Source organism: Thalia democratica, chromosome 5 (genome assembly GCF_965202585.1).
Source record: "Thalia democratica chromosome 5, ktThaDemo2.hap1.1, whole genome shotgun sequence".
NCBI classification, from domain to species: domain Eukaryota; kingdom Metazoa; phylum Chordata; class Thaliacea; order Salpida; family Salpidae; genus Thalia; species Thalia democratica.
In genome coordinates, this window is record NC_139169.1 from 66,197,057 (window position 1) to 66,269,145 (window position 72,089).

A 72,089-nucleotide genomic window follows, 5' to 3' on the forward strand; every position below is an offset into this window, starting at 1 on the left:
CAGCACAACTTGCTTGTGCAAAGCTTGCAGACTGGAAAGCAACAGGCTACATGGTCAATCTAAACACAAACTGAATCAATGTGAACCGGACTCTGTCGACTTCGAGTTGATTAGCAGTGCTATCACAGGTACTGCATTGAAAAACTTGCCATATATTTTAGAAATTCAGAAAATCTTCAGGGTGGAGTCGGAAGAACAAGGATTTCTTTCCAGCCCAAACGGGAGTAAGTTGTTTTTTCACGGTACTTCTGCGGATAATGCGATAGGCATCTTACAAACGGGTTTTAAAATAAGTAGCGAAGAACGTAGATTCGGCCAAGGTTGCTACTTCACTCCTAACTCTACGACTGCAGCTTACTTTGCTGCGTTGAAATCTGTAAACGTTTGCAACGTTTGTACCCCTTTTCAGTACATCTTCGTCTGCGAGATAAAGAATTTCAGGTTTTTCTTGCCCCACCAGTCTTACAGACCCGATCAGGAAAGTTTGGTCGACCACTACCACGGGCGAATCACCTTCAACCCGAACAAAAGCCTATTCACACGGGAAGGAGTGCCAATTTCTTGTGAGTTGGTGTCCAGGACCAAAGAACGGACTCTGGAAACTTCTATGTGCGTTGACGAGATTGTCGTGCGAAGTGAAGAGTTCTTCAGGCCCGTGTACCTTGTGAAAGTGCGGACCATTGAATATTTTGGTTTGACTTGTAAATTGTGCGACCGTAAGAATTTAAAAACTCAGTAAGTTTAAAACTGTGCAGAAGTTAGATTTTATGTGGTTAATAAAAAGGTAAGAAATTTTGATGAAATCTGTAGGTAGAAGAAATTTAGTTTTTGTTTTTTTTTTTTAGTGCAAACTGCAAACTAATAAATTTTCCTGCTATAAATGTATTTAGTTCAATAATATATTAAAAATATTTATTGAATGATTTCTTGCCTTGTTCATTGATAAATATTTTAACTATCGTACAAAACATTTATTGTACATGCTGTAAATGCAAACAAAAAAAAAGTTTAACAGTTGTGCTTTTATATAACAAAGTACGAGCAAATCTTTCCAGAAAGTAACAAAAATTTAAATAAAGAATAACGATATATTAAATATTTTTAATTATTACTTTTTGTGCAAAAATTAAGCAGTTCGTTACAATTTTTAAGATGTATTTGTTTATTAGTTTTAGGTGGTAAACGTACGTAATTTATATTTAATTACTTTATGAAGTAATTTACAGACAGTAATGTAATAAATACTAGTTCAATGATATAAGAAGTAGAAAAATAATTAAAAATGTTCTCTATAACAACAACTTTCAGTATATACGGTATGTACTGTGCACAGTATCACAGCTAGTTAAAGTAATTAAAACGTTGACTTGACTTATATCATTTTTTGTAAAATCTCCTAACAACGTAAATTCAAAGTATTAATCTTTTTTTTTTTTTGAGAACTAAAATTCTGAAAAATGTTAAAATATTAAAAGTTTTTTTAATAGAACATTTTTTGAATGTTAACAGCTTAAATAGCTTTAATTCTGCTGCCTTAAAAAATAATAAAAAACTTATAAATAGCAATAAGTTGTAGTTGGATTTAGGCCAACTAGCTTTCTAGATACTGTTCAGTTTATTAAGTATTATTTGTCGATTAAAACTGTTTACATTTATAAATTTACCATGAACACTTATGAAAGTTATTACATTGTTCTTATATTTGTTATGTATAAAAATAATTAATATCATTTAAAAAAGAAATTCAAAATAACCAATCAAGTACTTTAATTAAAATTAATTGTTTAGAAACAGTAAAAATACTTAATTAAATGTACAGTTTTAAACTATTTGAGTTTTATTATTTGAAGTAATTTATTTTGATACCTAACTTAGTTAATTTAAAAACAATTACTTACACCTTTTTTTTTATAGGTTAAACTCTTTGTAATATACATAAACATAAACTGTGTAGAGTTTTTTTTTTCTTAAGCATACACTGTTTATTATTTACAACATATGAATAACGACGATTTAAAAATGAATACATAAATGCACCGAGGTTATTTAAATGTTCGTCTACTTTTTAAATAGATTTTGTTAAATTCAAACTTGGTTTAATTTTTTTTTTACTTACATCAAACTCATTAACTTTCTTTAATTATAGATTTAAGATGTTATAAATTTCAGTTTTGTAGCAATAAAATGCGTTTATGTTTCTAGGAATGCTATTCTTAAGATAACACCATAATTTAATAGGTAAATAATATATTTTCATAAGCAATGTTTATAATACAAACAACTTAGTATAATAAATATTTTTTAAAAATAAGCTGAAAAAAACCTTTGTTGATTCTTGCTTAAAATAAAATAATTATAAAATATTTATACCCTGTCAAATATTAAAGATGACTTTTATATATAATTTTATTTGATTTGTTTTTAAATATGCTTATAGTTCTTATCACCTTAAAAGTTTTTGAACTAATTTAACAGTATAAACTACAAACACCAGTAATTAAAATAATTTTTAATATTTATTTTAGAATAAATGTTTATAATTGCAGGTATTTTATTTAACATACATGCTTTATTTGTAAAACATAGTTATCCAATCAAATAATGTTATAACCTCATTTTGTTTTTTAAATTTTTTTTAGTCTTATCAAAAAAGGATTCTCCATAATCTAAATTAGCATTTTAATATAGTTTTGTTTGCTTTTCTAAATATATATTTCTTAAAGGAAACATCATTGAACACTGGTAGGCACAAATATTTTATACATAACCTACCAAACTAACCAAATGAAAGGTGTCCCAAGTTAGCAATATAACTGATTAAGATATTTTACAAAAAATATTGGTTTTACTAAGTTAAAATTTATGTAAACAAACCATGGCATGGCTGGTTTTGTCTTTAAGCAGGACATTGTTATTAAAATCTAATTCTTTTTAGTAGTTTTTACTTCTTTAAATTTAAACTGTAATCAAGTTAAAATGGAAATTTACTTTTATAAGACTTCAGTTTCAATAAATTTATAACCTAGTGTAAACCATGAAAATACAATATGATAGTTTTATATCTTTAACTATATCTTTTTTTTTATGGTAAAAATAGACTATTTCACTAAAAATCTATCTCCTCCTACATTTTTTGAGATAACTACCTCAAACTGTTTTTTTTTGTTTACTTTTTATATAAATTTTTATTTTTTAATTTTTCAAAAATTCCTTCCGACAGAATTTTCTAATTCTATCAAGGAACATTTCCTGAAAGTTTGAGGTAGTTATCTCAAAAAACGTAGGAGGAGATAGATTTTTAGTGAAATAGTCTATTTTTGCCGTTTTAGTTTGAGCCTCCCATAAGGAACCTATTGTTGCCTTGGACTTTGACCGGCTATATCTCAAAAATGATTTTGAATTTTTAAAATATGTAAAAAGCATCTTGTAGCTTAGTAAAAACTATATAAAATAAGATCAAAAACCAAAAAAGGGTGTTTACCCCCCCCCCCCCCCCCTATGTCCTTAATACTTATTACTCTTTTAATGTTATAATTGCCTTAAGTTTTATTTTTAAATTCCAGCATTAGACAAAAATGATTTTTTTTTAGTTTTTTAGGTTTCTGGTTATAAAAATAAAAAAAATGATATATCAAAAAGAATAAATTTACATTAAAATAAAAAATTGAAGTCCTTTTATTTATATAAGAGTATTTACAAAATGGAATGTTTTACAAATATCTCAAAGTTTATTTAAAATATTGTATGCAATAGAAGCTAAATCAAGGTTTGTATTACAAGCTTCTGTATAAAGACCAATGTTTTTATTTAAAGATATACTGTGGTACCTTCTTGGAAATTAATTTAAACGTTTAAAAACATTAAGAGTGTTTTTAAGTAGTTTTATGTGTTTTATACAATATATATCGAACTATGCATATGTTTACTATTAGCTTTATTTAATAATTATTATACATCATTGAAATTTAAGAATATGATATATTAGTTCAAAACTTTTAAAATTTTACGTTTTGTTATCTAAGAATAATAAAAGTTTAAAGATTATGTTTTACTTCTGCAAATTTAATTAAATATACTAATCTTATTGTTTGGCAAAATTTACAGTAAAATACTTACAAGTTTGTTATCATTTTTATTAAATATGCAATATTATAGTATGAAGTAGATTTTTGTATAAATTGTCAAAAAATATATTAACTACTGATTATACTTAATTCAAAATTTTGCATTTGTTAGTTGTTAATCTTTTTTTATGAATAGCTGTTGTTTTTTTAATGTTTTGTTGCCTATAGCAGTGCAAACATGAAGTAAAAGTCAACAAAAACTAGGCTTTTGTTTTCACTTTCTCTACCTTGCCACACAATGACCGAGTGAAAAAGTTTTCTTTTTGTTGCTTCTCTCATTTTCTATTCACTCATAAAGTTCACCTCTCATTCACTGTTGCTTTGCATTGAAAGTTTCTCTTCCAATCCAGTTGTGTTATAATGTTTGGCAGTGAAAGACTGAGGCCTAACATTTTTTCTGATCTGCATATAAATGAAGGTTAATAAACAGATAATTGTTTTAAAACTAACACAACTTTTTATTGAAAAATTCTTTACTTTTAAAGTAAAATTACGTGTAGCTGATTGAGAACTTTAAATGTTTTAGTCTGCTTTGTTTAGATTTATGAAAAATTTTAAAAAATATTTTACAAGTAGTTTTCAAAACTTGATATAAAAAAACATACAATAATTCTAATATGGTAGTTTGTTACAGAAAGCACCTTTATAGATGATAGATTTCAAACAATTCAACAAGCTAAAGAGAGTGAGTACAATTATTTTAACCAAAGAAAAAAGCTCTCAGAGGATGAAATAGGTTAAAATTTTTTTTTTCAGAAATATAACTTGACATTGTAGCTAATTTAAACATGCAATTTTAAAGTTATTTTAATTAGTTATTCAGTTAAGTTTTAAACACAAGTATTTTTTTAATACTCATGGTATTTTAAACTATTTTACTTAGTTTTAAGTATATGTAAATGCTAGCAATTAGCAATACCTGCAATTTTAACTTGCTAAAAAAAATAGATGATTTTTTGAACCGAACAACACAACTTGTGTACGAGTATGAATGTGGGAAGAAAGTGCAAAAGTTAAGGGAGCCAAGAAATTTGTACGCATTGACTAAACAGTCAGGTCCACAGCAAGCTACCAGGTATATTGTTTTCAAATAACTTGCACATGGTTTCAAAAATTGGCTGTCAAATGTATTTTGCTTCAAACTTTTATCTTGTTTGTATAACATGTTGTAGGTTTATTTTTAAGCATGCTTTTTTAATATCATTTTTTTTAATTTTAATGCAATAAGATTGTTTAACCTTAACAGAAACATTTAACTTTAGTGTATCTTTTCAACTTATAGTATAAAAATATATACTTTCATTGATAAATTAAAAAAAGTAAAGCATTGTTTTACTTTTATATATTCTTTATTAAAAAAGAGGAAAAATCCAAATTAACACTAAATGAAATCTATATTTCTACACAAAGTGTATTCAACTAAATTACAAAATAAGACATCTATGCTAAACGAAATAGCTATGTAATTGTGGTAAATAAACTCAAAACTATTCTAAACAGATGGCCCTCCCACGTACAGTGTTTGTTGCCACCCATCAAGTTTTTAGATGACAACCCTGACGTTCCTGAGCCCCTGCAACAAAACGACCAGGATGTTTTCCAACCCCAAGTGAGGGGAGGGGAGGTCAGTTTGTTTAATTTATAAAAATTATTAAACTTAATACAAATGCATAAAGAGTCTGTTGTTTGTTTGCAAACTATAGAATTGGTTTCATGTACAGATCTATATCTGATCAGATTTTTATATTAAATTTTGTTTATTAATAAACATTATTAACTTTCACAAAAATTGTTGTGTTTTTTAACACATAAATAAGCTATTTTAAACCTCAAATTTCTGTTTTATATCTTTTTATTTGCAAAGCAGAAAGTTTGTATAAACTCTATTTTAATGCCTCATAGTAATTTCTTTAAACTTAATGTTACTACAATGATTTTATAATGTATGTCTAAATTTTATAAAAATCAAAGCACCCCAAGTTTTTGATGCTCAATTTTTTTGTGAGTACTAAATTTATTTTACATAGTTTTTATACAAACAATTGTATATATTTTAACTATAAACAAAAAAAAGTGCTATATACTTGACTATATATTTTATAAATTTCAACTACAACTAAAAAGTTTAAAGTTAAAACAACTTGAACAAACCACATAATCAGTGTAAAATACCTGTTTCATTAAAAATAATTTATACCTTGGCTTTATGTTTTATCCACTTCAAGATCAATTTAGTTGTATTTTTTTCTATTCTAACTAACGGTTTACTGTTTTTACAAGTTGTGAAAATGTTGAAATGTTTGTGTGTAAAATTTTGTTTTGACTTAATTTTTAGCTGCTAGACATTTAATTTCTAATGACACTAGCTCATTAAATAACTTTTTTGAGATTAAATACCATTTGCATTGAAAAGTTAATGTATTGGAACGCACTCATGTACATTTTTCGTTTGTATAGTTTAATGTTTAAAGTTATAAATGATACAATTGTTTGTAAAAAAATCTTTAAAAAGTTCAGTTTTATTATAAAAAAAACTTTTCTGAGTTTTTTAGCTTAGAACCACTAGTTATTCAAGTATAAACAAAATAACTTTTAAATGATAGATGGTGTATTTAAACGACCACGGAGAAGACCCTTTCTTCAAAAAATCCAGGGTAATTACCACCCCTGAAACTATAAGTTTGAATGTCAAGTCTTCAGACTCTCTAAAATTTGAATCTAGATTTGAGAGTGGCAACCTGTACAAAGCAGAGAAAGTGTAAGTTTGTTTTTTACAAAAAATATCTATAACTTTTATTAGTTTGAAAAGTATCAGCTTTTTAGCAAATTTATTATTAAACCAGAAATATGTATTTATTTTTTTGTTTATATGGAATTATAGTTAAAGCTAAGAAAAAAATTCAGATCCATACATGTGAAACATGCATAACCATTAATAAGTATTAAGAAACTAATTAAAAAAAAAAACATTTATAAATCTTATAAAATCTTTAAAGTAACCATAGTCTGTATTGAAAACTGAAAAAAAAACATTCTTTTAATGTGTTTTGATTGTCTTTACACAGAAATGAGTACGATTACGAGTTGACTCTGCGTCCAGACTTGTACACAGACAGGCATACTCAATGGTACTTTTTCAGGTTTGTTTTTATATAAAGTCTATAGATTTCTACTTATATTTTTCTATTTCTGTTTTACAGTTGTGATGTAAAACTTGATAAAAAGGCCAAAACACAGTCTAAAACTATTAACTAAAAATTAAGATTTGCAAACAAAAACGTTTTTTCTTTGTGAACTAATTTTTATTTTGGTTGTATAGTACTAATCAAACTAACTAGCTTGTGCTATACTTATAAATTTATGTATGTACCGTACATAACAATAATAAAAATTAAATTCTCTAGGTTTTTGTTTTTTTGTCTAAGGTACTTTTGCAGCTATTACTCTTACTTATTTATCCAAACTTTTGAGCTAATACTTTTTAAAATTTTTGTATATTCAAAACAAGTGTTGAAAGTTCTTAATACAGTTAAAATATTAGTGATATTTGTTGATTTTATTAGTTTCCTAAATCTTTTAATTATTATTCTAAAACTGTAATTTTTTGCCAGTAGTTAGTTCAAGTTTAAAATATGTTACCTTTTATTTTCGGGCTTGGAAAACGTTTACTATCAAATTTATTGAGAAAAAAAACTAAATTTCTGTTGTATTTGAAAGCTTTTTTTTTCTTAACACTTCAAAGTAACTTGAGCAGTACTATTAAAAATTAAACTAATAACAAAGTAGTTCAACGCAACTAATGAAAATTAAATACAGAGTTGAGAACATGAAGAGAGATAGGAAGTACAGGTTCACGATAACCAACCTGATGAAACCCACCAGTCTGTACAACGACGGCATGCAGCCGGTGTTCTACTCTGAATACGATGCTGCTAACAATAAAGTTGGTTGTTTTTTAAATTTACAAAAAATAAAATTTGCAAGTTTATAATGATTTTCAAAACTTATGTGCAGCTCTATTGTTTTTCACAAGAAAAATTTAAACATTTCTCTTTTTTAAACAACTTTTGTAAATGTTTTGGAACTTGAACCATTACAAACATTTGTGACAACTTTGTTGTTTGAACGACGGTTATACATATTTTAAATTTTTGTTTTTATTTTTTTGTTTTCAAACTACTGGTTAGTTCTATGGCTAAACCCGATAAAAAGTATACAATTTCTTTTATGTAAACTTGTATTGTAAAGTTTTATGTGTGCTTGAATTTATTGAAAGGATTTGCAAACAGGACTGAAACAAATAAGTTTATACTGATGTGCTATATTTATGTGAACGCTTTATTTTTTAAATGACAAGAAATTTTCTATTTTAAGGAATATTTTAAAAATAGGTTCAGTATAATTTTTAGTTTTGTTATTTTTTTTTCAGTACAGTATTGCTATATTAACAACTTTCATAAGTCATAAAACACCTTTAATTTCATAGGTTTTAACGGTTTTTAATATTTTTACCCTTATGATTTAAAACTTCTTAAAAAAAAAAAACTGGGCGTACTACTATTTTTATATAAAAACACCTTGAAATCGGTCGTGGGTTGTGTAGCTTTTTAATGTGTTCGTCTAGTATTCAACTTTTAAGTTTTCTTTAAAGCTTTCATAAGTTTGTTAAAATTTTGTATGTTAGCACGTTTTAAATTTGTTGCTGTACCTACAAAACAAGAAAAATTGTAAGTAAATAATGTTTATCTCAGTCTTTTTGTTAATTTTCCACGACTACATAGCCTCAAACAAGCTTAATTCACTTTGTTAAACGACACGCGTGAAGATAGGTGCAAAATATGTACATATAGTTTTAATTTTTATTTTATCTAGTTCAGTTTTACATTTTTCTAATAAATATATTCTTAATTCTTTTTTAAGTTTGTCACAGCAATTGAATTTACGTTCTTAGTATTTTGAAAGCTTTTAGAATGTTGTTAGAATTTTAATTATGTAATACGTAAATTATATATTGTAAATAAAAACTTTAACAGCAAAAATTAAAAGTTTAAAACGTAATTATTTTCTAGGAAAAAAGTAAAATTAAGCTGCATTAACTAAAAAAACATTATTATAAAATAATATTTGCTTGTTTAAAATGTTTCAATTTGTTGTACAATTAAATAAATAAAATACAAGCTTTTATAAAAAGTTAAATTTTTGTTTGAACATTTTATCAGTTCTCTGCTAACAATATTAAGCTTCTTATACGTAAGCAACAATAGTTTTAAATTTTTATTGTGTAAAAAAAATACAAGTTCATAATTACTAAACAGACATATTGAACTTTTTTAATCAAACATCAATAAATAAAGCGAAATCGAAAACTCAAATGTTTGCCAAACGTTTAAAATTTTAATTTTCAGTCACGTCAACCAAGTTGTTTGTTCAAATCCACTTTCGAAACAAATAAAACTACAATGCTTGTTTGCGTATACATCTACTATCGAAAGTCACTTGTAAGCTTCAAGTGATAAATCTGTTTATCAAAATTTTAACAGTGATCAATTCAACGAAAACTTTTACTATTTTCTGGTGAAACGCGCTCACAATAGACACTCGACGCTTCAAGTTGCATTGTTGTAGTTTATTTATGGCCGGTGTTCTGTTTGCTTAGCTTTCCACGCAGAAAGTATGTCACAAATTCACTAATCTTCTTGTTTATTTTCTTGTTACATTTTTTGAGTTCGTTGACAATGTAGTTAGTGTTTTTTATTTGTTCAATTTTCAATTATGCCATTATAGTTGTTTGTATGACAAAAAAAAATGTTTTTATTTTATTACTTTCAAAAGTTGTCGAATCCTTTTTAGCGTCTGTAAACTTTTAACTACACTTTTAGTTTTATTTACAGTTCTGTGATATATTTCAGTTAGGAAAAAGTTTAATCGGTCTACTGTATTTTATAGATATAAGTTATTAAATTGTTTACAATTAAACAATAAAAACTTTCTTATAATATTACTGCAAAATGTGTTTTGTTTAATCTGAAAAAAATGTTACTTTAGCTTTTTAAATTTGTACTACAAATAGTAAATATTAATACTAAAATATTAATATTTTAATAATATTTAATATTTTTTTACTACTCTACAGTTGCTCTAATATTAAACTGTTTAAAAAGTTTAGACTTTGAGAAAGTTGTGGTTTCTGAAATTAAATAACATTTTAAAAATAAATTTATTTGACGTTGGTTTTTAAATGTTGTACTTGTAAAGTTTTTATTATATTTAGTTTTATGCTTAAAATTTTTGTATATTTCCAAAAGATAGTAAACAGATAATATTGAAATTTAAGAAATGTAAACATGCTTTTATTTATGAATTTTTATAAAGACTAGAAGTTAAGAATTGTAAATTTTGTTCATAAATATGTTATAAGTTTTATAAAAACAGTTCAATAAAACAAAACATGTCCTGATTACGATTTCAGAACTTGACTTGAAGTTGTTATTAGCATTGAAAAAACTCTAAAAAAAAAGAACGATTTTAGTCTTTTTTAGTAAAATAAAACCATTAAAACTAATTTGCATATGACGAAATATAGGCAAACTAAAACTTCCAAAAACAGTTTTCAATAATATTTTTTTTTTATAACTGTAGAATTAATTAACAAGTTTGAAAGTTTTTTTGTTAAATACATGTTCTAACAGTTTAGCAGTTTCAATGTTCAAACTCACGCACATACTAACAGACAGGCTGGAGACGGAAGGGGGACGAAGTGTCTTACTACAAGAACAACGCCGTCCAATCAAACGGCAGGAACTTGTACAGTCTCACGTGGACCTGCACTTTCGCCCATTCCGACGACACCTGCTACTTCGCCCACTGCTACCCCTACACCTACACCGACTTGCAGGTTTTTGTTGTGCTCGGTTTTTGAGTACGTTAAGTTTATTTGAAAATCTGTTGTCCATGGAGAAGTTAACATTTATTAATAAGTTCTCACTTTAAAAATAGTTTGTAAGTCTCTTTGTTTTTTGTATTTGTTTAGAATTGCTGATTTTATTTGAAAATTTATTCTTAGTGGAAATATATATTTATCGATGAAAACTTTTTGTGATTTTCCAAATTGGTTTATAAGTTAACTAAGTAAATGCATTGTTTTTAAAATTATTAATAACTTTAGAATAACTTTTAAATTTATTTTACCTTTAGCCAATCGTTCAACTGAACCTACTAAGTTTTATATATTTTGTGGAAAAAATTTTTGGAAATAGACAATTACTTAAAATTTAAGTACCTTTTGTAAATAATATTGTTTATAAAAGATAATTTGTCTATATAATATCGTTTTCACAGGATTATTTGTTGGAACTGGCAAACGATGACTATAAGTCAGCATTTTGTAAACAGAGGGTTTTGTGCAGAAGTTTAGCAGGTAAAATAATAAATAATTCTCATTCAAAGTTAACTATGCATTAGTTATGGCTTGAAACTTCATGTTTGTAATAATAAGATCTTTATATCACACTACATACTTTTATGAAAGCTTATGTTGTTTGATGTAATATTTAATTATAGTCATAGAGCGAGAAAAAATGATTACAAAATTTAATTAATTTTAAGTAAAATAAAAATGTAAAAAGGTATTTCAATAGTGATAGTTAAAAAGATTTTTCTTTAATTTACCAACAATATAATTTTTATTTCAATTAAGTACAATTATCTAAGAATAAACTAACGTATGAACTTTTTCAGATTGCACTTTTTTTGCACAAAATTTATTCTTTATTCTTTACTTACAAAACGTAAAGTATAACTAGGTAAAAATAGTATTTGTTTGTCAGTTAAATATAGTTATTTTTTCGCGCTATTTTTATTCATAAAAATGTTTATTAACATGAGTTTTTTTTTTCACAATAAATAATTGCTTCTTTTTACAAATTTCATCAAAAATTGTTTAAAGGTCGAACTTGAGAAATCAGGTTGTCGTAGAAAAGCTGTATCAGTTGTTCTATAAGAAAATTTTGAATTACACTTTCATTACCTAGTTTCATAAAGTCTTCTTCTTAATTGGTAAAAATAGTTGATAGTAACAACGTATACGTAACAATCAGGCAACATGGTGTACGTGCTGACGATTACGTCACCCGCGCAATCGCGTCATCACGCCATGTGCAAGCGGTGCATAGTGCTCACCGCGAGGGTGCATCCCGGTGAGACCAACAGCAGCTACATGATGAAGGGCTTCCTCGACTACCTCACCTCCGACAACCTGGATGCCAAGGTTTTGTTCATTTGTGGTTTCCTGCATTACCTGTAGTTTTGATAACTGAAGTACTAGGGTAGTTAACTGGTGTTATTTAGAAAAAAATTGCTGTATTAGATGTCACTGTTGAATTTAGATACTAATTTGTGTTTTGTTCCATTTTTAATGGACTTTGTTTTATCAGTTACATGTGAAAAAAGTAACACGTTCACTGCTCTAAAAATTTTGGTAGGAGTTTTTGAAAATGAACTTTTCTGTTTAAAAATGAATCTCTTTCAAATTATTAATACTCATACGCACTGTATATATTCTTGTTTATCAAACAAACTTAATGGTTATTTATATGTTTTAATGGCTTAATGTAAAAAAAATAAATATATAGTATGTTCAGTACTCTAAAAATATTGTTTTGAGTTTTCGAACGTTTCTGATTAATTTGTTATTTTCAGCACTTATACGTACTTTATGATATTGATTATCAAAAAAATATTATTTATAACAGCTCTTGAGAGATACATTCATATTCAAAATAGTGCCCATGTTGAATCCGGATGGCGTTGTTGTTGGAAATTACAGGTAATATTATGGTTTAATTTCTTGATGTATAAGTTTTCAAAAATTATATCAAAGTATACTGATTTTTTAGAAACGAAATTCAAATAGGTACTACTTACAAATATATATCTTTTAAAGCCCTACTTAAGTCTTACATTGTGTATGCTAAAGTTCATGAAACTATGTTTTACTACATATTTCTGATTGGATTGAAACTATTTTTTAAACATAGATTTGCAATAATTAAACTTTTTTTTCAAAACTACAAACAATATGCTAAAATTGGTATTGTTGCTATTTAAATAAAGTATTTTATTTATACTTTTGAAACCTCAAGTATCTACCCTTATATCATGTTTTGGTTATATTAAACAACCTTTTTAAACCTTCAAAACAAAATTTTAAATAAATAAAAGTTGGGTGAAGAGTTTAATAATACTTAATTTTAATCCAAAAGGTGCTCGCTGACCGGCCGAGACCTGAACAGGAACTACAAGTCGAACCTGAAGGAGTACTTTCCCTCCATATGGCACACCAAGCAGATGATCAGTAGGCTGCACTCGGAACGGGGAATTACCCTGTATTGCGACTTGCACGGGCACAGCAGGAAACACAACGTGTTCATATACGGGTGCGAGCACAAGAAAAAAAAGAATGAGAAGAAATTGCACGAACAGGTGATTGTTGTTTTCATATACAGTAGACTCTAGCGAATCTACGCAAATGCCGTCCACAGCAAAAGTGCGTAGTTAAACGAAAGGTTTTGTATTTGAATATTTTTTCTTTGGTGTTTTTTGAGAAATCTAAAATGCGTAACAAAACGAGTGCGTAGATTCGCGAGAAGTTGCTGTAAATATTGTTCTTTGATTTAGTACTAAGCAAACGCTGATTACCTATGTTTTGGACTTGTAACCAATCAAGTCTTTTTCGGAAGAAGTGTTTATTTTGCAAGAATTTAGTAAAGTTGTTTGAGTATTTTGGCGTAAAAATCTATATGTCAAATGTTTATAATACACTGTATATTCCAAAGTTTATGTAGCTTTTTAAATGCAATGCTTTAGAAACAATTAAATTAATATCTAGCTTTAAAATTTATTAAAAAGTTAACAGCGTTTTGATAAAAAAGTTTACAAAACCACTTAATAGTAACTTTAAAAGCTTTAAGACGTAGTGAAACTGTTCTTACCTAAGGCTTGAGTTTGGTTTGCGTTAACTTTAAGGCGTTGAGTTTGTTTTGATTTTACTTATAAAAAAAACTTGGTAATATATAACTTTTTTATGTCTTTTGGAATATTTTTTTAAAGCTTCGGATTTGTCGAATCCTTTTTTTTCGGTTTTCATACTTTATGGCTGTCTTGTGAGTTTAATTTTGTTTTTTATTATGAACATTATTTTATTCTAAAATTCATTTACTGAGGAAGCGATATGGCAAAACTGAAGTTCAGTTTTGTAAAAAAATATATTCAAACATCACGCAAGTAGCAACTATATTTTTGTTAGAAAAACTTCACAACAAGCATTTTATATACTTTTTAGGTGAAACAGTATTAAATTTTTTATTGAGTTAGTGCTATATTATTGTATTTACAAGTGTCTGTTTTGATTTGAACTGCATAAAAATAAAAATGTTTAACAACATTATTTGTTTTTTTAAATTTATAGCCACTTTAAGCTTAAAAACTTAGTGTAAATACAACCATAAGTATTATTGATGTATAAAGCAAAGCAAAATATATTTTTAAGTAAAATTACAATTTTGTTATGTTTTTCAACATAAAAATGATTAAAGCTTAACTGTTTCTTCTAAATTTCTAGAGGGTTACACAAATAAAACTTCAGACAACTTTAAAACTAACTTGCTTTCCGAATTCACATTGTATTTGCTATACAAACCGCCTCGCTAGCTTCGCTTGGAAACGAAAAAACAAAAAACTTTTCGTGAGACGCGACAACAAAAGATTGTCGCCTTTTCGCTACAATCGCACCTTTTAAGTGCTGATTAAATATTTGTACTTGGCATGAGTCGGCTTTTAATCTCAACGTTAAATATTTGCTTTGAAGCAAAATAATAAGCTCAAATAACTTTCTACCGTGAAAGTGTTCTGGAAAAATAACAAGTTTTTTATTTTTTTTAAATTGCAGTTTCATTTATATTAAACAACTTTCACACTTAAAATTGTACTGTTAAAAAAAGTTTTTTTTTACTATAATAGTTGATTTTAGAGAGTTATAAATTAAAAGTTTACAATTTATATCAAGTTTTACTTAGTATTTCACGAAAACCAAACTTAATTATTAATATAATCTTTCAAGTCTAGTTTTTACTTTTTTTCTATTTGTTTTAAAGTTAAGTAATACAACTAAACAAATATCAAAAGTGCGAACAGTAAACATCACCTATAAGATACAATAAACATTTATATAAAACACGGGTGTTTATTTAAAACTTAAAATGAGATATTGAATTTTTTATCAAATAAATAGAGAACATAACTGTTTTTTATTATTATTATAAACAACCTAGGTTTTTATGGCTTTCAAAATTTTAAGCAATTAAAAAAAAAGTTTTTACTTTTTTTTTTAATTAAAATTACAGTCTTTATTTTTTTTCTTTAATTGAAAATTAACTTTATTTTCCAAGCAAAAGTAATACATCTATAATCATACAAAAAGAAAACTTTAAATCTTCAATTTTTGTAGTAAAATTCTAATAATTATTAAACCAATCATTTAGTTGTAAGATGAAACTTTGTACTTAAAATTATGCATTACAAAAAAGCCAAATTAAAGATCAGCTTTTTAAAATTTTATTTCCTAGGTGTTTACGCTTAGACTGAAGTATTTTCAGCTTAAATATTTACTTTTATTTGAGTTTATACAGTATTGTATAAAAAAGTTTTTAATACCGTTACATTAGAATGTGACGTATCCAGTAATCCTTAAAGCAAACTAAGACTCGCCAAGCAGAAATCTCCAGTCCAAGATGCACGAAAACAATTTTTACAAACATTAAGCTTTTTATGATAGTGTTAAGAAAAGTGGCATTGAATTATTTTTCCAAATGTAGCTTACATAATGTTTATCTAATTACGTTTTAGCTTTAAATAGCATTTCTTTTTGTTTTATTTCCAAAACTATGACGGCCCGAGGAAGAATTTTTATAGTAAACCTTGCTAATTTCTTATGATAGGGTGCTGAACCTTTGTTTAAAGCTTCAAAAAACTATCATTATTTTATTCATTTTTCACCTAAAGTTTTTTACGTTGCTTAACAAATTTTATTACCAAATGTTATACTTATTTTTTACAAAAAATCAATATGAATTCCAGGTGTTCCCGCTGATGTTGTCGAAGAACGCGTCATCGTTGTTCTCACTGAAGAGTTGCAAGTACAAAGTGCAGAAGAGCAAGATGGGCACTGGAAGGATCGTCGTGTGGTGCATGGGGGTTGATAACAGGTGTTTGTTTTAATTCAAAAATTGATTGCTGTTGCTTAATTATGATGTTTTGAAATTAAAAAGGAAGTTATAAGCACTTAAAAACGGGTTTGAAAAGTTTGTTTGAAAGTTGGATGGTTTTTATGTTTGTTTAGCTATGTGTTTGAAACTTTGAAGGAGTGTTTTATTATTGCTTGAGAAGTTCGTTTTATCCCGCTGCAACCAGTTAATAAATTAAAAAAAACTATCGTTTTGCGTTATTTAAAAGTGCCTAGAGCTAATTATAAAAATACAAGTTTGTATAAAACTTTTAAATAATTTACTTTGGCGTTGACAACAATATTTTCATAGCAGTATGTCATTTTTAACAATATATAAGTTTGCTCAATGCTTAAGTTGAAAAAAAAATCCTTTTCCAAATGAAAGGTTCAATGTTTAAAAACTAACTCAACAAACAGCTGATAAAGTTAGGAAAAAAAAACAAACAAACAAATTAATTTAAAAGTAATTCATATAAAATTAAAAAACGCTTAAACAAATTAAAACTAATTCCAACAACGTGCCAGTTACACGATGGAAGCCACGTTCGGCGGTTCGACGCTGGATGGCGCCAACAAGCAGAAGCACCTTTCAACAGGTGACTTGCAATCAATTGGCAGGGACTTCTGCGACACTTTGTTGGATTACTGCGATCCGGACAAGGGCAAGGTGCACAGGTGCTTGGAAGAACTGAAGAATATCAGGAGGATGCGGCTTGAGAAGAAGGCCAGAGGTTTGTTGTTTGTGTTAACTCAAGTTATTAAAAAAGTATTAACATGAATCGAAAAAGTTTAATATGCGAAACAAAGGCAAAAATTTGTAACCAATTGTTTTTTATTTTTATACCGCGTTTTGAATTATTGTACAATCTAATGTTGCATTAGTTCAAAACGTCTAAAGAAGAAAGTACAACTGCGTGCATAAATAAAGCTATTTGAATTGACCTTTTCCAAACACCAACGCTACTTGATTATTAAAACCATTCGAGCCAGAGTTTTCTATAACACCAACAGCTGAAAACGTATCAAATAAATAACCCACAACACATTGATTTTTCGTTACAAATCAATTCAAAATCTTGCAGGCGACCTACCGTCATCGGAGGACAACTCGGACACATCCGGGTCGGACAGCTCTTGCGACGACAGACTTCCGGTGAACCTCCTCAACCAGTTGAAACTCCACAGCTCCACAAAGAAGAAGAAGAGAAAGGTCCTCAAGAGCACCCGGGAAAGAAACAAAAACCTAAATGTTTGTTTTTCTGTTTTATGGCTTATTTATTTTAATAATTAGTTTTTTAGTACTTTTTAGTGCAAAAGGTGATTTATGAGCGCTCAGATCTTGATGAAATTTTAAACTAGTTTGATTTTGTAATGTAACAAAATAGCAATAAACTTTAAATGTCATGTTCAGCTAAATGTTTGTGTGGTTTAAAAAAAAATGACTTTGTAAATATTTATATGATTACAGCTCCGATTGTTAAAAAAACGTTTTACTTCTCCCTCAACTAGTAATTTTTTTAATGTATGTGTGTATACCTATAGAAATATTTATGAAAATAAAAAATGTGACTTTTTTTAATTCATTTAAGTGTGTTTATAATGTATTGTGTTTTTCGTTTTCTGTTTTAAATTATTTGCGCATCAGTTTGTTTTAGACTCTAGAAGAGCTGTACAAATTAAATTCTTAACAGTGTACTTTTATATAATTAGTTTAAGTGTTTGTAATGTATTTTGTACAAACATGTACTTAACCATTTTTAACAAAAAACCCCGCCACCAAAACATCAAGCTTTTAATGCTACCAATATTTTGTATAAATCCAATCTTAAGAATACACAGTTTTCGAATAGTATATAAGACAGCGATGGATTATGTATATACTTATTTAGGTTTATAACTTTTTGAAGAAAATCTACAAATGTGATAAAAAGTATTTGATTAGTTTAATTTTACGCTGCTCAAGTGCTGCCTACTTGTTTAAAAAAAAGTATTAATTTTGCGTGTGTTACCTTGTTTTTTACTAGCCATGACAAGTTTTTTGAGCTTAATTAAACAATTTTTAATATTTTCTACAGACACCCCAAGCAACAAGAACATTTTTGTCTAAAAACAATGATGAAACAGTTAACACAAAAAATAGGTAAAAAAAATCTATTTCTGTAATATGGTCATGTTTTAGTTTTTTTTTTCTTGTTCTACTACTTAAATTGATGGCATAAAACTAATAAAACGTTTTCTTTTTGTGTTTAATAGTTTTAATTTGTTTTTGTGTTGGTTAGTTTTAAAACTTTTAAAGTTTTTTTTTTCACCCAACATAACATGTTTCAATCTAACTGTGAAAAACAGTTGGTAGAAACGTGTACTAATTTCAAACGTTGTAATCTACCAGAAAAGAGAAGTATAAAAACTATATCTAAATATTATTTAAATTATTATTATTAAATGTTATAGTTTTAGTTATAGTCTTTAAAAAAAAACAAACGACTATTTCTAAAAATTTGACTAAAAATTTGTGTGTGCTTATAAATTTAAATTGAAAACAGAAGACCAAAAGGATTATCAACCAAAAATGAAAATAAAACCAACAAAATTGTGCAATTTACCACAGAAAAACACCACAAACAGGTTTGCAATAAATGTGTAAAAAAAATAATGTAAAAAATATTTACAGAGTTTTTTTTACCAAGATGAAATTCTCGCTTACAAAAATTGCTTTTAGATGTAGTAAAAGATCAAAATACGATTTGAATAGTTGTTTTTACGAACAAAAAACTTCAGCCAATAGTTTTGTTTATGTGAGGCACTTTTTCTTATGTTATGTTCTAATAATAAATCTTGTAAAGTTAGCTTGTTGTCTGTAAAAAAGTTTTTAGTAAATGTTTTTGAACTTATATAAATCTGCAGTGATAGTATTATAAACATTTTTTTTTCAAAGCTTCAGTATTAGAGTATTTTTTTTCAAGTTTAATCTAAAATAACTAAGAAAATAAAACGGAAAGTCATAAAAATAACTTAACATAATTTTTTTTTTACTATCTTTATTTTTACTTTAAGATTTTTAAGAAACGCTTCCGAAAACTTTGTCATATATTGAACTTTTTAAGTTTTTTTACTAAGATAGGTAGTTTTAGTTTATCTATCTTTGTTTTTAGTAAGCAGTTTTAGTAAAAGCCCTTTAAGCCTGTAAAGAAATAAACTATTTTTATTTAACTCTAGTTGTTTAAAAATAATGTGTTTTCTTTTTAACAAAATATAACAATCTGAGATTCAGTTATACATTATACATGAAATTTTTAGTGAGAGAATAAAGTTTAAAATTACTTTGAGAAAAATATAAGCATGCCAGAAACCTGAAACTTAATTTTTCGGTACCAGACAGATCGACCAAGGAGCGCCTTACCTGTAAACCTGTGCACTTTCTCCCCAAACATCGGCAGCTTCGACTCCAAAAACTTCCTGCAAAGAGAGAAGATTCCTCCCAAGAAGCTGTTTTCCAAGGTGAACACTGCCAAGTTGTTTCTGGCGTGCACCAGGAAAAGTTCAGGGAACCACAGGGAGAATGATTCGGGAGGGAAAGGTGGGAATGAAGTTTGTTATCAGTCGATCGTCAAATCAAAGTTAAGTATAGAAGAGATTGAAGACTGATTATGTGTTTGCATTCAAAGCAACGTTTTCTGCGGAATGTTTTAAGGGATAACTTATGTCAAAAGGAAGTACTAGTAATAGGACAAAAATAAATTTGTAAACTTTTGAGCTCATTTTTTTTAAAGTTTAGAGAAATATATTTTAACAGCTATTTTTTTACTTCTGATAAAGTCTTTTGTTAGTAATTCTAGCAGTGCAAGTTACGTTTAGTGTACAAGTTTATAAGTTGTTTAGCTAAGATTTATAGATTTTAACACATGTTTTTATTTTAGTTTACTATAGTTTTTTTTAATCAGTGCAATTCTTTTCAACCTGATTTTCGTTCGTAGTACACAGTTTTTTAAGTAAAAGACTATTTTTTCAAATATATTTTTTTCTTTTTTTTTTTTTCTTTTTTTTTTTTTACATTATTTAGTTTAACTTTTTCCTTTATTGATCCTCTAAAAGTTTGCAAATAATTATTTTACTTTTTAATAGTCTAATTATTGTGTTACAAAATTAATGGACTTAGTTATACTACAAAAAAAAAAACTTTTTTTGTATTAAAATTAATTAAGCTTGCTTGTGTACGTAACTCAAATTGAACTTGACAATTAACTATAATATAGTTTGCAATGAAATGTATAGTAAATATTAATTAATGCATGCCGCAGCTACCCTGTGTTTCTATTGGCTACTTCAATATCAAGTCTTCCAATCACACAAGAAGACCCCAATTCATGGTTAATTTAAATTGTTTTAGTTAAAATATGATTATCTTACAGTGCTAGTTTTTTCAATTATTTTTACTAATAAAAATAGTTTTGGAGTCTATAAGATATAAAGGTGTTTAAACATAAGTTTTAAAAATTTTACTTAATGACCATTTATTTATTTAGTTAAAATGATTTATTTCCTTAATGTGAATTTTGAGACTTTTTGATAAATATTGTTCAACATCATTTCCTTACTGAGTTCAAGGTCATTTGTTCTTTAATTTGCTACCAAGTGTTTATGAATTAAAATGAGAATGGTTTAAAAAGTAGTTTTTACATATTATAGAAATAAAGCTTAGCAAAACAATCAGTAAAAACGTTAAGTATAAATTTATATATAAGTGGTTATAAAGTTATGATAATTTTTATAAAATACATAAAAACAAGATTTGTTTTAAGTATTAACATGCTACTCTGATGTATAAACAATTTGAAATGTAAACTGTTTTGATTTACGGTTTTTAAATCTATGACTTATACAATCATACTAACTTGATTTACTGCAAAGCATGATAGTAAATTTGATTTTAGTTTATAATAAAAAATAGTTATATCAAAAAATACTTGTGATCTTAAATTATTTTATCTCATAATATACTTTAAAAAAAACACAGTATTTAAAAAATAGTAAAACTATTAAAATAAAACTAACTTGTGTTAGCATAAAAATAATTATGATAAAATATCTTTTGAAAGAAATATGTTTTTATATAACACATGTTTTATTTCAAACAACTATAAAGTTTTTAAAAGTAACTGCAATTAAAACTTGTAATTTCAGACGGAATACATCAAAAGTTTGGTTTCAAACAGTTCAATTTTATCAAACAATTCTCGAAGGGCTCGCACTACTGTGCCCACATTGAAAGGTGATAATTAATTTGCAAAATATGACATAACACGAATTATACAGAAAAAAATTGTTTTCTATAGCTTGTGTTTTGTTTTTAATATAGATTAAGACAAGTATATTGGTATTAACAAGTATGTTCGAAATGAAACAAATAAAAACAGTAACATGACAGTGTCCACATTATATCATTTTAGTTTCCTAAAAGATATTAAATTGTTTTTATACTGACTACCCTAGTTGTTTGTAATAAATATACATAAGGTTGTTGGCGGTAAATTTTTAATGCTCAAAGCCAAGATACATGCTTTTTTACTTGGCAAAATAGAAAAAAGTTTAGGGTGTTTTTTTTACGAATGTTGTTTATTCTATACTTACAAATAAGCAAAGTTAAAACAGCAACTGTTTGTTTGTATCAACATACAAATCTAGAGTATTTTTAGTAGTTTAGTGCATACTTATTACTTTACGATCCGATGTTCAAAGCTTATAGTGGTTTCAAATCACTGATAAGCTTGCTTTTCCATTTTATGAGTTTATGAGCAACTGAGTAAATTTTCAGAGTTCACGTTCAGAAAGGAAACTGAAGATTTTTTCAACAGAAACACGCAAAACACTGCTGCTGCGAAATACTTGGCTGAAAGAACTCACCAACTATCCGGTACATTTTTTATCACTTTTTTTATCTTTAAAAATTGTCAATCGCTAAGTTGTTGACTTTTCTGCATTAAAAGTACAATTCTTTCATAAATTTAAATCTGTCAAAACTATGAAATTCTAGTACGAAGCTAAAGTCTGTAAATAAGTATTGTATTTGCATTTTTTTTTAATGAGTGAATCAATTTGTTTAGAAAATAGCGTAGTATTGTTTATAAAAAACTTCTTTATAAACAATTTATTTAATACTTTGTTCTGAAATAGATAAAATATATATAGAAAAAACATAATTTTTTAAAATATTATAAAGTTTTACTTTTATTTTTTTTTATTTATTTATAGTTTGTTTCAATTATTGTTTTATATACTAATATTTTTTCCACGAATGTTTACAATTTAAATTACAACTTTTCAAAACTAATAGCTTTGATAAAGCACAATATTCACAATTTAATTCAGTTGAAATCGGAAAATCAGCACTTCCAAGCAAACTATGCTTCACTAAAAATTTCAAAGCTAAAGATTGCACTGGTGAAATTTTGTATGTTGTTTCTATTCTGGGCTTCAGTAGTTTTGTTTGCTGTTTCTATTGTGAGCTTCAGTAGTTTTGTATGTTGTTTCTATTGTGAGCTTCAGTAGCTTGTATGTTGTTTCTATTGTGAGCTTCAGTAGCTTTTATGCTGTTTCTATTGTGAGCTTCAGTAGTTTTTATGCTGTTTCTACTGTGAGCTTCAGTAGTTTTGTATGTTGTTTCTATCGTGGGCTTCAGTAGTTTTGTATGCTGTTTCTATTGTGAGCTTCAGTAGTTTTGTATGCTGTTTCTATTGTGAGCTTCAGTAGTTTTGTATGCTGTTTTTGTTGTGAGCTTTTGTAAAAATCGGATTAAAATTGTTTCTTTTATTGCATGTGCCCAATTTCATTATTAATCAAAATCAACTTGTTTTTTTTTATGATTAATTTCCGACATTTCTTTTTGCTATTGTTAAACATATCCGAGAAGTCTAGACTCATTAAAAATTGTTTTCAATATTTGACGATGAAAGGTCATATTTCTTCCAAAAGTTCTAGACAATTTTAATGAGGTTGCATAAGTTGCAGTAAGTACAGACAATCTAAAATACTTTTAATGTTTTTGATGGTCACTTTTCAATGATAGTTTTTTGAGTATATTTTACAAAAGTTTAAATTTCTTCTGTCTTATATAAAAGTATACTTAAAACCATAATTGTTAGTTACAGTGTTTAGCAGATTTTTGTTTGGTTTGTTTTTCAACAAGCCTCTTAAGACCTATAAAACTGCAACAAAAGTATGTCTAGTTTATCCTGATTTTATAAGTTTTGATTGTTTAACATCAGACAAAAAAATGCTCATAAGTTTGATTATTCTTAGATAGTAGGTGATAAAATATTTTTTCCACGTGTTTTTTAAAGTTATATACGGCATGTGGGGAATCGCACAATTCCCACCCGATCAAATCCGAAAACCGCTTACCTTTCAAGGGTGAGGGGTAAAAGTGATAGTAAAAAATAAAACTGAAAAAATCGGGTCGGAATTGCTCGTCGGTGGAAATTGCGTGTATACTGATGTATGTAGTGCTGGTAATCTTAAACGTAGTGTGAACTTAATTGTAGCTGAAAAATTTATGCTTCTTTTATTTAACATGATTGCAATAAATTTGCTAACAAGCTGCTTGGTAGCATACGATTAGGAACTAAAAAAAAATTCTTGAAAACTTTTATAAACTTTACTAATGAAAAGCTATTTTTTAAAAAACTTAATTTCACCAAGTTAAGTGTTCAAACTTGTTATAAATTAAAATCATTGCTAAGACTTTAATTAAATATAAAAATTCCAAAATTCTTCATGTCAATTTCGAATTTTTAGTAGCATGTTCTGCTTCTATAATAAACTTGATTTTATTTTTGTTTAATTTATGACATAAATATAAATTTTCTCATCATTAGGTATATAGTGCTTTTTAAGCATATCATTAAATTAACAATTTTATAAAACTGCCTGTTAAGTTCTAGTTAATGTGATAAAATATCTTTAAAGTACTTAAAAGAATCTTTACTTACTATATCTACTATATTATAAAATTAGATAAAATTTCACTATTAAAAAACTAAGTAATTTATTTCAGTGGAAAAAGGGAATGGAGTCCAAACTTTGCAACACCAAAAACTCGTTCGTTTTTTACTTTTTTTTTAAGTTTGTGTTTATACTGAATTGGTATTTTCTTTTCATCATTTAAAATGTGGTTTCAACTACTACTTTTGTTTATATAAAATAATATTACGCTTAATTTTCGAAAATGATTTTTTTAATTGTTTTGCAATAATTCCAACCTAAACAATCTTCTTTTTAATAAAAGTTTTATAGTTATGTAACACACTAAGAAAAATAACATTAAAAGTGTTTCTTCATTTTTTGATATCACTCAACTTCTACAGCAGCAAAAATCCACTCAAATATCTCTCAATTACATGAAGCCTATAAAAAGTTTGTTAATTTCTTGATCACTTACCAGTTAATTATTATCGATAATATTTAAGCTTTAAACTGACCAAGTAAGCTTACTCTTGATTAATTTAAAGTCAATTATTGCATAATGATTGTAAATCAACTCTTGATAAAAAGTTTTAATCTTAAATACACCGACAACTAGCTTGGACGTTCAACTAAACAATTTTTAAACAAAACCAGATTCTGTTGCTATGACGAGACGGGTGGAGCTTCAACCGCTAGAACTAACGAGAGATGTGATAACCCCGCAAACGCCGGCGTACAGCCCCTGTCAGATGAGAGCCAGGGGAAAAAGTTTGGCGGGAAATGCGAAGTTCGTCTGTTGCAACATTTTAGTGTTATTTTAAAGAAAAATCAAATTTATGTGTAACAAATGTTTAACGTGTGATATCCTGTATATTGTTTTTTGTAAAAGGAAAGTTTGTTAAGTCAACCAGCTGAGCTTCAACTTTTTTTAAATGGTTGATTTTGCTTGCACTTTTGTATGAAAGCTGTTTAATTAATCAAGCACTAAGAACGAAATACTGAGATATAAACAAAAGCCACTTTGTTAAGGTAGTTTTAGTACTGCATTTTTTCCCTGTTTTGTTGAATGGTAGTTAAGATTCAAATTATATTAAGTCCGCAGGACATAAGTGAAACTGAAGTAATTCTCTTTACTTTGTAACCATAATTATTTGGTGATGGTAAATATACCATCAGTACTTATAACTTTATGCAAAATTAAAGTTTTTAGTCTTGCATTTAATTCACACAGTCTATTTTTGTAAACAGCAAAAAAGAGAAGGAAAAACTTCCAAGTTATTTTTAATTAAAAACTTGGAAAACGAAAACAACAATCATATTTTGCCTTTCAATCATGTAAGTTTTTAGTTTTAGTTCTGTTTTGAATTTATTTGACAAGGTCAGCTCACGCTCACCGAAACCAGGTAATAAACCGAAGCAGTGCATAAACATTTGTTTTGTTATAGTTTTAGTTTTATAAATTTTAAATTGTAACAACTTTTTTTTTCAGATTTCAAAAATGAGAACTTTTAGAACCGCCAATAACTTTTATTCGAATACTGACAACACAAATTCAACAGGTTGTCTTATTATATTTTTTTATTTTTATGTATATATATTTTTTTAATGTTTAAGAGGAATGTAATTCAAGTATTTTATGTTACTCTAATTTGTACTTTTGAATATACTTTTTTGTTATACCACTAACCATCGAAAATACTAACATTTAAAAGTAACACTTTATGGTAATTTTAGTAAATAAGTTTAACTAACAGAAAAAACAAACAATCAAGAAAACAGTTTCAACAACAAACTTACAAGTCGGCCCACCCCAAATTACATAAAAGTTTTCAACGCCAAAAAGGTAATTTTTAATTAAGTTGTTAATTTATTTGCATACCTAAATTCTTAAAATATTTATTTTTAATAATTCTTTTTTTTTTCTTTTAATTTGTTGTTATAAGAAAAACAATAAATGTATTTTAGGTTTAAAGCCGGTTCCATTAAAGTTTACATAGTTACTGGTATAAAATTAGTTTCAGTTTGCATCTATTATAGTAGCTAACTTACCAAAGTACAAGTTACATAGTTTTTATTACTTAAACGTTATAATAAAACATTTAAACAACTTCAGAATCGAAATTAGCTTTTAGGGTATTTATCTTAAATTACGTTTGTTTTCTCGGAAACCTTACTTTTTTGGTTTAAAGACATGCTTTTATTAAAAAAATAGTTTAATATTGTAATTTTTTAGTTCTTTTTTATTTAAAATATTGTTGTTTACAGAAGTTAAAGCAGTCATTCACTGAATATCTGGACAAGTAATGAAAAACAAACCTCGTTTTTTTTTTAATTTACAAATCATCTAAAGAAGTTGTCACTGTACTGATTTTATATTTATTGTTCCTTTTACTACTGTTGTTAAATTACCACTGTTTATTTAGCAGCTTTTATTTAGTGAATCATTTCTCTAAATTGCGTTATTCAGAGTTATTTTATGCAAAATATTTATTTCACAATATTTTTAGGTATCTTTAAATTCTTTTTGACTATTTATTTGCCTTATTGTTTTCAAATTGTCATATATTATAATAAGATCAATATAAGTTTATTATGATAAGAGCTTAGTATATAACAGATCTTACTAATGATTTAAGTTGTGGTTTTTGAGTTAAGTTAGATTGACTAAAATCTTGACAGCAAATATAATTATTATTTTCTAATAAATAAAGTTTTATTCGTATAAATTGAAAATATATGTTTTATGTTAAGCTTGATTTTAACAGTTTAAAGCTTGTAAATAAATTGGAAAATATATTGCTAAAAATGCCAATTAATTTTAATAGTTGTAAGTTGAATATTTTTTGTTTTGCTTAATTTAACTACACAGTAATCATACTGTTATTAACAACAACATAAAAATAGTTTTATTTAAATAAGTTTATGCTACACTACAGATCAATAAAAGTATGTCTTATACTAAAATGAATAAATTTATCATACAAAAGATAAGAAAGTCTAAAACCAGTCACGTAAATAAATACATGTTCTTGAATTGAAATAATAAAATTTTGAAAAATGTGGTTAATGATAAAATAGGATATCATTTAAATAAATTGATTTATAACCAGATTTCGGAAATAAAACAGTTAGATGAACACTAAAGCTTTTAACTACTGAATATTTTTTTTGTCTATACTAGCGAATTAAGGACTCAGTTAATATTGTATTTATAAACTGTTTTGTAGAAACTACTAAGATGTAATATACTTCTGCTGTAAAACGATGTATGTTTTCATTTTATTTAGCAAATGTAGTTTATACATAAAAACTAAATAAATTTGTTGAACTATTATTTTACATGTGTATATAAAATTTAAGTTTAAAAATAAATAAGTTTTATTCATTATCTAGTTTAAAATCTAAAACAAGTTGTAGATGAAAATCTATTTTAGTTAAAATATTCAAAATACTTTCCTATCAAATAAAAAAAAGCTTGTTGATCTTAAAGAATATTATAGCAATGTTTTGATTGTTAAATATATGTTTGCATGAAAATAAAAAATAGTCAGCTTTTATCGTTTTGTAATATTTTGTCTTTTTGCCTATATACTTTTCTAGGCCAAAATCAGCTACAATAACAGTATAAACACAGTTAAGTTTAAAAAGTTTGTTTTCCCACAAATTTTATAAATATACTTCTGCTTATAGCACGCGCACTGTAGTCTGATGGATCCCAGTTCACAGCTTATTGTCTTTATATCGGTATAGTTTTTTATTTCTTAAGTTTCTGACACTTTACTTCTAAAAACTTGACTCGTAGTCTTTCTAATTAAATGAATCCGAATATTTTTTCTATAAAAATCTGACAGGATCTTGTACGTCACTAACTTATATAAAGTTTTTGATTTCCAAATAACTTTAAATAAATAGTAAACTCAGCAGTTGTTAACTTATTAGTTGAAAATAAAGTTTTTATAAACTAAAAAACGATTAGCTACAATTAAGAGTGACGACACTTGCGAAATTTTATATATTGATTATTTAAAGTAGATCATGTTATGTTGAAAATATTCGAAGAAAAAATAACTCTGAACATGGATAACAGATTAATTACTAAAACGTATCAAATCAAACTTTTAAACACCATTCAAAATAATTTAGTGCTTTTTTTTCTGAGAACATTTTTTTAAATAACAAAAACTTCAAGTTTTTGCTAACTTAAAAAATATTATCTTAATAATTAACCTTTAAAAACTAAAACATTCTAATAATGGCAGATTCTTAAAATTTAGTAACTTTTTTAATATTTGAAAAAATTGATTTACGTAAACATCTATGAAAAAAACACTTGGTAGCTGAAATTTGATTTTATTTTGTCAAAAAACAACGATAACTTTAAACATTTTCTGCTAAAAGCTAAAAAGTGTAAATTTAAAAGCTTACTTAGTTAGAATAAATGTTTTTCGTTTGAAAATAAGTGGTTTACAGAAAAAGAATCAACTCCAAGACACAACACGTTGTATGACGTTTTTAAGTACTCGCACACAAAGTAGTACTTGTTGGAATCCGGGTAGTTGACGATCTTGTTGTGGTATGACGTAATGATGGGGTGGTAGAACCACGTGACGTGAGTGCCGCTCATCAGGTTGTACGAGGACTCGGAGAACCAGTTGTCGAACGTGATTTCGACTGCCGCCCCGTCCCCCACCCGTCGCCACACGTCACGGTCGAATGCGTCGCGCACTATGCCCACGTAGTAGTTCGTGTTCAGCAGACCGAGACCTTCCGCTATTTCGCTGTGAATGTTTAATAAGAGTATTACTGAAACTTGAATTTAATTGTAAATTTTAGTGTGTCTTAGATAATTATAACTATTTTTTTTTATTAATGCAACAAATAAAAAACCTTAGATGTCTTCAAGATACAACACTAGCTTGCATACTGCATATTATACAAAACAAGAAAACAAGAGTGTATATGTGTTTACACAACAAACCCTCTTCCCTCAATGGAAGGGATACTGCAATATGTCGCCCCCGAATTCTGTAAACATTTAAGAAACAAAATATAAAAAAAAGTTATAACCCTGTGTTGGTATCTATATACAATTGACAAAAACGCACTGTCTAAAACTTATATTAAATATTTTTAAAATCGTTGAATTCTTTATCGAAATCAACAAACTTATTAGTTTATCTTTTAAAGAGTAATATTACTAACACTACATAACAAGTTAACTTAACGGTAAATTATTTTTAAAAGCAGCGACTAACCACTTTACTCAAATTACTTTACTTGATCGAAACAAAACTAACAGTGTTGTTCAGGAAAATAATATATTAATAAGAATAAAAGACTTTGGCTTATATTTAGCATTTTATTTATAAAGTCACGATAAAAATAACACAAAAACATATATACAAAGTGTAACAAATACCATTTATAAACTTAATCACATATGCTTAACCAAGTAAAACTGTAACTCAAATAGGAATTCATTCATTACTTTTTCCTAAACATCATTTCCAGTTGACTCTTAACACTTTAGTTCTTTGCACTCGCGATTCAACCAGTCAATCTCTTTCTTTTCTTGTATCTTCTGGGTATCAACTATGACGAAGTAGCGCGGAACTAAGAGCGCGCTGTCTATCAGAAACTCATCACACAGTTCGTCCTGGACAAACGGACGACTCCTGTAAACTCTCTTTTCGTCGTCCTCCTCCTCACCCTCACCGTCTTCTTCTGGATTCGCAGAACTTTTTGCGTGTTTGAAGAGGACGAACTTTGAGTCGACGAGAGGCGCCGACAAGTCTTCCTGCCGACGGTAGTGCTTATATACTTTAACTAGAGGCTCTTGCTCGCAGCGAACTTCTGATACAAACACTACGATGTTCCTATTATTGTCCTTTGAACCAATTTTTTCGTCAGCCCGTAAATTCGTGCCAGGTCTACGCACTGAGTGTTGAAAACGCCGGGGCCGAAGCGGCCCGAAGGCGAATTTTTAAAGCCGCCTTCACTTAGATGTTATTGTTCCATGCAGCACTATCTTCGATCCGGGTCGGACGTTTTCTATTGCTGGATCCTTGTATTTTATTCTATAATAGACGGACTTTGGCGCTCCTTCACCTGAGTTAAAGTCCTTTTAGTATGCAGATTTTGCTAACATTTTCTTCATTTTTACAGCGCCTTTTGACTGCATTTTCCTAGTGAGTAAGTAAGTATAATTCTTCCTCGGAAACATGGTTTCTCTTTAACCTGTAGAAGAGTTTTTTCTATAAAATATATATACGCACTTGAAAGCCTTTAATGAACTTTAAATTATTCTACCATTATTTACTGTAAAAGCAAAAATCAAATTTATAATTTTGAATAAAATTTTAAAATCTGCTGTTTAAGCAATTAGAATTAGAGAGTAGATTTAACAACGAGACAGTTATACATAACTTATTTTTTTATAAAATTTTAGAAGTTTAAGTGTTATGTTTAGTCTGGTTTTTTATTAAGAACTTAAACTGTTTTTTCCATTTATATTGACTTATTTATCAAAACATTAGTGGTATACTATTTAAACTAATTTCATTATTTAAGTTTTTAGAAACAAAAGAGCATCTTAACGCCTTAGAAAATGTTAAACGTTGTATTTCGTTTAACTTGAGGTCTACATTAAACTTTATATTTGTAATGATTAGTATATTTTTTTCAGAAAATTTTGCTTAAAGCAATTTTAATGAATCTCGTTTAGATCAGAAAATTTTGCTGAAAGCAACTTTAGTGAACCTCGTTTGTAATCTAATTCAAATTTCAAACATATTTTGTGATGTTTGATTGTAGATTGATATTTGTAATGATTAGTTTATGTTTATCAAAAAATGTGTTAAATGCAATTTGAATGAATTGTAATTTAGTTTAAATTTCAAACATATTTTGTAATACTCGATTATGGAGCATCTCATATTTCGTTTAACTTGAGGTCTAAATTAAACGTTATTTTTGTAATGATTAGTGTATTTTTATCGAAAACATTTGCTTAAAGCAATTTGAATGAATTCCGTTTGTAATTTAATTCAAATTTCAAGTATATTTCGTGATACTCGATTATGGAGCATGTCTTATTTCGTTTAAATTTAGGTCTAAATTAAACTTTATATTTCTAATATTTAGTAAATTTTTATCAAAAAAATTGCTTTAAGCAATTTAAATGAATCCCGTTTGTAATTTAATTCAAATATCAAGTATATTTCGTGATACTCGTATATAGGCATTTCATATTTCGTTTAACTTGAGGTCTAAATTAAACTTTATTTTTGTAATGATTAGTATACTTTTATCGAAAAAATTTACTTAAAGCAATTTGAATGAATCCCGTTTGTAATTTAATTCAAATATCAAGTATACTTCGTGATACTCGATTATGGAGTATTTCATATTTCGTTTAACTTGAGGTCTAAATTAAACTTTATTTTTGTAACGATTAGTATACTTTTATCGAAAAAAATTACTTAAAGCAATTTAAATGAATCCCGTTTGTAATTTATTTCAAATATCAACTATATTTCGTGATACTCGATTATGGAGTATTTCATATATCGTTTAACTTGAGGTCTAAATTAAACTTTATATTTGTAATGATTAGTATATTTTTATCGAAAACATTTGCTTAAAGCAATTTAAATGAATCCCGTTTGTAATTTAATTCAAATATCAAGTATACTTCGTGATACTCGATTATGGAGTATTTCATATATCGTTTAACTTGAGGTCTAAATTAAACTTTATATTTGTAATGATTAGTATAACTTTATCGAAAACATTTACTTAAAGCAATTTGAATGAATCCCGTTTGTAATTTATTTCAAATACCAACTATACTTCGTGATACTCGATTATGGAGCATCTCACATTTTGTTTAACTTGAGGTCTAAATTAAACTTTATAATTGTAATGATTAGTATATTTTTATCGAAAAAATTTGCTTAAAGCAATTTAAATGAATCCCGTTTGTAATTTAATTCAAATATCAAATATACTTCGTGATACTCGATTATGGAGTATTTCATATATCGTTAAACTTGAGGTCTAAATTAAATTTTATATTTGTAATGATTAGTATATTTTTATCGAAAACATTTACTTAAAGCAATTTGAATGAATCCCGTTTGTAATTTATTTCAAATATCAACTATATTTCGTGATACTCGATTATGGAGCATCTCATATTTCGTTTAACTTGAGGTCTAAATTAAACTTTATATTTCTAATGATTAGTATATTTTTATCAGAAAATTTTGCTTAAAGCAATTTTATTGAATCTCGTTTGTAATTCAATTCAAATTTCAAACATATTTTGTGATGTTTGATTGTTGAGCTTCTCATAATATGTGTAACTTGAGGTCTAAATTAATTTTTATATTTGTAATGATTAGTTTATGTTTATCAAAAAAATGTGTTAAATGCAATCTGAATTAATTTCTTTTGTAATTTAGTTTATATTTTAAGTTCATTTTTTTGTGATGCTTGATTGTTGAGCTTCTCATAATTTGTCTAACTTGAGATTTGCTAACAATAGACGCTTTTAACCTACGTTAGAAAGCTAAAAAGGTCGAACAAAACTACTTTTTTATAAATTTTTGTTTAAAAACTTCTTTTTATGTTTAAAAAAAAAACAGTCTAGCTAAAGACTAGTAGTTTATAAAAACATAATAAAATAATGTCACGTAGACAATAAAAACAATTAGTTTTTACTCACGTTTAAAAAAAAATCTATAAAATCATTAAGCTGAATTTTAAAATTATTAAGAAAACTTTTGATCAAACTTATGTTAAGTACTACCTAAACTAAAGCTTTTTAATAACGACAGTCGCTTTAAACTTTAAAAAAAAATTAAAACATAATGTTTTAAAACTAGTTTTTGTTGTATGTCTTTTTATTTGTAAAAGCAAAATAGAAACACATTGTAAAAGACAAACATCAAATTAGAGCAGCTAAATTAGATCTATTAATTAAAGTTAATGAATAAATTTAATAGAAAAAAGCTGATATTTTATAATAATTCTTACTGAGCCAACATTATTATAAGCTTAACAATTACATGCAATGTTTCGTTTTAAAACTGTAATATATGTATTTTTATCAAAAAAATGTGCTTAAAAGAATTTGAATGAATCTACCTTGTAATTTAATTTAAATTTCTAGTGGATTTTGTGATGCTTGATTGTCTTTCATAATTCGTTCAACTTGAAGTTTAACTATTCGATTAGGTTTGTGTTAGATTCATCAGAAAAGTCTTTTGCGAGCCGATCACATTGAAAAAACTTCACTTGGTTGAACTCTCAACGCAAAGTTGTATAGAATTACCCATTTAATAGAAACGTATTTATCGATTGCATAATTGTTAAGCACATGCTGTTTACGCTGACCCATAAATTTTTAATGAAAACTGACTTAATTAACCAAGTGAAAAAGAATATAACTTTCAGGATCACTAAGACTTGAATTAACTTTTTGGTTACAGTTTTGTAGTTTTAACCAAAAAAAAAAAAAATTTATTATTATTTTGTAACTATGATTTCAATAAATAAAGTGTCGCTTACTTTATTATTCAATGTGTAGATTCAAACCATTAAAATGCAAAGATAAAGTATCGTGTTAAACCATATGTTTGAACAAGCTGTTATTGGTATTAATATTTTATATTGTCAACCTTTACTCGAAACAGTTTAACATAAAAAAATAAACATATAAATTTAGATGTTACCAAATCAAAAAGTTTGCTTATGTAAACGCCAGTACATAAAAAAAAGTTTTTAACTTAGTTATATGTTTTTTTTTGTTTTTCAAAACAAATCTTAGATTTAAGCGTTTATGAGTAGTTCTTGAAACCAATACACACTTGAAAAAAAGCATCGTTAAAAAAAAATAACTACAACTAAGCTAACAAAGTAAAAGATCAAGGAAATTATGTAAATTATAAAGTTGTGCAGCGAGGACTCGAACTCGGGTCTCTGGATTGTGAGATCGAGAGCGCATACCTTTACGCCATCATTGTACATGAAACTAGGTTGCTTTTGAGACTATATAAAAATTAACTTTTATAATACATTTTATACTTTTGTTTCACTCAATATTCATTATTTGCTTATTTGAATATAAGTCAGTAAGTAACTAAACCATAACTTACTTTCTTTTATAAAGTTTACCTGTTTAAAAACACTTTTGCAAAGTTTTAGACATGTTATGTTTTCTATTATAGAAGTTTATCAATACAAAACATCTTTATATAAAGCAACGTTTATTTGGCTGTTACTTATAAGTATACAAACATAGTTTCAGAAGAAAAAGAATTATGTTTTAACGAGAATTTGTATGAAATTGAGGATCTCTGGTCGATTGAAACATTGTTTTATAAGAAAATACTTTAAAATAAAGTAGTTGTTCTTATCTTAAAACTACTAAAAACAAAATTATAATATTTTACTGTATAAAGCTGTGGTTTCTATCAAACATTTTAAAGTAATTACACTAAATAACGTTTAAAAATATTATAAAAAAACTATATATTTCTTGTTCAAGGTAAACTGTTTTTATTTTCATTTAAATGTATTACTTTTAAATACGTGATTTTTTAAAAATAAGTATCATCAGTACTAACAAAGTGACAAATAGAACATTTCAAAAAATACAATTGTTTCTTATCTTGTGATTGTAAACTACTGTTAAAATAAATTTCCGCACATTAATAGGCTCAATCTTATGTATGTATTCATTAATACAAAGCATCTCTGTTTTTTACATGGTTAATGTATATAGGTTCACTTTTATCATCTTCTTGGGCATCAATTTTCTTTATTGTGTTTTTTTACATGATAATTTAAGGCATATAACTTATTTAGTTTATTATATTATTAAATTGTATAATTGCTTATGCCTAAAATAAAAATTTATCAATATGACCCAAAATACTTTATTGGAATAATCACAGTACCATGGATGATAACAAAAGTAGTATAAATACAACATTAAAGAAACTTTGATGCTTTTTATACTTTTCAAAGACAGTTAACTTGTTAAACGATGTTACTTCAAGACAATATTTGTTCATTAAGCTATAAGTTCATTAACTAGTAAGATTATTATTTTTTGGAATAAGCATAGTGCCATGGATGAATAAAAAAGTAGTATATAAATACAACTTTTACGAACTTTGAGGCTTTTTATACCTTTCAAAGACAGTTAACTTATCAAACGATGTTACTTTCAAGAAAATATTTATTCATTAAGTTATAAGTTCATTAATAAATAGTAAGTTATAAGTTTGAATTTTAAAAAACGTAAAGTAGGTATATTATTATTATTTAGTTCAAAATTTAAGCAGATTTATACAAGGTTTTGATTGTCATATATAAGTAGAAAACTTTTTTATTTTAAGGATAGAATCTAAACAGTTTATTAGAAAGAAAAAAAACAAATAGTGCTTTAATATAAAAAGTGGATAATTAAAATTAGAATCAGTAATTTGGTTGTTACGTCATTTCAACAATTAAGAAGATGTAAAAGTCTTTGGGTAAAAAATATTACAATTAAGTAACTCATAAAATGGAAAATTTAATAATTTACTAACATTATAATATGATGTCTGTTTTAAAACCACAGAAACTTAAAGCTTTAAGCCAAAAATAAGTATAAATATAGAATATAAAAATAAATTAACTCTTACTACTTACTTTAACATTACTAATGTTGTCCATATTGTCAATTACTTAGATTGGTAATATAGAGCTAAGGCTAGTTTAAATATTAACAAGTATTATAAGTTGTTAAGATTTTATTGTAATAAAACTAAAATAGTGATATAATTAAATTTTAGTCTACGCGAATACAAGAATGTAAAGACTTATTGGTGTACTTGAACTTTTATAAATAGACGAACTGTAATATAATATAATTGATATAGCAATCGTTTTAGTTAGTCACTCTTGTCTTATCATTTGCTACTAAAATATAATATCTAAAATCGATTACAAATTAATTCTAACAAACTTAAATACAGTATTTATTTAAAACTGTTGAATCGTTAAAACATTGTTTTTATTGTGAAATTAGTCCAATTTATAAATTAATAAAAACACGTAGTATTAACTGTTTAACTAATTGAAATTAAACTAAAAAGTGACATGAAAAACTTTTTACTGACTTTTATAAACAAACAGTCTAAAATATAATTAAATACTTAACTGAAATTTTATTTGCTATTTATGAGACTTACCAGTAAATACCATAAAATGATTAAATTACAATAGATACTGATAAACTAAACTACAATGCAAAACTTTTGTGTTACTTATAGAATAATACCAAGGTTGTCTACTATAAAACTGCATCATTCATAGTACAACACCAAGGATATATACTATAAAACATTAAGCTTTACTTTTAGTTTAAACCTGTCTGTTAAATAAAAAAGATAAATATATGTTCAGTATTTAATAAGCTTTTGGCTGAACTCTCAATAACAAACGCTATTAGTTCAGGTTAGATAGTTATTGAAACATATATGAAGCTTTGAGACATTGTTAAATCAAACAGTTTAGATTTTATAAGACCTAAAATGTAATAATTATATTTAATTTTTTTGAACTTTATTGACATATTTGCCAAAAATACAACTTAGACAAGACCATTATGTATGAAATACAAAAAAATACTTGGTTTTGAATAAATAAAATAAATAGGGTTATCAAAATTACTGTAAAAAACAACTAAACAAGACCCCAACACTTAAATTGGTTTTTGAACTGGCCTAAAATTGTTTGACTATTATAAAAACATAAGTTAAGCTAGCTATTGTTTAGTTTTTAAATTTAGAGGCTGTATATTATGTTTGACTGTAGAAGACTTAATACATTTTACAGGACGTGAAACTGAGACGAAAAAAGTCACAAAGCTTTTATATAGGAAATACATTCGAACTGTAATTATTATCTGTAAGTTTAAGTTAAACAAATATTGTTAAAAGAATAAAACTGAAAATAATCTTATAAACCAGTGCGACAAGATGATAATTAATGATGAAATACTAAGAAAATAGTTTAATTTTTAAATCAGTATATTTTGAAAACGATAGGAGATATACGAAATATATAGATGTATATGTTAGATCGATTTAAGAGAAACAATATAAAAACAAAATTTTAATTAACATTACAGTAATACGAACAAAACAATGAACTACCAACTAAAAATACGAAATTAGATCTAACTTTAGACTTGCTGAGAATAAGTATGTTTAATCACGAATAAGACATATTTCTTAAAGCTCTATTCTAAATCAATATTTATTAATAAATTACATTAGAACGATTGATAAACGTAAATATTGACAATAGTAGAGCAAATTTACGTACCAGAATTGCCATAATACTGTTGTTTCTATTGAACGCTGAACACTTATTAAGCGTTGGTTTATTTAAAACTAAAATATATAGTAAATAATTTGTAAGGTAAGCATTTCGTTAAAACAAGTATGTTGCAAACAATTAAAAACCAGATGTAGGGAACATTTGCTTCGTTCAATAGAATTTTATATTGGCAATACACATAATTAAATTAGATGTAGAGTAATTGGTCTAAGTAGATAAGATAATGAGATAAGATAGAAGAATGAGTTACGTTATGAAGTAAAATTAAAAGAAAAAAAATATTAAATTTGTAAACTTAAATAAACGCATGCATAGACTTATAAAGATCTAACGTTTAGATGTAAATAAAATTACCCTTTCCACATTATAACTCTTATTGAGTAATGCATTCAAAATCAAACCAACCAAATAGTTCTACAGATCATTAATAGAAAAGAAAACTAAAATGCGTATAAAACTAAATTACGAACAACAATGCAAAAGCTAAGAAAAAGCTAGAACGTGAATGGTTTATAATAAAACATTAAAAGAAGCTCTTCATCCATACATCTGTACACTTAAAGCATATTTTATACTTAATGAAACTATATGATGACGTAATATTAGTGGGTGTAAAAGAAAAATAAATTTCAACTAAAACACCTAAATTAAATGGACAAAAAAACGTCCTTACTATAATAATGCATACAATTCTACATGGGTAAACTAAGACGTTTATTATGAGAAATTTGAACTTAATTGGTAGTTAAGTGGAAATTATTTGCGCTTAAAAGAACATGCTTAATTACTTGAACTTAAAAGAAGTAAACTTATTTACAAAAATTATTAACTAAAGAGAACCCGTGGAAAAATTTAAAAACAAATGTTAAAATTATTTCACAGTAACAACAACAAAACAATAAAGTGTTAACTAAAAATATAACTAAATCATGAGTAGAACAAACTTTTCAATATAAAACTTACTTTTAAACCAAAATTTATCGAAGTAGAATCAAATAAAGAAAGAATAAGTTTAAAGTATAATGACGAATTAGACTTATAAACAATCTTTAGAATAAATTCATGAGAAGCCGTATATAGATTTCAAAAAAAAGAACAGTAAAAATATATATATACTCAGACGAGTTTAAACCAAGTAGACGAGCTTTAAAATATGTATAACTAAGAAATTTTCCAAACTAGTTGACAGGAAGTAAGACCATAATTTATACAATCTTATAGAACTAAATGGCACTAAAAACACCTAAAAATTACGACCTCGAAATTAAAATGGTTACTTGATTGGCATAGTTTTATAAGTACTTGGTTTAGAGTCATTATATTAGTGTAAAATAAGGTCATACATAACGATTTTATCTATTACAGACCGTTTATTGTTTAAGACATAAAGTTGGAAGAATCATATAATAGGTAAAATGCCTTTGTTATTTTAAATATGAACAGAACGGTATTACAGCCGAGCAAAAAATATTTATAACAAATTGATGCGCTTTAAAACATACAAACTAAGAGGATCTAACTTAACTTTTAAAGTTACTTAGCAGCAATTTTTTGATTAGATAAGACATTAGCAAAAATTATGTATGATATACACAACCTTGTAGACCAAAAACTTGACTTAAATGACACAACATATATTACAGCTGAATAATAACATTAAACAATAACTCATAAAGCCTCTAAGTGGGATGTATATTTGAACTGTAATTATTACTCGAAAGAAACAGTTTAATCTTTAAAGTTTATAGAAAATACATATATTGTTTGTGACATAAAACTAAAAATAATCTTATAAACCAGCGCAACAAAATGATAGTTAATGACTATGTATTAAGAGTTAATTTAATTAATTTATACGCAACAATAAAATATTCAAGAATTAATTGCATATATATATATTTATATGTATTAGTTTAATTGAGATACGCCTGTTATTTACATCTATTTAGTGTTATTAATGTCTGTATTAATTATCAACATAACATGCATATACAACTGTAGTGTTATTAAAAATTACTAGGTTTAAACTGTGTAAGACTACAGGGTTATGACGTAACTATTATAAATAAGTAAAAATAATAAATTGCTTGAAAAATTGTGGACAAAACTGTATTTCGTTAGTGTTTAAATTTCAATGATGGCCAAAATTTATTTAATTAAGACGTAAATATTTATTATACATGGAAAACTTTAGCTTTGTTTCTGTCTGAGTGACATAAATACTCTTCAAAAATATTGCAAAGATATTTCCTACAAAAGTATATGATTTGTACTGTTAAGAATGCAATGTACTACATTAACTAATAGTAATTGTATGCTTTTCCCAACATCTTTTTTTTCTTTTTAGAGTAACGACGTTTAAAACTCAGTAATTAATCTACTTACGCTCATGAGTAATTTGTACAGGCTTTATCTGTTATCTTAAATACAACGTGAGAGTGAAATTAGTCTGTTATATTCAATGATTTAAATATTAGTGTTAAAACAGGGTCGCCACTTGTTTTCAAGTTTTCCGAATTTCTTCCAGGTTTATAAAAGCAAACAATTTTGGGACAATTTTTAGTTTAAAGTTAAGTTTAAGGTAAAAAACTGCGTTCAGTAGTACAAAAATATTGAAAAATACTGTAAATGTTTAAGTATGTTTTTTGATAAATAAAAGTTTTCATGATGACAAAACTTTTTAATTAATATGATAGATGTTTTGAGTCAAATCAAATTTTACTACTAAACACATATAAATTGTAAAAAATTTCAGGTTTTTTCTAATGATTTTTGTTCAAAGTTCCAGTTTATTTTTAGCTTGAATTGTCAAACTCCAGGTTTTTCCTAGTAAAGTTGCAGCCCTGTTAAAATCAAGTTTAGTTGCACTTAGAAGTACGAGCACATTCACTCGTACATCCAAATCGTAGGGTGCCAACAAACAGAGTTACGGGGCTTAAAGAACAAAAGCAAAACAGATTAAACCAGTATAAGAGAGTTGGCGTAGCATAAAGTAACTCTTCATCCTTTTCTTTTTTTGCTTTTTAGTAGCAGGTTTAAAAATTAATAATACAATTACTCTAATAATGAAGTTGAACTGAAACCCTAATCGTTGGAAAAGCTAGTAAAAGATAACGGAAAGGACGTTGTTTAGATCAGAGTTTCCCTAAATCGGACAATATCGCCCTTTATAGGGGGCAATAAACAGTGAGGAATCGAAAACGTAAATGGGTAGTTCAACAGTAAAAAAGAGTTTATTTTTTTAACTGGTGTCAAGGGTAAAAATTAGAAACTAGTTTGAAAAACCCCGAATTAAGTCGCTTTAACTTAAATATAATTGCAGGAACTTCAATATAATTAAAAAAATCAAAATGTTTAACAACTAATCCTATAAGCCTAGAAACAGTATAGATATAGAACAAAAATAAAAAAGTATCACAACAAGAAGATAAAAAGACCAATTAAACCGAGAAAAAACAAAAAAAAATATTTAGAGTATATACTAAAAGTTAAAACACTAACTCACGAATAATAAAACTAATTAAAAACTAGCAAAGTTTATTTAAATAAAAGAGTACTTATATAAAACTGTTATATTATTCTAAATAATTTATCAATTAAGTCATTAATTTCAACAAGCATGTTATTGAAATTTAAAAGGAACAGTTGGCTAATTGTATTGAACTTTATATTGGTGATAAACAAAAGAAATAAGAATTTTCAAAAATGTTGAGATAACAACATAACAGAGGAATTTACTTAGATGTTATAATTGTGAAGATAAATATAAAATTAGTTAAACAGGTTTAATAAGGTCGATTTTAAATTAAATACATAAAAATTCCCAAAGAACTTGACATTGTTTAGTTTGAACTATATTTTTGATGACAAGAATTAAGTTGACCTATATTTAAACTAGTATTTTTATAAAGGAAGTTTAATAAAGAATGTAAGGCAGAAGTACCTTATACCGAGGTATTTCTACAGTTGAGAGACAAAATTTACTTTTCATTTTACATAGACGGAATGTCTCCTTTATTTGAAAACATCAACAGTGTTAAGGTTAACCAAAATATTTATTTGAATTGCAATTACTACTTGAAAGAAACAGTTTAATCTTTTACATTTATAGTTAAATACATATATTGCTTGTGACATGAAACTAGAAACAATTATGCAAACCAGCGCAACAAGATGATAATTAATGATTAAGTATTAAGAGTTGATTGTAATTTTGATTTTAACTAACCTTTACGCAGCAATAAAACATTTAATAAATTATTACCATGTATAGATATACATGTATTAGTTCAATTAAGATTCACCTTATCCAATACTTATTATGTTTATATCATTAATGTCAGAATTAATAAAAAAAATATAAGTTGCTCTAGTTAATTTAAAAATGTAGAGCGTTTTAAAACACAACTGAATAAGTTATAATCAAATACATAACTGTAGTATTAGTAAAAATTATGACCGAGAAGTACGAGCAAACTTACTCGTACATCCAAGTCATAACTAAATAGGTGCCGACCAGCATAGTGGCCGGGCCTAAAGGACAAGAATTAAAAAAAAACTAAGGGCAGGCCGGGGAGATGACAGGTGCGAAGCACCGTGTCATCGACCGGCCGTAGCCCTTTGTTTTTTTTTTAATTCTTGTCCGCTACCTTAAACTTAACTTTCAAACTCATCAATACAAAACCACTCAGTCATAATTGAAAAACTATAACTGATATTACCGTCAGGCCTTTAATGGTTTTACATCAATAAGTAAGATCATATAAGCTCAAGGTTAGTAAAAGATAACAGATAAAGACCGTACAAATATAACGCATATACGTATATTTGTTTGGCAGTTACGCTACTCACGGTCCATTTGACAGAAAAAGGTGGCCTTCAAGAAAAAAGGCCGTGGAGTGAAAGAAAAAAGAAAAAAATGTGAAAAATTTTTCGCCGGCGGAGCCGGCGAAATGCCTTCAAAAATATTTTTTAATAATCTCCATCAAAAAATCCCACCACATTTTCGGTTTGGGGGAATCCCCATTTTGAAAAAATATGGGTGGGGGGCTTAAAAATTTAGTGCGTACCTTTTACGTGGATGCGTACTTCTTAAAAATAACCTTTACTTGTGACAGGGAATGTGAAATAAAAAATTGGTGCGTACTTAATGCGGGTGCGTACTTCTTAGAATACGTACCTTATAGATGTATTGACTTTGTTATAATTGCATTCTTTAGCTATGGTTTAGTACAGCCCAAATTAAATGAATATAGTTTCAGATATTACATTATCCTAGTTAATTACCTAATGTTTTACATGTACATAGAAAACAGTTCATCAATCTCATAGATAGGTGTGCTTTTCAATAACAGAAAATTAAGCAAATAAAAAAAGAAAGATTAATATGAAACTACAGATTTTTTAAATGTGTACATACACAAATCTATTTATATGATTGAACTGTACTCTATTCACATTCAAACAATAGTCATTTAACTTGCTTACGTAAATTGATTTTACTTAAATAATCTATTCAAAACAGTATAAAACTTTAATTATTCAAAAATAAATAAACACTTAAGATTCAACTAAATTTATTTAGATTTCAGTAACAAATATATTTTTGTCAAAGAACATTTTGTAAAAAATTGTTTGTTTTTTTTGTTTAACTTCAGTTTTGTACTGTTCCTACTACAGGATATCATTTTACATGTAACTTACATAAGCTTAAGTTTTTCATGACAGTTAAGTTGGGCTAATTGTCAAGTAACTATCTAGCAATCTATTAACTACAAACGTTTCTCATGCACTTTTACTATCATTACTACTTACTAGCTGGTACCCTTTAATTTACTTTATATATTTAATAACAGACTTAAACTTTGAATGCTTAGTGTACTAACAATTGAATTAAAACAACTTATTGTCTGTTTCTTAAATTGTGCATATAAATTAAAGACATTTTCTGATTTCAATTTATCTTTTTTATACATTGTTACAAACTAAAACAGTTAAACCATACTACTTTGTGTCAATAACATATGTTTGGTAGCATGTAGTTCATTTTAAATTTTGTCAAATACTTGCATCTTAAATACTTTAACATCATTTAAAATATTCATGGCTCTATTAAACTAGAATTTATACTATTATCAAAATTTAGTCTTTACATTTGTCATATACATAAAAAACAGTACAGCAAGTTGTTGTCAAAAGCTTATTAGTGCAAACATATGAACAAAAGAAATTATTGATAGATAAAAGAAGAGAGAGAAGTTAGTGATAGAAGAATAAAAAAATTAAACAGAGGTAAGAATAAATCTCATACACATATGCACTAACAACTTTTAAATTTTGCTTGCTGTGAACTGCTTTGTAAATATTTGAATGTAAACTTACAATTTTGGAACATTTTGTTTTCTAGCAAACCTAATCCTGATATGGTTTAACTGTTTTCTTTTGTAAAAAAATAATCTATGAAACTAATAACACTTTGTTTTATAATTACTCTTGCTACTTATCTTTTATGCACAATTTAAGAAGTACTTCTTTTTACAAATCATTAATACAATCAAAATTAATTAACTTGAATTTTATGTTGTAAATAAACTTCTACATTTAGCTTACTGCTCTTTGAGCTTCATTCATGAATACAACACTTCTTTATACAAGCTCATAAATTTTAACACAAATGTTGCTACTTTTTAATGATTTTATTTATTTTTGAGTCTTGTTTAAGCTTTTTATTGAGGTAGCCAAGTATTCTTAGGAGAATGAAGCCCAACAAGACAAATATATGTTTATGGTACAAACCAAGATTACCACTCTGTGAATAGAAAGTGCTAGTCTGAATTTGTGCAAAACTTGATTAACATCTAAAGCTTAATGTTATTCAAGGATGAGCACTCAAAAAACTCAATAGTATCAAAAGGACTCAAACATTAATAAGTAAAAAGTTGAGACAAATTTCAAGTTTTATTATAATATTCAAAAATCCTTAACTTTGATATTAAATAGTCTGACTGGTAACCCTAGCAAAAAATACTAAGTTTTGCACAAATTAAGCAATATTATTAACTATTAAACAAACTAACCTCAACAGCTGCTGTAGTAGGTACTAATCTTCAATCAGAATCCAAAAAAGTGTGATCTAAACTCTGCATGTAGAGAAAGCTACAGTTACAACTTATAAAGATAAAGGATTTGAAACAACCAAGAAGTTTTAAAATTTTAGAAGTTCAAAAGATTTTTCAAAAGAATTCTTTTAAGTTTTTTTCTACTCAGTTCACTTTACAATGATGTTTCAAAGATTTCAAAGACTGAGATGCAAGTTTTAAAAGCCTCTTAATGATTTTTTTCTAGCATCATGTAAGTATAATGAATGCGTTATATGATGAATTAGGAGATAAAATAAAGACTTTTTTCAAAGAATTTGCATGAGAGATAGTATAGATTATCAACATAAACTTTCAAGACTGTAAGTATAATGAATGCGTTATATGATGAATTAGAAGATAAAATAAAGACTTTTTCAAAGAATTTGTTAAGAGATAGTATAGATTATCAACATAAACTTTCAAGACTGTTGATTCCCATACTAGGTCAAATGCTTTCTTAAACTTACTCAAACAATGTAGAAACATAAGATTTTTAGAAGATAAAATGAGCCACGACTATCAAGTTTTATCTTCAAGAATATTGACAATCAAATAGAGTTTGCTTAAGTAGCTCACATAGACAGTATAAAAAAGAAAAAAAAAGATTTAAAGTTACTTTACACTTACAGCACCTAGAGCTGCTTTTACTACAAGTGCTTTTCTCAAAAGAATTTTCATTGAAAAAAATTATTTTGCAAAATACTATTTTGTTGTGATGTCACATTGAAATGTAAGATTTTAGAGAATTCATAAAAACTACAAATTGAAACACTATCTTAGCATAGCAGGGTGGTTTTTAGCTTATCAAAGTATTTTATCTTGCATAATGTTAAACCTTGAATACTTATTTTTTGGTAAAAATTAAACTGTTTAAATTTAATTTTTGTTTGAATTTATTCTTAATTTCTACCTTTTTTACTGCGTTAGTGACGATTGGTTGAACATATTGTTTAATATTTAAGCTGCAGTAATTTATTATGCTCATATAAACTATATTGACAACTTAATAAAAACATAAAAAGTAAGTGTTTAACTCTAAATTTTGCATAATTGTTTTCTGTTTGTTTTTACTTTAAGAATTTGTATAAGATTAATTATATATAGCTTAAAGCCTTTACTTTCATCAGGTAATAGCATTACATTTAACTTCTGCAAACTTATTTTAGTTATAATTTAGTTTTAAACGTTGTGCCATGTTTGCCAAAACTACAAAGTTTTTGTAGTCATTGATATAACAACTTTTTGAAGCAGGTAGAAAAAAAAGCCATATTGTGCATAGTGAGTGAATGCTAAATAAAGACACAGTTATCAAAATATTCATGAATGAGTTTGAAATTGAATTTCTTTCATTAATTAAAGCCACAAAATTCATACATGAAGAAAACTCTGTAGAGCATTTTTGAAATAAAGTTCCAAAAGTCTAATCTATTTCTATTATAGTAGATTCTCACTCACACAACTATAACTTGTATGTGCACATTTGAATCTAAAAGCTGATCAACTTTTGTTTTATTTTACTTGAAATATAGGGATATTTTAAATATTATCATTTATTAAAATATTTTTTAAATTTTTCAATAAACAAGCATCAGGTAAGAAGTCAACTGTATTTACTGACTTAATTTTTTTACACTAAACTGTTACATTAACTTTAAATGTGTTTTTATATTAACTTGTTTTATAATGTCACATAATTCATTGATAAGTTCCTGAAATAATTTGAATAACGATTTCAACAGACAACTTTGTTTTTTGTAATTACTAAAATATAATGTTTAGTTGAAAATGTGAACAGCTATGATCCAACTATGAATTTCAAGCAAGTTTTAAGCCACAAATCTAATCAGTTTAAATTTTTCTTAAGTCACTTATTTGTTTCATTTAACTAAATAAGTATTTATAAAATACTGCTGTAAAAACTTCTCATGTAGCTAAACTAAATTATATCTTAAAATTTAGTCTATTTTTGAAAAACTTTAATTATGAATGTTAACTACTTGTGAGCTGTAAAGGTCTAAAATATTTCATTTATATGCTTATAGTGCTTATAAGTACTTAAATCATTTTTTTTAACATTCAAACCATAACACTATTTAAACATATTTTTTAAAGTACAAACAGACAAATTAGTTTAAAGTTATGTAAACAGAAAAACTTTATCAAGATACCCAAAACAAGTAAAAACTTAGTATTAACAATGTTGTTAAACTTCTCACAGAAAATATATTAAAACCAACTAAATGTCATCACCAAAAAAAACTTTTATGAAGTTTTTTGACTTTTATGAAGTGAGCAAGCCTATAAGGTATTATGATAAGGCTGATCTGAAGAAAACATCTAGTTTTGAAGATGGATTTCCTTCTGAAACTGAGTTGAGATATAGGAGTGAGGGACTCAAGTTCATACAAGAAGTTTTGTAAGTGATTTTTTTTACTTTATTTTGTGGATATTTTCACAAGTTCATACAATAAGTTTGTACATCTGTCAGTTGCATTTCATTTTTGTTTATTTTATTATGAAATATAAGGATATTTTAACAAAACAAAACCATCATTATATAAACATATTTTAAAAATGTTGAAACAAATAAGTAAAATGATGAAGATAACTAATTTTTGTATCATAATATTTTTTCAATGTAAAAACAAGTTTAAAGCAGTTCTACAGTATTTTTTCAATGTTATTTTACTATTCAAAGCATTTTTTCTACTTTAAGTTTAATTCTGTTCCAAAAGTGGACTAAAAAATTGTTTTTATTAAACCTGGAAAATTTTTTTAAATAAGCTATGGCAACCATGGTATTAGCCATGTGTGTAAGTTTTACTATAGTAACAACTTAATCTTTCAAATAAACAATTAAATTTCACCAAAATTATCTTGTGGTAAATAAATTGTTTAAAGTAAAAGTAATTAAGATTTCAATGTAGTTTAATGTTTAGTATCCAATATCAACATAAATTTAACAAGCTGATATACCTGCAATAATCTGCCTCAATACAATTCTTTCATATCAAGCTCAACCATTTTTTAAATTATATAATTAAAACTTGTTATTTTAGAGAATATTGTTGAGTATGAGCATTGATTATAAGCTGAAATGGTAAAATAAAAAAAAAAAATGATTATTTCGTAATGTAATACATGTTTCACTTGTTTCTGTTTATTTCAAGATGTTCATTAACGTAAAATCAGGCCATCAAAAGTTAAAAAATAACTTACTTTGGCGTTGACAACAATATTTTTATAGCAGTATGTCATTTTTAACAATATATAAGTTTGCTCAATGCTTAAGTTGAAAAAAAATAGAAGGAACTAATAAGCACTTAAAAACCGGTTTAAAAAGTTTGTTTGAAAGTTGGATGGTTTTTATGTTTGTTTAGCTATGTGTTTGAAACTTTGAAGGAGTGTTTTATTATTGCTTGAGAAGTTCATTTTATCCAGCTGCAACCAGTTAATAAAATAAAACAAATTATCATTTTGTGTTATTTAAAATTGCCTAGAGCTAATTATAAAAATACAAGTTTGTGTAAAACATTTAAATAATTTACTTTGGCGTTGACAACAATATTTTCATAGCAGTATGTCATTTTTAACAATATATAAGTTTGCTCAATGCTTAAGTTGAAAAAAAAAAGTTTCCAAATGAAAAGTTCAACGTTTTAAAAACTAACTCAAAAAACAGCTGATTAAGTTAGAAAAAAAAAAACAAACAAATTAATTAATTTAAAAGTAATACATATAAAATTAAGAAACGCTTAAACCAGGGTTTCCCAAACTTTTTTGCAAATGGCCCCCTTTAAAGAGTTTGAAAAAGCAATGGCCCCCTTCAACATATAGGTTACTCATAAACTATACACATAAGACCTTTTTTTTTTGCTCTTCATCTGCAACTCAAGAATATCTAGTGTAAGTTTCTAAACTACCATAAAATACACATAAGACCTTTTTTCTTTTTTTTTTTTGCTCTTCATCTGCAACTCAAGAATATCTAGTGTAAGTTTCAAGTTATGGCCTTATGGCCACCTGTGGCTCCTTTACTGCTCATTGCCCCCCCTCTTCCCCCTTTGCTGCTCATGGCCCCCTAGGGGGCCACTTGGCCCATTTTGGGAAACCCTGGCTTAAACAAATTAAAACTAATTCCAACAACGTCCCAGTTACACGATGGAAGCCACGTTTGGCGGTTCGACACTGGATGGCGCCAACAAGCAGAAGCACCTTTCAACAGGTGACTTGCAATCAATTGGCAGGGACTTCTGCGACACTTTGTTGGATTACTGCGATCCGGACAAGGGCAAGGTGCACAGGTGCTTGGAAGAACTGAAGAATATCAGGAGGATGCGGCTTGAGAAGAAGGCCAGAGGTTTGTTTGTTCGTGTTAACTCAAGTTATTAAAAAGTATTAACATGAATCGAAAAAGTTTGTTATGCGAAACAAAGGCAAAACTTTGATTAGTTACCAATTGTTTTTTATTTTTATACCGCGTTTTGAATTATTGTACAATCTAATGTTGCATTAGTTCAAAACGTTTGAAGAAGAAAATACAACTGCACGCATAAATAAAACCATTTGAATTAATCTTTTCCAAACACCAGCGCTACTTCATATTTAAAACCATTCGAGCCAGAGTTTTCTATAACACCAACAGCTGAAAACGTATCAAATAAATAACCCAAGACACATTGATTTTTCCTTACAAAGAAATTCAAAATCTTGCAGGCGACCTACCGTCATCGGAGGACAACTCGGACACATCCGGGTCGGACAGCTCTTGCGACGACAGACTCCCGGTGAACCTCCTCAACCAGTTGAAACTCCACAGCTCCACAAAGAAGAAGAAGAGAAAGGTCCTCAAGAGCACCCGGGAAAGAAACAAAAACCTAAATGTTTGTTTTTCTGTTTTATGGTTTATTTATTTCAATAATTAGTTTTTTAGTACTTTTTAGTGCAAAAGGTGATTTATGAGCGCTCAGATCTTGATGTAATTTTAAACTAGTTAGATTTTTAATGTAAAAAAATAGCAATAAACTTTAAATGTCATGTTTAGCTAAATGTTTGTGTGGTTTTAAAAAAATGACTTTGTAAATATTTATATGATTACAGCTCCGATTGTTAAAAAAACGTTTTACTTCTCCCTCAACTAGTAATTTTTAATGTATGTGTGTATACCTATAGAAATATTTATGAAAATAAAAAATGTGACTTTTTTTAATTCATTTCAGTTTGTTTATAATGTATTGTGTTTTTCGTTTTCTGTTTTAAATTATTTGCGCATCAATTTGTTTTAGACTCTAGAAGAGCTGTTCAAACGAAATTCTTAACAGTGTACTTATATATAATTAGTTGAAGTGTTTGTAATGTATTTTGTACAAACATATGCTTAACTATTTTTAACAAAAACCCCCGCCACCAAAACATCAAGCGACTAATCTTTTGTATAAATCCAATCTTAAGAATACACAGTGTTCGAATAGTATATAAGATAGTGATGGATTATGTATATACTTATTTAGGTTTATAACTTTTTGAAGAAAATATATAAATGTGATAAAAAGTAATAGTGTTTGATTAGTTTAATTTTACGCTGCTCAAGTGCTGCCTACTTGTTTAAAAAAAGTATTAATTTTGCGTGTGTTACCTTGTTTTTTACTAGCCATGACAAGTTTTTTGAGCTTAATAAACAATTTTTAATATTTTCTACAGACACCCCAAGCAACAAGAACATTTTTGTCTAAAAACAATTATGAAACAGTTAACACAAAAAATAGGTAAAAAAAAAATCTATTTCTGTAGTATGGTCATGTTTTAGTTTTTTTTTCTTGTTCTACTATTTAAATTGATGGCATAAAACTAATAAAACGTTTTCTTTTTGTAATTTGTAGTTTTAATTTGTATTTGTGTTGGTTAGTTTTAAAACTTTAAAAGTTTTTTTTTCACCCAACATAACATGTTTCAATCTAAACTTGAACTGTGAAAAACAGTTGGTAGAAACGTGTACTAATTTCAAACGTTGTAGTCTACCAGAAAAGAGAAGTATAAAAACTATATCTAAATATTATTTAAATTATTATTATTAAATGTTATAATTTTAGTTATAGTCTTTAAAAAAAAAACAAACGACTATTTCTAAAAAATTGACTAAAAATTTGTGTGTGCTTATAAATTTAAATTGAAAACAGAAGACCAAAAGGATTATCAACTAAAAATGAAAATAAAACCAACAAAATTGTGCAATTTACCACAGAAAAACACCACAAACAGGTTTGGAATAAATGTGTAAAAAAAAATAATGTAAAAAATATTTACAAATTTTTTTTTACCAAGATGAAATTCTCGCTTACAAAAATTGCTTTTAGATGTAGTAAAAGATAAAATACGATTTGAATAGTTGTTTTTACGAACAAAAAAGCTTCAGCCAATAGTTTTGTTTATGTGAGGCACTTTTTCTTATGTTATGTTCTAATAATAAATCTTGTAAAGTTTGTTTGTGGTCTGTAAAAAAGGTTTTAGTAACTGTTTTTGAACTTATATAAATCTGCAGTGATAGTATTATAAACATTTTTTTTTCAAAACTTCAGTATTAGAGCATTTTTTTTCAAGTTTAATCTAAAATAACTAAGAAAATAAAATGGGAAGTCATAAAAATAACTTAACATAATTTTTTTTTACTATCTTTATTTTTACTTTAAGATTTTAAAGAAACGCTTCCGAAAACTTTGTCATATATTGAACTTTTTAAGTTTTTTTACTAAGATAGGTAGTTTAAGTTTATCTATCTTTGTTTTTAGTAAGCAGTTTTAGTAAAAGCCTTTAAGCCTGTAAAAAAATAAACTATTTTTATTTAACTCTAGTTGTTTATAAATAATGTGTTTTCTTTTAAACAAAATATAACAATCTGAGATTCAGTTATACATTATACATGATATTTTTAGTGAGAGATAAAATTTAAAATTACTTTGAGAAAAATATAAGCATACCAGAAACCTGAAACTTAACTTTCCGGTACCAGACAGATCGACCAAGGAGCGCCTTACCTGTAAACCTGTGCACTTTCTCCCCAAACATCGGCAGCTTCGACTCCAAAAACTTCCTGCAAAGAGAGAAGATTCCTCCCAAGAAGCTGTTTTCCAAGGTGAACACTGCCAAGTTGTTTCTGGCGTGCACCAGGAAAAGTTCAGGGAACCACAGGGAGAATGATTCGGGAGGGAAAGGTGGGAATGAAGTTTGTTATCAGTCGATCGTCAAATCAAAGTTAAGTATAGAAGAGATTGAAGACTGAGTATGTGTTTGCATTCAAAGCGACGTTTTCTCCGGAATGTTTTAAGGGATAACTTATGTCAAAAGAAAGTACTAGTAATAGGACAAATATAAATTTGTAAACTTTTGAGCTCATTTTTTTAAGTTTAGAGAAATGTATTTTAACAGCTATTTTTTTTTACTTCTGATAAAGTCTTTTGTTAGAAATTCTTGCAGTGCAAGTTACCTTTAGTATATAAGTTTATAAGTTGTTTAGCTAAGATTTATAGATTTTAAAACATGTTTTTTATTTTAGTTTACTCTAGTTTTTTTTAATCAGTACAATTCTTTTCAATCTGATTTTCGTTTATAGTACACAATTTTTTTAGTAAAAGACTATTTCTTCAAAGTTTTATTTATATTTTATTTTTTCCATTATTTAGTTTGCCTATTTCTTTTTTTGATCCTCTAAAAGTTTTCAAATAATTATTTTACTTTATAATTGTCTAATTATTGTGTTAAAAAATTAATGGACTTAGTTATACTACAAAAAAAGATATTTTTTTATTGTATTAAAATTAATTAAGCTTGCTTGTGTACGTAACCCAAAATTAAACTTGACAATTAACTATAATATAGTTTGCAATGAAATGTATAGTAAATATTAATTAATGCATGCCGCAGCTACCCTGTGTTTCTATTGGCTACTTCAATATCAAGTCTTCCAATCACATAAGAAGACCCCAATTCATGGTTAATTTAAATTGTTTTAGTTAAAATATGTTTATCTTACAGTGCTAGTTTTTTCAAAAATTTTAATAATAAAAATAGTTTTGGATTCTATAAGATATTTATATATATAAGGTGTTTATATAAGGTGTTTATATATAAGGTGTTTAAACATAAGTTTTAAAAATTTTACTTAATGACCATTTATTTATTTAATTAAAATGATTTATTTCCTTAATGTGAATTTTGAGACTTTTTGATAGTTATTGTTCAACATTATTTCCTTACTGAGTTCAAGGTCATTTGTTCTTTAATTTGCTACCAAGTGTTTATAAATTAAAATGAGAATGCTTTAAAAAGTAGTTTTTAAATATTATAGAAATAAAGCTTAGCAAAACAATCAGTAAAAACGTTAAGTATAAATTTATATATAAGTGGTTATAAACTTATGATAATTTTTATAAAATACATAAAAACAAGATTTGTTTTAAGTATTAACATGCTACTCTGATGTATAAACAATTTGAAATGTAAACTGTTTTGATTTACTATTTTTCAATCTATGACTTATACAATCATACTAACTTGATTTACTGTGAAGCATGATAGCAAACTTGATTTTAGTTTATTTAAGAAATAAAAATAAATATTTCAAAAAATACTTGTGATCTTAAATTATTTTGTCTCATAATATACTTTTTGAAAAATAGTATTAAAAAAGAAGTAAAACTATTAGATTAAAACTAACTTGTGTAACATAAAAATAACTATGCCAAAATATATCTTGAAAGAAATATGTTTTTATATAACACATGTTTTATTTCAAACAACTATAGAGTTTTCATAAGTAACTACAATTAAAACTTGTAATTTCAGACGGAATACATCAAAAGTTTGGTTTCAAACAATTCAATTTTATCAAACAATTCTCGAAGGGCTCGCACTACTGTGCCCACATTGAAAGGTGATAATTAATTTGCAAAATATGACATAACACGAATTATACTAAAAAAAACATTTTGTACAGCTTGTGTTTTGTTTTAAAGTGTGTTCAAAATCCACTTGTGTTAAGTTTTTGTCTTTTATATAGATTAAGACAACTAGTATATTGGTATTAACAAGTATGTTCGAAATGAAACAAATAAAAACAGTATCATAACAGTGTCCACATTATATCATTTCAGTTTCCTAAAAGATATTAAATTATTTTTATACTAAGTTTCCTTGTTGTTTATAATAAATATACATAAGGTTGTTGGCGGTAAATTTTTAATGCTCAAAGCCAAGATACTTGCTTTTTTACTTGACAAAATAGAAAAAGTTTAGTGTGTTTTTTACAAATGTTGTTTATTCTATACTTACAAATAAGCAAAGTTAAAACAGCAACTGTTTGTTTGTATCAACATACAAATCTAGAGTATTTTTGGTAGTCTAGTGCATACTTACTACTTTACGATCCGATGTTCAAAGCTTATTATGGTTTCAAATCACTGATAGGCTCTGTTGTTCCATTTTATGAGTTTATGAACAACTGAGTAAATTTTCAGAGTTCACGTTCAGAAAGGAAACTGAAGATGTTTTCAACAGAAACACGCAAAACACTGCTGCTGCGAAATACTTGGCTGAAAGAACTCACCAACTATCCGGTACATTTTTTATCACTTTTTTTATGTTTAAAAATTGTCAATCGCTAAGTTGTTGACTTTTCTGCGTTAAAAGTATAATTCTTTCATAAATTTAAATCTGTCAAAACTATGAAATTCTAGTACGAAGCTAAAGTCTGTAAATAAGTATTGTATTTGCATTTTTTTTAAATGAGTGAATCAATTTGTTTAGAAAATAGTGTAGTATTGTTTATAAAAAACTTCTTTATAAACAATTTGTTTAATACTTTGTTCTGAAATAGATAAAATATATACAGAAAAACCATATTTTTTGAAAAATATTATAAAGTTTTACTTTTATTTGTTGTTTTTTTATTTATAATTTGTTTTTATATAACACATATTTTTTGAAAAATATTATAAAGTTTTACTTTTATTTGTTGTTTTTTTATTTATAATTTGTTTCAACTATTGTTTTATACACTAATAATTTTCCTTGGAATGTTTAAAATTTAAACTACAATTTTTCAAAACTAATATCTTTGATAAAGCACAATATTCACAATTTAATTCAGTTGAAGTCGGAAAATCAGCACTTCCAAGCAAACTATGCTTCACTAAAAATTTCAAAACTAAAGATTGCACTGGTGAAATTTTGTATGTTGTTTCTATTGTGAGCTTCAGTAGTTTTGTATGCTGTTTCTATTGTGGGCTTCAGTAGTTTTGTATGTTGTTTCTATTGTGAGCTTCAGTAGTTTTGTATGTTGTTTCTATTGTGAGCTTCAGTAGTTTTGTATGCTGTTTCTATTGTGAGCTTCAGTAGTTTTGTATGTTGTTTCTATTGTGAGCTTCAGTAGTTTTGTATGTTGTTTCTATTGTGAGCTTCAGTAGCTTGTATGTTGTTTTTGTTGTGAGCTTTTGTAATAATCGGATTAAAACTGTTTCTTTTATTGCATGTGCCCAATTTCATTATTAATCAAAATCAACTGGTTTTTTTTGTTATTAATTTCCGACATTGCTTTTTGCTATTGTCAAACATATCCGAGAAGTCTAGACTCATTAAAATTTATTTTCAATATTTGACCATGAAAGGTCATTTCTTTCCAAAAGTTCTAGACAACTTTAACGAGGTTGCATAAGTTGCAGTAAGCCTAGACAATCTAAAATACTTCTAATGTTTTTGATGGTCACTTTACAATGATAGTTTTTTGAGTATATTTTACAAAATTTTAAATTTCTTCTGTCTTATATAAAAGTATACTTAAAAACATAATGGTTAGTTACAGTGTTTAGCACACTTTTGGTTGTTTATTCAACAAGCCTATTAAGACCTATAAAACTGCAAAGACCAACAAAAGTATGTCTAGTTTATCCTGATTTTATAAGTTTTGATTGTTTAACATCAGACAAAAATGCTCATAAGTTTGATTACTCTTAGGTAGTAGGTATTAAAATATTTTCTCCACGTGCTTTTTAAAGTTATATACGGCATGTGGGGAATCGCACAATTCCCACCCGATCAAATCCGAGAACCGCTTACTTTTCAAGGGTTAGGGGTAAAAGTGATAGTAAAAAATAAAATTTAAAAAATCGGGTCGGAATTGCTCGTGGGTGGAAGTTGTGAGTATACTGATGTATGTAGTGCTGGTAATCTTAAACGTAGTGTGAACTTAATTGTAGTTGCAAAATTTATACTTCTTTTATTTAACATGATTGCAACAAATTTGCTAACAAGCTGTTTGGTAGCATACAATTAGAAACTAATATAAAAATTCTTGAAAACTTTTATAAACTTTACTAATGAAAAGCTATTTTTTTTTAAAAACTTAATTTCACCAAGTTAAGTGTTCAAACTTGTTATAAATTAAAATCATTGCTAAGACTTAAATTAAATATAAAAATTCTAAAATTCTTCATGTCAATTTCGAATTTTTAGTAGCATGTTCTGCTTCTATAATAAACTAGATTTTATTTTTGTTTTATTTATAATATAAATATAAATTTTCGCATCATTAGGTATCTAGTGCTTTTAAAGCATATCATTAAATTAACAATTTTATAAAACTGACTGTTAAGTTCTAGTTAATGTCATAAAATATATTTAAATTACTAAAAGTAGAACTTAACTTACTATATCTACTTAATAAAATTAATTAAAATTCCACTATTAAAAAACCAAGTAATTTATTTCAGTGGAAAAAGGGAATGGAGTCCAAACTTTGCAACACCAAAAACTCGTTCGTTTTTTTTTTACTTTTCTTTTAAAGTTTGTGTTTATACTGAATTGGTATTTTCTTTTCATCATTTAAAATGTGGTTTCAACTACTACTTTTGTTTATATAAAATAATATTATGCTTAATTTTCGAAAATGAATTTTTTAATTGTTTTGCAATAATACCAATCTAAACAATCTTCTTTTTAATAAAAGTTTTATAGTTATGTAACACACTAAGAAAAATAACATTAAAAGTGTTTCTACATTTTTTGATATCACTCAACTTCTACAGCAGCAAAAATCCACTCAAATATCTCTCAATTACATGAAGCCTATAAAAAGTTTGTTAATTTCTTGATCACTCACCAGTTAATTGTTATCGATAATGTTTAAGCTTTAAACTGACCAAGTAAGCTTACTCTTGATTAATTTAAAGTCAATTATTGCATAATGATTGTAAAGCAACTCTTAATAAAAAGTTTTAATCTTAAATACACCGACAACTAGCTTGGACGTTCAACTAAACACTTTTCAAATAAAACCAGATTCTGTTGCTATGACGAGGCGGGTGGAGCTTCAACCGCTAGAACTAACGAGAGACGTGATTACCCCGCAAACGCCGGCGTACAGCCCCTATCAGATGAGAGCCAGGGGAAAAAGTTTTGCGGGAAATGCGAAGTTCGTCTGTTGCAACATTTTAGTGTTTTTATTTCAAAGAAAAATCAGTTTTATGTGCAACAAATATTAATGTGCGATATCCTGTATATTGTTTTTTGTAAAAGGAAAGTTTGTTCAGTCAACCAGCTGGGCTTTAACTTTTTTTAAATGGTTGATTTTGCTTGCACTTTTGTATGAAAGCTGTTTAATTAATCAAACACTAAGAACGAAATACTGAGATATAAACAAAAGCCACTTTGTTAAGGTAGTTGGTATTGCATTTTTTTTATTTGGTAGTTAAGATTATGTTATTATTTCAAATTATACTAAGTCCGCAGGACATAAGTGAAACTGAAGTAATTCTCTTTACTTTGTAACCATAATTATTTGGTGATGGTAAATATACCATCAGTACTTACAACTTTATGCAAAATTAAAGTTTTTAGTCGTGCATTTAATTCATACAGTTTATTTTTGTAAACAGCAAAAAAGAGAAGGAAAAACTTCCAAGTTATTTTTAATTAAAAACTTGGAAAACGAAAACAACAATCATATTTTGCCTTTCAATCATGTAAGTTTTTAGTTTTAGTTCTGTTTTGAATTTATTTGACAAGGTCAGCTCACGCTCACCGAAACCAGGTAATAAACCGAAGCAGTGCATAAACATTTGTTTTGTTATAGTTTTAGTTTTATAAATTTTAAATTGTAACAACTTTTTTTTTCAGATTTCAAAAATGAGAACTTTTAGAACCGCCAATAACTTTTATTCGAATACTGACAACACAAATTCAACAGGTTGTCTTATTATATTTTTTTATTTTTATGTATATATATTTTTTTAATGTTTAAGAGGAATGTAATTCAAGTATTTTATGTTACTCTAATTTGTACTTTTGAATATACTTTTTTGTTATACCACTAACCATCGAAAATACTAACATTTAAAAGTAACACTTTATGGTAATTTTAGTAAATAAGTTTAACTAACAGAAAAAACAAACAATCAAGAAAACAGTTTCAACAACAAACTTACAAGTCGGCCCACCCCAAATTACATAAAAGTTTTCAACGCCAAAAAGGTAATTTTTAATTAAGTTGTTAATTTATTTGCATACCTAAATTCTTAAAATATTTATTTTTAATAATTCTTTTTTTTTTCTTTTAATTTGTTGTTATAAGAAAAACAATAAATGTATTTTAGGTTTAAAGCCGGTTCCATTAAAGTTTACATAGTTACTGGTATAAAATTAGTTTCAGTTTGCATCTATTATAGTAGCTAACTTACCAAAGTACAAGTTACATAGTTTTTATTACTTAAACGTTATAATAAAACATTTAAACAACTTCAGAATCGAAATTAGCTTTTAGGGTATTTATCTTAAATTACGTTTGTTTTCTCGGAAACCTTACTTTTTTGGTTTAAAGACATGCTTTTATTAAAAAAATAGTTTAATATTGTAATTTTTTAGTTCTTTTTTATTTAAAATATTGTTGTTTACAGAAGTTAAAGCAGTCATTCACTGAATATCTGGACAAGTAATGAAAAACAAACCTCGTTTTTTTTTTAATTTACAAATCATCTAAAGAAGTTGTCACTGTACTGATTTTATATTTATTGTTCCTTTTACTACTGTTGTTAAATTACCACTGTTTATTTAGCAGCTTTTATTTAGTGAATCATTTCTCTAAATTGCGTTATTCAGAGTTATTTTATGCAAAATATTTATTTCACAATATTTTTAGGTATCTTTAAATTCTTTTTGACTATTTATTTGCCTTATTGTTTTCAAATTGTCATATATTATAATAAGATCAATATAAGTTTATTATGATAAGAGCTTAGTATATAACAGATCTTACTAATGATTTAAGTTGTGGTTTTTGAGTTAAGTTAGATTGACTAAAATCTTGATAGCAAATATAATTATTATTTTCTAATAAATAAAGTTTTATTCGTATAAATTGAAAATATATGTTTTATGTTAAGCTTGATTTTAACAGTTTAAAGCTTGTAAATAAATTGGAAAATATATTGCTAAAAATGCCAATTAATTTTAATAGTTGTAAGTTGAATATTTTTTGTTTTGCTTAATTTAACTACACAGTAATCATACTGTTATTAACAACAACATAAAAATAGTTTTATTTAAATAAGTTTATGCTACACTACAGATCAATAAAAGTATGTCTTATACTAAAATGAATAAATTTATCATACAAAAGATAAGAAAGTCTAAAACCAGTCACGTAAATAAATACATGTTCTTGAATTGAAATAATAAAATTTTGAAAAATGTGGTTAATGATAAAATAGGATATCATTTAAATAAATTGATTTATAACCAGATTTCGGAAATAAAACAGTTAGATGAACACTAAAGCTTTTAACTACTGAATATTTTTTTTGTCTATACTAGCGAATTAAGGACTCAGTTAATATTGTATTTATAAACTGTTTTGTAGAAACTACTAAGATGTAATATACTTCTGCTGTAAAACGATGTATGTTTTCATTTTATTTAGCAAATGTAGTTTATACATAAAAACTAAATAAATTTGTTGAACTATTATTTTACATGTGTATATAAAATTTAAGTTTAAAAATAAATAAGTTTTATTCATTATCTAGTTTAAAATCTAAAACAAGTTGTAGATGAAAATCTATTTTAGTTAAAATATTCAAAATACTTTCCTATCAAATAAAAAAAAGCTTGTTGATCTTAAAGAATATTATAGCAATGTTTTGATTGTTAAATATATGTTTGCATGAAAATAAAAAATAGTCAGCTTTTATCGTTTTGTAATATTTTGTCTTTTTGCCTATATACTTTTCTAGGCCAAAATCAGCTACAATAACAGTATAAACACAGTTAAGTTTAAAAAGTTTGTTTTCCCACAAATTTTATAAATATACTTCTGCTTATAGCACGCGCACTGTAGTCTGATGGATCCCAGTTCACAGCTTATTGTCTTTATATCGGTATAGTTTTTTATTTCTTAAGTTTCTGACACTTTACTTCTAAAAACTTGACTCGTAGTCTTTCTAATTAAATGAATCCGAATATTTTTTCTATAAAAATCTGACAGGATCTTGTACGTCACTAACTTATATAAAGTTTTTGATTTCCAAATAACTTTAAATAAATAGTAAACTCAGCAGTTGTTAACTTATTAGTTGAAAATAAAGTTTTTATAAACTAAAAAACGATTAGCTACAATTAAGAGTGACGACACTTGCGAAATTTTATATATTGATTATTTAAAGTAGATCATGTTATGTTGAAAATATTCGAAGAAAAAATAACTCTGAACATGGATAACAGATTAATTACTAAAACGTATCAAATCAAACTTTTAAACACCATTCAAAATAATTTAGTGCTTTTTTTTCTGAGAACATTTTTTTAAATAACAAAAACTTCAAGTTTTTGCTAACTTAAAAAATATTATCTTAATAATTAACCTTTAAAAACTAAAACATTCTAATAATGGCAGATTCTTAAAATTTAGTAACTTTTTTAATATTTGAAAAAATTGATTTACGTAAACATCTATGAAAAAAACACTTGGTAGCTGAAATTTGATTTTATTTTGTCAAAAAACAACGATAACTTTAAACATTTTCTGCTAAAAGCTAAAAAGTGTAAATTTAAAAGCTTACTTAGTTAGAATAAATGTTTTTCGTTTGAAAATAAGTGGTTTACAGAAAAAGAATCAACTCCAAGACACAACACGTTGTATGACGTTTTTAAGTACTCGCACACAAAGTAGTACTTGTTGGAATCCGGGTAGTTGACGATCTTGTTGTGGTATGACGTAATGATGGGGTGGTAGAACCACGTGACGTGAGTGCCGCTCATCAGGTTGTACGAGGACTCGGAGAACCAGTTGTCGAACGTGATTTCGACTGCCGCCCCGTCCCCCACCCGTCGCCACACGTCACGGTCGAATGCGTCGCGCACTATGCCCACGTAGTAGTTCGTGTTCAGCAGACCGAGACCTTCCGCTATTTCGCTGTGAATGTTTAATAAGAGTATTACTGAAACTTGAATTTAATTGTAAATTTTAGTGTGTCTTAGATAATTATAACTATTTTTTTTTATTAATGCAACAAATAAAAAACCTTAGATGTCTTCAAGATACAACACTAGCTTGCATACTGCATATTATACAAAACAAGAAAACAAGAGTGTATATGTGTTTACACAACAAACCCTCTTCCCTCAATGGAAGGGATACTGCAATATGTCGCCCCCGAATTCTGTAAACATTTAAGAAACAAAATATAAAAAAAAGTTATAACCCTGTGTTGGTATCTATATACAATTGACAAAAACGCACTGTCTAAAACTTATATTAAATATTTTTAAAATCGTTGAATTCTTTATCGAAATCAACAAACTTATTAGTTTATCTTTTAAAGAGTAATATTACTAACACTACATAACAAGTTAACTTAACGGTAAATTATTTTTAAAAGCAGCGACTAACCACTTTACTCAAATTACTTTACTTGATCGAAACAAAACTAACAGTGTTGTTCAGGAAAATAATATATTAATAAGAATAAAAGACTTTGGCTTATATTTAGCATTTTATTTATAAAGTCACGATAAAAATAACACAAAAACATATATACAAAGTGTAACAAATACCATTTATAAACTTAATCACATATGCTTAACCAAGTAAAACTGTAACTCAAATAGGAATTCATTCATTACTTTTTCCTAAACATCATTTCCAGTTGACTCTTAACACTTTAGTTCTTTGCACTCGCGATTCAACCAGTCAATCTCTTTCTTTTCTTGTATCTTCTGGGTATCAACTATGACGAAGTAGCGCGGAACTAAGAGCGCGCTGTCTATCAGAAACTCATCACACAGTTCGTCCTGGACAAACGGACGACTCCTGTAAACTCTCTTTTCGTCGTCCTCCTCCTCACCCTCACCGTCTTCTTCTGGATTCGCAGAACTTTTTGCGTGTTTGAAGAGGACGAACTTTGAGTCGACGAGAGGCGCCGACAAGTCTTCCTGCCGACGGTAGTGCTTATATACTTTAACTAGAGGCTCTTGCTCGCAGCGAACTTCTGATACAAACACTACGATGTTCCTATTATTGTCCTTTGAACCAATTTTTTCGTCAGCCCGTAAATTCGTGCCAGGTCTACGCACTGAGTGTTGAAAACGCCGGGGCCGAAGCGGCCCGAAGGCGAATTTTTAAAGCCGCCTTCACTTAGATGTTATTGTTCCATGCAGCACTATCTTCGATCCGGGTCGGACGTTTTCTATTGCTGGATCCTTGTATTTTATTCTATAATAGACGGACTTTGGCGCTCCTTCACCTGAGTTAAAGTCCTTTTAGTATGCAGATTTTGCTAACATTTTCTTCATTTTTACAGCGTCTTTTGACTGCATTTTCCTAGTGAGTAAGTAAGTATAATTCTTCCTCGGAAACATGGTTTCTCTTTAACCTGTAGAAGAGTTTTTTCTATAAAATATATATACGCACTTGAAAGCCTTTAATGAACTTTAAATTATTCTACCATTATTTACTGTAAAAGCAAAAATCAAATTTATAATTTTGAATAAAATTTTAAAATCTGCTGTTTAAGCAATTAGAATTAGAGAGTAGATTTAACAACGAGACAGTTATACATAACTTATTTTTTTATAAAATTTTAGAAGTTTAAGTGTTATGTTTAGTCTGGTTTTTTATTAAGAACTTAAACTGTTTTTTCCATTTATATTGACTTATTTATCAAAACATTAGTGGTATACTATTTAAACTAATTTCATTATTTAAGTTTTTAGAAACAAAAGAGCATCTTAACGCCTTAGAAAATGTTAAACGTTGTATTTCGTTTAACTTGAGGTCTACATTAAACTTTATATTTGTAATGATTAGTATATTTTTTTCAGAAAATTTTGCTTAAAGCAATTTTAATGAATCTCGTTTAGATCAGAAAATTTTGCTGAAAGCAACTTTAGTGAACCTCGTTTGTAATCTAATTCAAATTTCAAACATATTTTGTGATGTTTGATTGTAGATTGATATTTGTAATGATTAGTTTATGTTTATCAAAAAATGTGTTAAATGCAATTTGAATGAATTGTAATTTAGTTTAAATTTCAAACATATTTTGTAATACTCGATTATGGAGCATCTCATATTTCGTTTAACTTGAGGTCTAAATTAAACGTTATTTTTGTAATGATTAGTGTATTTTTATCGAAAACATTTGCTTAAAGCAATTTGAATGAATTCCGTTTGTAATTTAATTCAAATTTCAAGTATATTTCGTGATACTCGATTATGGAGCATGTCTTATTTCGTTTAAATTTAGGTCTAAATTAAACTTTATATTTCTAATATTTAGTAAATTTTTATCAAAAAAATTGCTTTAAGCAATTTAAATGAATCCCGTTTGTAATTTAATTCAAATATCAAGTATATTTCGTGATACTCGTATATAGGCATTTCATATTTCGTTTAACTTGAGGTCTAAATTAAACTTTATTTTTGTAATGATTAGTATACTTTTATCGAAAAAATTTACTTAAAGCAATTTGAATGAATCCCGTTTGTAATTTAATTCAAATATCAAGTATACTTCGTGATACTCGATTATGGAGTATTTCATATTTCGTTTAACTTGAGGTCTAAATTAAACTTTATTTTTGTAACGATTAGTATACTTTTATCGAAAAAAATTACTTAAAGCAATTTAAATGAATCCCGTTTGTAATTTATTTCAAATATCAACTATATTTCGTGATACTCGATTATGGAGTATTTCATATATCGTTTAACTTGAGGTCTAAATTAAACTTTATATTTGTAATGATTAGTATATTTTTATCGAAAACATTTGCTTAAAGCAATTTAAATGAATCCCGTTTGTAATTTAATTCAAATATCAAGTATACTTCGTGATACTCGATTATGGAGTATTTCATATATCGTTTAACTTGAGGTCTAAATTAAACTTTATATTTGTAATGATTAGTATAACTTTATCGAAAACATTTACTTAAAGCAATTTGAATGAATCCCGTTTGTAATTTATTTCAAATACCAACTATACTTCGTGATACTCGATTATGGAGCATCTCACATTTTGTTTAACTTGAGGTCTAAATTAAACTTTATAATTGTAATGATTAGTATATTTTTATCGAAAAAATTTGCTTAAAGCAATTTAAATGAATCCCGTTTGTAATTTAATTCAAATATCAAATATACTTCGTGATACTCGATTATGGAGTATTTCATATATCGTTAAACTTGAGGTCTAAATTAAATTTTATATTTGTAATGATTAGTATATTTTTATCGAAAACATTTACTTAAAGCAATTTGAATGAATCCCGTTTGTAATTTATTTCAAATATCAACTATATTTCGTGATACTCGATTATGGAGCATCTCATATTTCGTTTAACTTGAGGTCTAAATTAAACTTTATATTTCTAATGATTAGTATATTTTTATCAGAAAATTTTGCTTAAAGCAATTTTATTGAATCTCGTTTGTAATTCAATTCAAATTTCAAACATATTTTGTGATGTTTGATTGTTGAGCTTCTCATAATATGTGTAACTTGAGGTCTAAATTAATTTTTATATTTGTAATGATTAGTTTATGTTTATCAAAAAAATGTGTTAAATGCAATCTGAATTAATTTCTTTTGTAATTTAGTTTATATTTTAAGTTCATTTTTTTGTGATGCTTGATTGTTGAGCTTCTCATAATTTGTCTAACTTGAGATTTGCTAACAATAGACGCTTTTAACCTACGTTAGAAAGCTAAAAAGGTCGAACAAAACTACTTTTTTATAAATTTTTGTTTAAAAACTTCTTTTTATGTTTAAAAAAAAAACAGTCTAGCTAAAGACTAGTAGTTTATAAAAACATAATAAAATAATGTCACGTAGACAATAAAAACAATTAGTTTTTACTCACGTTTAAAAAAAAATCTATAAAATCATTAAGCTGAATTTTAAAATTATTAAGAAAACTTTTGATCAAACTTATGTTAAGTACTACCTAAACTAAAGCTTTTTAATAACGACAGTCGCTTTAAACTTTAAAAAAAAATTAAAACATAATGTTTTAAAACTAGTTTTTGTTGTATGTCTTTTTATTTGTAAAAGCAAAATAGAAACACATTGTAAAAGACAAACATCAAATTAGAGCAGCTAAATTAGATCTATTAATTAAAGTTAATGAATAAATTTAATAGAAAAAAGCTGATATTTTATAATAATTCTTACTGAGCCAACATTATTATAAGCTTAACAATTACATGCAATGTTTCGTTTTAAAACTGTAATATATGTATTTTTATCAAAAAAATGTGCTTAAAAGAATTTGAATGAATCTACCTTGTAATTTAATTTAAATTTCTAGTGGATTTTGTGATGCTTGATTGTCTTTCATAATTCGTTCAACTTGAAGTTTAACTATTCGATTAGGTTTGTGTTAGATTCATCAGAAAAGTCTTTTGCGAGCCGATCACATTGAAAAAACTTCACTTGGTTGAACTCTCAACGCAAAGTTGTATAGAATTACCCATTTAATAGAAACGTATTTATCGATTGCATAATTGTTAAGCACATGCTGTTTACGCTGACCCATAAATTTTTAATGAAAACTGACTTAATTAACCAAGTGAAAAAGAATATAACTTTCAGGATCACTAAGACTTGAATTAACTTTTTGGTTACAGTTTTGTAGTTTTAACCAAAAAAAAAAAAAATTTATTATTATTTTGTAACTATGATTTCAATAAATAAAGTGTCGCTTACTTTATTATTCAATGTGTAGATTCAAACCATTAAAATGCAAAGATAAAGTATCGTGTTAAACCATATGTTTGAACAAGCTGTTATTGGTATTAATATTTTATATTGTCAACCTTTACTCGAAACAGTTTAACATAAAAAAATAAACATATAAATTTAGATGTTACCAAATCAAAAAGTTTGCTTATGTAAACGCCAGTACATAAAAAAAAGTTTTTAACTTAGTTATATGTTTTTTTTTGTTTTTCAAAACAAATCTTAGATTTAAGCGTTTATGAGTAGTTCTTGAAACCAATACACACTTGAAAAAAAGCATCGTTAAAAAAAAATAACTACAACTAAGCTAACAAAGTAAAAGATCAAGGAAATTATGTAAATTATAAAGTTGTGCAGCGAGGACTCGAACTCGGGTCTCTGGATTGTGAGATCGAGAGCGCATACCTTTACGCCATCATTGTACATGAAACTAGGTTGCTTTTGAGACTATATAAAAATTAACTTTTATAATACATTTTATACTTTTGTTTCACTCAATATTCATTATTTGCTTATTTGAATATAAGTCAGTAAGTAACTAAACCATAACTTACTTTCTTTTATAAAGTTTACCTGTTTAAAAACACTTTTGCAAAGTTTTAGACATGTTATGTTTTCTATTATAGAAGTTTATCAATACAAAACATCTTTATATAAAGCAACGTTTATTTGGCTGTTACTTATAAGTATACAAACATAGTTTCAGAAGAAAAAGAATTATGTTTTAACGAGAATTTGTATGAAATTGAGGATCTCTGGTCGATTGAAACATTGTTTTATAAGAAAATACTTTAAAATAAAGTAGTTGTTCTTATCTTAAAACTACTAAAAACAAAATTATAATATTTTACTGTATAAAGCTGTGGTTTCTATCAAACATTTTAAAGTAATTACACTAAATAACGTTTAAAAATATTATAAAAAAACTATATATTTCTTGTTCAAGGTAAACTGTTTTTATTTTCATTTAAATGTATTACTTTTAAATACGTGATTTTTTAAAAATAAGTATCATCAGTACTAACAAAGTGACAAATAGAACATTTCAAAAAATACAATTGTTTCTTATCTTGTGATTGTAAACTACTGTTAAAATAAATTTCCGCACATTAATAGGCTCAATCTTATGTATGTATTCATTAATACAAAGCATCTCTGTTTTTTACATGGTTAATGTATATAGGTTCACTTTTATCATCTTCTTGGGCATCAATTTTCTTTATTGTGTTTTTTTACATGATAATTTAAGGCATATAACTTATTTAGTTTATTATATTATTAAATTGTATAATTGCTTATGCCTAAAATAAAAATTTATCAATATGACCCAAAATACTTTATTGGAATAATCACAGTACCATGGATGATAACAAAAGTAGTATAAATACAACATTAAAGAAACTTTGATGCTTTTTATACTTTTCAAAGACAGTTAACTTGTTAAACGATGTTACTTCAAGACAATATTTGTTCATTAAGCTATAAGTTCATTAACTAGTAAGATTATTATTTTTTGGAATAAGCATAGTGCCATGGATGAATAAAAAAGTAGTATATAAATACAACTTTTACGAACTTTGAGGCTTTTTATACCTTTCAAAGACAGTTAACTTATCAAACGATGTTACTTTCAAGAAAATATTTATTCATTAAGTTATAAGTTCATTAATAAATAGTAAGTTATAAGTTTGAATTTTAAAAAACGTAAAGTAGGTATATTATTATTATTTAGTTCAAAATTTAAGCAGATTTATACAAGGTTTTGATTGTCATATATAAGTAGAAAACTTTTTTATTTTAAGGATAGAATCTAAACAGTTTATTAGAAAGAAAAAAAACAAATAGTGCTTTAATATAAAAAGTGGATAATTAAAATTAGAATCAGTAATTTGGTTGTTACGTCATTTCAACAATTAAGAAGATGTAAAAGTCTTTGGGTAAAAAATATTACAATTAAGTAACTCATAAAATGGAAAATTTAATAATTTACTAACATTATAATATGATGTCTGTTTTAAAACCACAGAAACTTAAAGCTTTAAGCCAAAAATAAGTATAAATATAGAATATAAAAATAAATTAACTCTTACTACTTACTTTAACATTACTAATGTTGTCCATATTGTCAATTACTTAGATTGGTAATATAGAGCTAAGGCTAGTTTAAATATTAACAAGTATTATAAGTTGTTAAGATTTTATTGTAATAAAACTAAAATAGTGATATAATTAAATTTTAGTCTACGCGAATACAAGAATGTAAAGACTTATTGGTGTACTTGAACTTTTATAAATAGACGAACTGTAATATAATATAATTGATATAGCAATCGTTTTAGTTAGTCACTCTTGTCTTATCATTTGCTACTAAAATATAATATCTAAAATCGATTACAAATTAATTCTAACAAACTTAAATACAGTATTTATTTAAAACTGTTGAATCGTTAAAACATTGTTTTTATTGTGAAATTAGTCCAATTTATAAATTAATAAAAACACGTAGTATTAACTGTTTAACTAATTGAAATTAAACTAAAAAGTGACATGAAAAACTTTTTACTGACTTTTATAAACAAACAGTCTAAAATATAATTAAATACTTAACTGAAATTTTATTTGCTATTTATGAGACTTACCAGTAAATACCATAAAATGATTAAATTACAATAGATACTGATAAACTAAACTACAATGCAAAACTTTTGTGTTACTTATAGAATAATACCAAGGTTGTCTACTATAAAACTGCATCATTCATAGTACAACACCAAGGATATATACTATAAAACATTAAGCTTTACTTTTAGTTTAAACCTGTCTGTTAAATAAAAAAGATAAATATATGTTCAGTATTTAATAAGCTTTTGGCTGAACTCTCAATAACAAACGCTATTAGTTCAGGTTAGATAGTTATTGAAACATATATGAAGCTTTGAGACATTGTTAAATCAAACAGTTTAGATTTTATAAGACCTAAAATGTAATAATTATATTTAATTTTTTTGAACTTTATTGACATATTTGCCAAAAATACAACTTAGACAAGACCATTATGTATGAAATACAAAAAAATACTTGGTTTTGAATAAATAAAATAAATAGGGTTATCAAAATTACTGTAAAAAACAACTAAACAAGACCCCAACACTTAAATTGGTTTTTGAACTGGCCTAAAATTGTTTGACTATTATAAAAACATAAGTTAAGCTAGCTATTGTTTAGTTTTTAAATTTAGAGGCTGTATATTATGTTTGACTGTAGAAGACTTAATACATTTTACAGGACGTGAAACTGAGACGAAAAAAGTCACAAAGCTTTTATATAGGAAATACATTCGAACTGTAATTATTATCTGTAAGTTTAAGTTAAACAAATATTGTTAAAAGAATAAAACTGAAAATAATCTTATAAACCAGTGCGACAAGATGATAATTAATGATGAAATACTAAGAAAATAGTTTAATTTTTAAATCAGTATATTTTGAAAACGATAGGAGATATACGAAATATATAGATGTATATGTTAGATCGATTTAAGAGAAACAATATAAAAACAAAATTTTAATTAACATTACAGTAATACGAACAAAACAATGAACTACCAACTAAAAATACGAAATTAGATCTAACTTTAGACTTGCTGAGAATAAGTATGTTTAATCACGAATAAGACATATTTCTTAAAGCTCTATTCTAAATCAATATTTATTAATAAATTACATTAGAACGATTGATAAACGTAAATATTGACAATAGTAGAGCAAATTTACGTACCAGAATTGCCATAATACTGTTGTTTCTATTGAACGCTGAACACTTATTAAGCGTTGGTTTATTTAAAACTAAAATATATAGTAAATAATTTGTAAGGTAAGCATTTCGTTAAAACAAGTATGTTGCAAACAATTAAAAACCAGATGTAGGGAACATTTGCTTCGTTCAATAGAATTTTATATTGGCAATACACATAATTAAATTAGATGTAGAGTAATTGGTCTAAGTAGATAAGATAATGAGATAAGATAGAAGAATGAGTTACGTTATGAAGTAAAATTAAAAGAAAAAAAATATTAAATTTGTAAACTTAAATAAACGCATGCATAGACTTATAAAGATCTAACGTTTAGATGTAAATAAAATTACCCTTTCCACATTATAACTCTTATTGAGTAATGCATTCAAAATCAAACCAACCAAATAGTTCTACAGATCATTAATAGAAAAGAAAACTAAAATGCGTATAAAACTAAATTACGAACAACAATGCAAAAGCTAAGAAAAAGCTAGAACGTGAATGGTTTATAATAAAACATTAAAAGAAGCTCTTCATCCATACATCTGTACACTTAAAGCATATTTTATACTTAATGAAACTATATCATGACGTAATATTAGTGGGTGTAAAAGAAAAATAAATTTCAACTAAAACACCTAAATTAAATGGACAAAAAAACGTCCTTACTATAATAATGCATACAATTCTACATGGGTAAACTAAGACGTTTATTATGAGAAATTTGAACTTAATTGGTAGTTAAGTGGAAATTATTTGCGCTTAAAAGAACATGCTTAATTACTTGAACTTAAAAGAAGTAAACTTATTTACAAAAATTATTAACTAAAGAGAACCCGTGGAAAAATTTAAAAACAAATGTTAAAATTATTTCACAGTAACAACAACAAAACAATAAAGTGTTAACTAAAAATATAACTAAATCATGAGTAGAACAAACTTTTCAATATAAAACTTACTTTTAAACCAAAATTTATCGAAGTAGAATCAAATAAAGAAAGAATAAGTTTAAAGTATAATGACGAATTAGACTTATAAACAAACTTTAGAATAAATTCATGAGAAGCCGTATATAGATTTCAAAAAAAAGAACAGTAAAAATATATATACTCAGACGAGTTTAAACCAAGTAGACGAGCTTTAAAATATGTATAACTAAGAAATTATCCAAACTAGTTGACAGGAAGTAAGACCATAATTTATACAATCTTATAGAACTAAATGGCACTAAAAACACCTAAACAAGCTAAAAATTACGACCTCGAAATTAAAATGGTTACTTGATTGGCATATTTTTATAAGTATTTGGTTTAGAGTCATTATATTAGTGTAAAATAAAGTCATACATAACGATTTTATCTATTACAGACCGTTTATTGTTTAAGACATAAAGTTGGAAGAATCATATAATAGGTAAAATGCCTTTGTTATTTTAAATATGAACAGAACAGTATTACAGCCGAGCAAAAAATATTTATAACAAATTGATGCGCTTTAAAACATACAAACTAAGAGGATCTAACTTAACTTTTAAAGTTACTTAGCAGCAATTTTGTGATTAGATAAGACATTAGCAAAAATTATGTATGATATACACAACCTTGTAGACCAAAAACTTGACTTAAATGACACAACATATATTACAGCTGAATAATAACATTAAACAATAACTCATAAAGCCTCTAAGTGGGATGTATATTTGAACTGTAATTGTTACTCGAAAGAAACATTTTAATCTTTAAAGTTTATAGAAAATACATATATTGTTTGTGACATAAAACTAAAAATAATCTTATAAACCAGCGCAACAAAATGATAGTTAATGACTATGTATTAAGAGTTAATTTAATTAATTTATACGCAACAATAAAATATTCAAGAGTTAATTGCATATATATATTTATATGTATTAGTTTAATTGAGATACGCCTTATCCAATACTTGTTATTTACATCTATTTAGTGTTATTAATGTCTGTATTAATTATCAACATAACATGCATATACAACTGTAGTGTTATTAAAAATTACTAGGTTTAAACTGTGTAAGACTACAGGGTTATGACGTAACTATTATAAATAAGTAAAAATAATAAATTGCTTGAAAAATTGT

General features: G+C 26.4%; 2 protein-coding genes across 5 annotated transcripts; both read left to right on the forward strand.

Moving 5' to 3' along the window:
• Positions 1–4,459: 4,459 nt before the first annotated feature.
• LOC145836185 (cytosolic carboxypeptidase 2-like) lies at positions 4,460–26,898 on the forward strand. Of its 4 annotated transcripts, none has more exons than XM_082944000.1 (28): positions 4,460–4,542; positions 4,759–4,860; positions 5,073–5,199; positions 5,625–5,748; positions 6,728–6,882; positions 7,190–7,264; positions 7,941–8,067; positions 10,855–11,019; positions 11,463–11,541; positions 12,221–12,390; positions 12,875–12,948; positions 13,385–13,604; positions 16,257–16,384; positions 16,930–17,135; positions 17,487–17,653; positions 18,480–18,544; positions 18,948–19,029; positions 20,703–20,771; positions 21,586–21,673; positions 22,217–22,315; positions 22,771–22,852; positions 24,455–24,498; positions 24,765–24,813; positions 25,018–25,150; positions 25,612–25,698; positions 25,853–25,922; positions 26,118–26,206; positions 26,629–26,898. In XM_082944000.1, exons 1-28 carry the CDS (start codon positions 4,485–4,487, stop codon positions 26,665–26,667), a joined length of 2,973 nt encoding a protein of 990 aa, XP_082800126.1. In that variant the 5' UTR covers positions 4,460–4,484; the 3' UTR covers positions 26,668–26,898. The 4 variants fall into 4 exon arrangements, 2 of the variants coding, with proteins under 2 accessions (XP_082800126.1, XP_082800127.1); XM_082944001.1 differs by having other exon boundaries at positions 4,496–4,542; positions 4,749–4,860; XR_014369886.1 differs by lacking the exons at positions 24,765–24,813; positions 26,118–26,206; positions 26,629–26,898.
• Positions 26,899–49,061: 22,163 nt separating this feature from the next.
• Positions 49,062–59,110, forward strand: LOC145836758 (uncharacterized). Its single transcript, XM_082944533.1, has 16 exons — positions 49,062–49,260; positions 49,617–49,783; positions 50,601–50,665; positions 51,077–51,158; positions 51,907–52,119; positions 52,818–52,886; positions 53,739–53,826; positions 54,410–54,508; positions 55,042–55,123; positions 56,660–56,703; positions 56,975–57,023; positions 57,228–57,360; positions 57,824–57,910; positions 58,065–58,134; positions 58,330–58,418; positions 58,841–59,110. The coding sequence occupies exons 1-16, from the start codon at positions 49,062–49,064 to the stop codon at positions 58,877–58,879; spliced, it is 1,575 nt and encodes a 524-aa protein (XP_082800659.1). The 3' UTR covers positions 58,880–59,110.
• Positions 59,111–72,089: the final 12,979 nt, after the last annotated feature.

Coding starts and splice junctions, on each gene's coding strand:
- LOC145836758 (XM_082944533.1), top strand. CDS start 49,062: ATGGAAGCCACGTTTGGCGGTTCGACACTGGATGGCGCCAACAAGCAG. Junction 49,784..50,600: donor AAAGAAACAAAAACCTAAAT/GTTTGTTTTTCT, acceptor TATTTTCTACAG/ACACCCCAAGCAACAAGAAC. Junction 55,124..56,659: donor GATTGCACTGGTGAAATTTT/GTATGTTGTTTC, acceptor AATTTATTTCAG/TGGAAAAAGGGAATGGAGTC.
- LOC145836185 (XM_082944000.1), top strand. CDS start 4,485: ATGTTTGGCAGTGAAAGACTGAGGCCTAACATTTTTTCTGATCTGCAT. Junction 5,200..5,624: donor GGTCCACAGCAAGCTACCAG/GTATATTGTTTT, acceptor TATTCTAAACAG/ATGGCCCTCCCACGTACAGT. Junction 13,605..16,256: donor AGAAGAAATTGCACGAACAG/GTGATTGTTGTT, acceptor TATGAATTCCAG/GTGTTCCCGCTGATGTTGTC.